Source organism: Phodopus roborovskii, unplaced genomic scaffold, assembly GCF_943737965.1.
Source record: "Phodopus roborovskii unplaced genomic scaffold, PHOROB, whole genome shotgun sequence".
Lineage (NCBI taxonomy): Eukaryota > Metazoa > Chordata > Mammalia > Rodentia > Cricetidae > Phodopus > Phodopus roborovskii.
Window position 1 is genome coordinate 11,542,689 of NW_026126407.1, and position 58,391 is coordinate 11,601,079.

The window sequence follows — 58,391 nt, forward strand, 5'->3', positions numbered from 1 at the left end:
GGTGGCTCACGTCTGTAATCCCGGTGGTTGAGACAGGAGGATTGCCTTGAATTCCAAGCTAGCCTAGGCAACAGAGTGATACTGTCTTAAAACTTAAGTCACTGATTCGGTAGTCTGCACCTGTCCCAAACACACAGATAAAACACAAGAAAGGGCAGAGGGGAGGAGGAAATGTCCCTGGAACTGCCCTGAAGCTCCATCTTCCACCGAGGAGCTGGAAGCAAATGAACCTGTATGATGGTTGGGAGCTGGAAGGGGGTCTGGGGATACCTTGGGTTTCTCCTGCAGTCCTGTCTCTTGCCTCCTTACCTAGATACAGGCGTTTAGAAAATGAAAGTCTGCAGGGATTAGCTTCCAGAGATAAGGAGCAGAAATCAGGAGACGACAATGGGCTCTGTAAAAGACCAACATACACACAGTACCAGTGCAAAGCTTCTCTGCTTCATGTGTCTCCCTTTCCTCCCATCCAATTTAGTCAGCTGTCTCCCAATTTCCACCTTTTTCCTCCTTCCCAACTCTCATTATTCCCCTCTGAATCTTCGATTTCTCCAACACTCTTTTATGTTTGCCTTCGTTTTGTTTTTCGAGACAGAGTTTTTCCGTGCAGTCCTGGCTGCCCTAGAACTCACTCTCTAGACCAGGCTGGCCTCAAACTCAGAGATTTTCCTGCCTCTGCCTCCTGAGTGCTGGGGTGCCAGTGTGTGCCACCGCTGCTCAGCTATCTGATTGCACTTTCTATGCATTTAAACACCAAGGCTGGAGAGGTAACAGCACTTAGGAGTGCTTGCTGCTCTTCAGGTAACCCAAGTTCACTTTCCAGTAATCACACATCAGGCACCTCACAACTGCCTGTAACTCCAGCTCTAGGTCCTCTTCTGGTGTCTGCTAGAATGGCCCACACACACAAAATAAAATAAAAACCACTTTAGGATACCTGAGAAACATCCAAATGAGAGCAGGAATGAACCCTGGCAGGATAGAACTGAGCAACCTAGGATATCCATCCCTGTACCCATTTACTACACTGCTTTTACCTCAACCCAGTCCTTGCCTCCCCTTATGGCATCCCAGATTCCCTGTGTCTGCTTCCCTTCCTGCTCAGTCCTCCTCACCTTCCTTCTCTTCCTTTCTGGTTACAAATTATTATTGCCCCCATATACATTATCTACCATAATCAGCAGACCAACCCTCAATCCATTCATCCAATAAATAGTTAGAATATAAGAAAAAAAAACACAAGAAAGAAAAAATGAAATAAAGAAAAAAATAGCTAGAATACCCTGCTCTAAGTTGGATGCATGAATAAGATGACCGTCAGCCTCTGAGACTGAATTGCAGACAGCAGAAATGGTAATGAATCAGCTACAAGAGAGAGCATTTGTCTGTTTGCAAGAAAGGCCAAGAAGTCTTCTCAGAGGAGGTAAGTTTTAAAAAAATTATTTTTTGCCGGGCATTGGTGGCACACACCTTTAGCACTTAGGGAGGCAGAGACAGGTAGATCTCTGTGAGTTCAAGGCCAGCCTGGTCTACAGAGCTGGTTCCAGGACAGGCTCCAAAGCAATACAGAGAAATTCTGTCTCAAAAAAAAAAAAAAAAAAAAAAATTAAATTTTTTTAGATTTATTTATTTGATGTGAGTGCTTTGCTCACATGTATGTCTGTATACCACATGTGTGCCTGGTGCCTGAGGGGGTCAGAAGACGGTGTCAGATCACCTGAAACTGGAGTTACAAATGGTTGTGAGTCACCATGTGGGTACTGGGAATTGAACCTGGGTCCTCTGCAAGAGCAACAAGTGTTCTTAACTGATGAGGCCATCTCTCCAGTCTTGAGAGCCTTGTTTTGAAAGATAAATAGGAGTTCTCTGGTATTACAGATTGCAGGAACAGGCAAAGGCACCAAGTGTAATCCCAGAACTCAAGAGGCTGAAGCCAGAGTATCTAAAATGTAAGGTCAGAGTCAAAAACATAGTAAGTTCTAGACCAGGAGGAAGAGGAAGATGGGAAGAGGGACAGGAAAGAGGAAGAAAAAGAGGACAGCAATGGAGAAGGAGAACAGAGAGGAAGAAGAGGAGGGTTAAAGGCAAGGAGGATCCAACAGCAGATGGTGAGTGCCTGTAAGCAGGCATTAGCCTCAGATCTGCAGTCCCAACCCTCGCTTGCTCACTCAGAAGAGCAGCATGTTTGAGGCCAGCCTGTGGCCAGCGTCAGGCTGTCTCAAAGAAGAAAACAAAAGAAAATGCGCTGCACGCTGTTAACCCCAGCGTTCGGGAGGCAAAGGCGGTGGATTTCTCTGAGTTCCAGGACAGCCAGGGATACACAGAGAAATCTTGTCTCACAAAACAAAGCAAGCAAACTATTGAAAGTTGCACTCTACCCTTCTCCCTCCCTCCCTCCCCCTCCCTTCCTTCCTCCTCCTTCTTCTGTTTTCTTCTTGAGACAGGGATTTTCTGTATAGCCTGGCTGTCCTGGAACTCACTCTGCAGACCAGACTGGCCTCTGCCTCCTGAGCGCTGAGATTAAAGGTGAGCTCTGCCACCACCCAGCATTCTACCCTCCTTTCATTTTGAATTTAATTTTATTATTTTTATGTGAAAGAGTGTTTTGTCTGTGTGTATGTCTGTGTACTACATGTGTACCTGGGGCCTATAGAATCCAGGAAAGGGTGTAGGATCCCCTGGAACTGGAGTTACAGGTGTTGTAGCATCCACGTGGGTGCTGGGACTCAAACCTCGGTCTGGGAGAGCAGTCAGTGCTCTTAACTGCTGCGCCATCTCGCCAACCCCTGTACCCTCATTTTAAGGGAAGAGGGGAAGCAGGGAAAAGCAGTCGGGTCATGATATTTTGGACTAAAGTGGTAGTGAGATAGATGGAGAAAACCAAGTGTACGAGAGAGGAAGTCAAAACACAAATTCCTGGAAGACCCCAACCTCATTGGAGTAAGGAAATTAGGAGGAAGTCCATGCTTTATATGTTCTCTTATGAACTGCAACATTCTGGCCCTCCAAAGAGGGTTGGGTTGAAATCTTAGGGCAACTATTAACAGAAGAGACCCCAGCCCAGAGGCTAGCTACCCGGCTCCAATCCACTGAGATTCCTCACTCTCCCTCTAGATGTCGCTACAGCCCTGTACTTCTCAGGAGCGTTTTCTGACTCGAGCTCTCTCTCTCTCTCTCTCTGTCTCTCTCTCTCTCTCTCTCTCTGTCTCTCTCTGTCTGTCTCTCTCTCTCTCTCTCCCCACAGTCTGGCTTCTCTCTCCCTGACGTGCCTAGGTCGTGCCCTCTCAGCTAGAGACCCAAAACGGGAGCTGACTGTGGAAAGCATGTCACCCACGCGGCCAGCACATGCCTGGAGGCTCAAGGACTTCAGGGAGGGTAGTGTGGCTGGCGTGAGCACCTGTCCCTTGGGCCCCCTCCAGAAACCAAGGTAGGGAATGTGTGGAGGGGATGGATCAGTAGGCAGAGCCCCGCCCAAGGATGCGTGAAAGAAAGGGCGACCAGGTTCGGTCCCCAGACACACCGGGAACGGAAGCTATTGGTTCCCTGGGCCATCCCCTTGTGGGAAGCGTGCCGCGGACCCTTTAAGTCTCCCTTGCCCTCCCCCGCTCGGGACACCCGGGACCTGACATTTGGCGGAGCCTAACGTGGGAGCTAAAAATAGCCACTCCGGGTTACTTCGGGGCATTGTTTCTGACACACGCACCCCAGCGCGCACTGTGTCACCCTGCTGGAGTTACCCGGGACCCTGGCAAGTGCACCTTAGCCCATGCCCTCCTCTTCGACCTCACAGGGGGATCAGCTGCACTCTCAACTCTTCAAGAAATTTCGCAGTCCAGAATTTTGGATGGCGGGAGGAGCCTTTTGTACCAAGAACCCTACTTTGAAACTCCAGGCTGGCGGGAACCATAGGGGCGTGTCTCCCCAGCCCGCACTAGGCTAGGGTGGGGGCGTGGCCTTTTGGGGTGTGCGGGCTCCTGGCCAATGGTGTTGTGAGGGGCGTGGCCCATGGCGGGGCGGGAGTGAGGAGGTGGCTACAGCTTCCCGCATCTTTCCCCCCCAAGTGGTTCCCACTAGATCCCGGAGAGCCCTGGTGCTCTCCGGCTCCTTGACTTGTCGCAGTGGGTCCCACCAGACCCGCCTGTGCACTTCGCTTCGGGACGCCAGGCTGGGGCTTTCTCCTTCTGTACACCAGGCAAGAGCCACATACTCCATTCGCTTTTTCTTCCTGCAGCGCCAGTCTTCAATTCTATTAAGACAAGATGCCGTCGGGTTTCCAGCAGATCGGCTCTGAAGTAAGGTTCAGCATTAGGGGGAGAATCGGGGACGCGGGTCCGGCTTTTCTTGGGTGGGGGTCGAGGCTGGGGGCAGCTAGGAGGTGGTTCTTGCGCAGGCGCAAGGGTTGGAGATGGGGGGCTGGCTATTTATACTCAGCCTAGACAACCCGTGACTGTCAGATTCCTATCCCGTCAAGAGACAGAGCGGGTCCGAAAGTCTTCACGCGCCCAGCTACGACTGGATTTCTGGCGAATCCGGGGTTTGTGTCCTGTCTTACTGTACGCAGCACTGGGGGACACCTTGCCCTCGACTTTATGTGGGAAGGCAGATCCGGAGTCTCACCGCTCACAGAGTTTCTGGGACCGAGGCACTTCGGGGGCCCCACCCCCACCCTTGGCCGGCCTCCAGGAGGCTGAACTTTCTCTCGGCCTTGTGGTGGGTGGAGGGGCGGAGGGGAGGGTCAGCCCCCACCCCACCCCCCAGATCAGGTTTCGGCTTGGAGACAGGTTGTGCCGCCAACAGCAGCCACCACTGCCACCGCCCCTCACACCACTACCATTCCCCACTCTTCCCTTGGGCATGGCTCTCTCTCCCTGCTGAAATCCCCCCTTGGTCCCAGTTTAGGAGCTGAGAAAAAGTTAGGCGGAGACTTTAAAGCCACCCCAAGGCAATGACCCAGATGTCCTTTCTGGAACGGCCCTACTTAGGCCTGTCGAGGGCCTGTTGGAGCCAGCCAAGAGAACTTCCAGAAGGAAGAGCTGAGGATTAAGGCTGATGCTAATACTAAACTTACCAGTTTATAGAAAGAGGCAATGTCTGGGATCCTATTAAGAGTTGATTTTGATTTTTGGAGGGTTTTCAGACTGACAGGTAGCCCAGGGAGGCAATATCACCTCACAGAAGAGGGAACCGAGGTTCTCTTTACAGTGAGGAAGTGACTTACCCAAGGTCACACAAATCTAAGGCTGCCTCAAGGTCACAGGGGAATCCGAGGTTCAGAATTTGTCTGTAATGTGGACACAGACATCCGTTTTTCCTACATGCCCAGGTTCCTGTTGAGTTCTGTTTACAGTGAGATCTTTGAACAATTCCTAATATGGCCCACTTTCTCTCACCCAGTATGTTGGATGGAGCCCAGCATGTTCTGCTGCAGCTGGCCTGGGCCCCTGAAGGAAGCCAAACGTGATTCTATGTGTCTGTCCTTCTGTCTGTCCAGGACGGGGAACCCCCTCGGCAGCGAGTGACTGGCACACTGGTCCTTGCTGTATTCTCAGCTGTGCTCGGCTCCCTTCAGTTTGGCTACAACATTGGTGTCATCAATGCCCCGCAGAAGGTAGGCCTATAGCTGTGGGGGGGGGGACTCGGAGGTGGTGGCTGGAGAAGGGTCTCTAGACTCACTCCCATGTTGTCCCCCAGGTGATCGAACAGAGCTACAATGCAACATGGCTGGGGAGGCAGGGACCTGAGGGAGCTGGTTCCATCCCTCAGGCCACTCTCACCACACTTTGGGCTCTCTCCGTGGCCATCTTTTCAGTGGGTGGCATGATTTCTTCCTTCCTCGTTGGCATCATTTCCCAGTGGCTGGGAAGGTATGGAGTTGCAGAGCAGGGGTAGGAAGGTAGGAAGGAGGGCCATGGCATGGGTGCCCTGACCAGCCCTCCTGTTCGTGTGCCTGCCAGGAAAAGGGCTATGCTGGCCAACAATGTCTTGGCAGTGCTGGGGGGCACCCTCATGGGCCTAGCCAATGCCGTTGCCTCCTATGAAATACTCATTCTCGGACGGTTCCTCATTGGCGCCTACTCAGGTACCCATGTGTGCCCCTATTGTCCCTAATCATGCATGGATTTCTGTAAGGGGATATGCAGCTACCCTCAGCCCTCTTTTCTTTCTTCTGCCCAGGGCTAACATCAGGGTTGGTACCTATGTATGTGGGAGAAATCGCCCCCACTCACCTTCGGGGTGCCTTGGGAACACTCAACCAATTGGCCATCGTCATTGGCATTCTAATTGCCCAGGTAAATAGGCCTGGCCTATAGGGGAGCTAGGAACAATAGTTTGATTGGACATCCGTAGTTGGGCAGGAAGGAGACCAAAGAAACCTTTACTGTCTTTCCTCCCTTCTCCCACAGGTATTGGGCTTGGAGTCTATGCTGGGCACAGCTACCCTGTGGCCACTGCTTCTGGCTATCACAGTACTTCCTGCCCTCCTGCAGCTGATTCTGCTGCCCTTCTGTCCTGAGAGCCCCAGATACCTCTATATCATCCGGAACCTGGAGGGGCCTGCCAGAAAGAGTGAGCTCTCACCTTGCATATAGCCCAGGTTCACACCTCCACCCCATCTTGCTAGTACCTGGCCTTCTCTCAGGCTCCATAAGGCCTGACATTCCCCACCCCCAGGTCTGAAGCGCCTGACAGGCTGGGCCGACGTGTCTGAGGCACTGGCTGAGCTGAAGGATGAGAAGCGGAAGTTGGAGCGAGAGCGTCCAATGTCCCTGCCCCAGCTCCTGGGCAGCCGCACCCATAGGCAGCCTCTGATCATTGCAGTCGTGCTACAGCTGAGCCAGCAGCTCTCAGGCATCAATGCTGTACGTATGGAGACCCGGGCAGACTATGGGTCAGGTACCAGCTTGGGGAAAGGGAGAGGGGAGCAATCACCTCCCCATTAGCATTCAGGCTCAGTCCACTTTGGTGTGGTTGCAATGAAGGACCAGACATCCCTGCCATCGCCTTTCCTGCTCTCTTACTTCTAGGTTTTCTATTACTCAACCAGCATCTTTGAGTCAGCTGGGGTGGGACAGCCAGCCTACGCCACCATAGGAGCTGGTGTGGTCAACACTGTCTTCACATTGGTCTCGGTAACTGCTTGCCTTTGGAATGGACCCATCACTGGTTTTTTTAGCCTTGGGTGCCCTGGAGATCCTACTCTGGTTTGCCCTCAACTGACCAGCCCTGTCCCCCTCCACAGGTGTTCTTAGTAGAACGAGCTGGGAGACGGACACTGCATCTTTTGGGCCTGGCAGGCATGTGTGGCTGTGCCATCTTGATGACTGTGGCTCTGCTTCTGCTGGTGAGGCCTAGGGGCTGTGAGGACACAGCAGTCTAAGCTATGGGAATAACCTCGGGAGACTGTGTGCCTGACTGTGCCAGGATCATGGGTGCTGGGTCCTAGAGTCTATGTAGTCTGTGTTTCTGAAGTTCCCTGGCCACACCGGGGCCTAGCTATAGCACATGTCTAGCAGTCCCTATGAAGCCTCAGGAGCAATAATTCCTAAAGAGACATCTTCAGAACCAAGGGGGAATCAACCATTATTGGAACAAGAGACCGAAATATATCTCCACCTTGAAACGACCTGAGGTAGAAAGCAAAATGGCAGCACTCAGACATGTTCCAGGGCAGCTCAACACCGGGGAGGCTGAGGTGGAAGGCTTACAAGTTCAAGGCCGGCCTGGGTGACATAGTGAGACCCTGTCTAAAAGGGGGTGGACAGGGGATGCCCTATGACCTGTTCTAGTCTAGAATGGCAGCCTCCACCTAAGCTATGGAAAGGCGATTTCAGTTCTCTAGGCCAAGGGCAAGGGGAGATCCAGAGAAGCCAGAACCAAACTTTCTACTGTTCTTTCCTGGTCTCTAGGAACGGGTTCCAGCCATGAGCTATGTCTCCATTGTGGCCATATTTGGCTTTGTGGCCTTCTTTGAGATTGGCCCTGGCCCCATCCCCTGGTTCATTGTGGCGGAGCTCTTCAGTCAGGGGCCCCGTCCAGCAGCCATGGCTGTAGCTGGTTTCTCCAACTGGACCTGTAACTTCATCGTTGGCATGGGTTTCCAGTATGTTGCGGTAGGTTCCCCTCCCTTTACCCAGAGGGGAGGCAACTCACCCCTAGTTCCTTCGCTCTCTGGTCAGGAGCTCCCAGTCCTACAGGTAGTTTCTGGATGACCACTCTGGTGGAAGTATACCAGAATCAAAGAAATGGGTGGGGATAGGTGGGCCAGCAGCAGGGCTATCTTTAAAAGTAAACACTGGTATAATTTAGACCAGAAATAAAATGATGTAATTTCTATTAATGCTATAAGTGGTTTAGAAATATTCTCCAAGTGTACACTCTTAGGATAGCAAAGGGCGAAAACATTTTCAATGTAAATTTTCATTTCTGGTCATTTCTGTTGCCTTTGGAAGGAGCCTCCTGGTCCCTTAAGTAGCCCCAGCTCCCTATTAGTCTTTAGTTCCTGGCTTCCCACCCCTCTGTCAACACCTCTTTCTCCAACTGTCCCAGGATGCTATGGGTCCCTACGTCTTCCTTCTATTTGCCGTCCTCCTGCTTGGCTTCTTCATCTTCACCTTCCTAAAAGTGCCTGAAACCAGAGGCCGGACGTTTGACCAGATCTCCGCTGCCTTCCGCCGGACACCTTCCCTCTTAGAGCAGGAGGTGAAACCCAGCACAGAACTTGAATACTTAGGGCCAGATGAGAACGACTGAGGGGCAAGGCAGGTGGAAGAACCACTCTCTCCACCCCCACAGCCCCCTCCTTTCCTCTGCAGCACTTTAGCCCTCTTTTCCCATTACCTCCAGGATGGAGAAAACTGCAGCTTGGAGCACTGGGAAGCTGAGGGAAGGGTGGTCCAAGTACCCCCTCATTCCCCTCCTGTGATCTTGGATTATTTATGTGTTGTGGCTAAGCTGTGGCCACTCCATGGGCTCTTCTCCTCTCCTGCCTTCCTCCTGCCCCTACTCAGACTTGGCCCCAGAATACCTTCGTTCCCTTTAGAGTAGTGGACATGCAGGAGGGAGGTGCTGAGCTGAATTCAGTGGGATGAGAAGGAGCAGACATGAGTGATTTCCTACCAACTCCGACTCCGACTCCGCCCACAATTTGGCACTTTCACTGAATTCTTGCCACATAAGATTCTGGGTGAAGGGGGTTCTGTCTTGACCCCTCCAGGGCAAAGGACACACCCTCCCAAAGTCTATTCTCTCCTCTGTCTGTCCATGGAGACGCCACCTTCCAAGGCAAAGGAGCACAACAGCCTATATACCTGGACATGGCAAGGAGTCGTAGCAAGCATCAGTCTCTAGACATGGGGTGCTAGTCTGTTGGTCTGTTGTTCCCCAGGGCTGCCAAGTGTGGGTACCAGCTCTTTCTTATTCCCCAAAAGCTTTTAACCAACTAAGGGCAACAGGGAATCTGAAAGGCTGCCTATAGACTGGTTGGGAGGGAGCCTTTGGATATTTTTGTATGTTTTGAAGAACAGCTAGGGAGCAGAAACCCAAGGGCTGCTGTATTAAATGTATATATAGAGATGTATCCATAAAATCACTGTATGAAGAGAGTGTCCTGTCGTGGAGGAATTGGAGGGTGGGCTAATACAGGCAAGATGCCCTCACCCACCCCTCTTCCTCTTTGCTTTGCCTTGGCTCAAGGGCTCAGACGCCTTTAGAGTCTAGATCCTGTCAGCTACTCATATCTACTTTTGTCAACCTGTTTAAAAACAAAACAAAGCAAACAAACAAAAAACAGGGTTTCACTATACAGCCCAGAATAGCCTTAAACTTGTAGCAAGCCTCATGTCTCAGCCTCCTACAGTGCTGGGTTTACAGGCCTGAATCCAAATTCCCCACTTTTTTGTTTGCTTTTTGGATTTGAGACAGGGTTTCTCTGTGTAGCTTTGAAGCCTGTCCTGGAACTGCTCTGTAGACCAGGCTGGCCTGGAGCATACAGAGATCTGCCTGCTTCTGTTTCCTGAGTGCTGGGATTAAAGGCATGTGCCACCAACACATGCTTAAAACACTTTTCTTGAGACAGAGTCTGTGTGGCCCAGGCTGACCTGGAATTAGGAATCCTCTGGACTCAGCTGGGTCTGTCTGGCTCCCTACTTTGACCGTTATCTATTGCTTTAATTAACAGTAGGTGGTTTGTATCTATGTTCACAAGTGCCCAGGGACTGCAGAGACCTCACCCTCAGTTACTGGACCCGTGATTCTTGGTGAGGAGGGCTTCTTGTTTAGAAGTGAGTTACCAATGCTTCTCCATTCTCAAACAGAAAAGAGGCAGAGACCAAGACAACAAGAAAGCCTGCTTTTGTTTTTACTGGAGGCTCAGGTGGCACATGACAGTTCATAAAATGGCTTCAGAGGTGTTGGGGGGGAGGTCGAAGGGAAACAAAAAATAAATGGGTGGGAAAGAAAAACAATCAGGAGGAGGTGAAGAGCTGGCTGGTTCCTTCTCAGCCTGACTTAGGGGAGGGAGGTGGTGCCTCTGAACAGTAAGGATGGATCCCTTCCTTCAACCCTTGGGAGGGGAGAGGGGAAAAAAGAGAAAAAGCCAAAGGCTGTTGCTTTGGCCCTCCTGAGTCTCAAGGGAAAAGCCGATGTTTTGATGTCATGAATTATGGGAGAGGGGGGAGGGGGATGCTGGGTAGAGTCAGTTGGAAACTGGCAGATACCTAAGAGGAAAAAAGGCAAATCATAAAGGATAATTTAGCAGAACCCAGTCCCTGGCCTTTTAATCATCTGCCCTGAGAGGAGCACTCACCAGATGGTAGCTCTGGGTGTCCTCTGAGGCAGAATCACTCCAGTATGGTGGTGGGGGGGTCCCCACTGTTGATAGGTGCTGAGGTCTAAAGAAAGCCATGGCTAACACTTGTTACATTCTACTCCAACTTTTCCTTAACTTTGCTCTTCCTATCCTTTGTAACAACTCCCAACACTGGGGATGGGAGTGGGGCATTCATTCAAGGAACCCTGGACTTGCTTGCCTGTGTTGGGGTTTCCTGTCAGGGGTGGGCCAAGCGGGCTGGCAAGAGGGACAGGGACAAGGAAAGCAGAGGTGCTTTCTAACTGAAGCTAGAAGCTAAGGAAAAGGGCAGAAGGGAGGCAATTGCTCTTGGCCCTTCCCACCCACGTTTTGGGCAACCAAGACCTCACCTCTGCGGCTATAGGCTGCCGGGGGCCAGGGGGCTGCTGCCGACGCCGCTGGAAGTAGGGGCGGTTTCGTGGACGCTGGGGCTCAGGCCGGGAGCCATCAGTGGGGCCTTGGTTGGGCTTGGTCTCGCCATCCCCACCTTCTGTGGTAGGCTGTTGGGGTGGCCTGGGGCGGAAAGGCCTAGAAAGAGAAACAGACTGACAGGACCAGGGCACCCAGAGTAGACTCCCTTCCCCCAGGGTTCCTGTTTCCCCATCTTAGAACCCTTGTCTTCTTACATGGGAAGACACAGGTGAAGTCTTACCTTCGGTACCTAGGCCGGAATCTGGGTGGGGGCACCCGTTCATCTCCTTGCTGTTGGTCCCCCTCCAATGGGGCTGTCTCCTTGGGCTCTACCCCATCGGAGCCCTGGGAATGTACAAGGCATATAGGTGAGCTATTGAGCTCCCCCTGCTGTCCCTGGGCCAGGTCATCCTCGGCTCTTCCTAGTCTCAGTTCTACTTCTGTCGAGGATTCTACGGTCTCTGCCCTCGCAACTGGCCCACTTCTTTCCAAAATTGATGAGCTGGCTCCCTGACTGCAATTCTGTCTCACCTCTATGGGCTGCTGCTGATTGGGGGGCCGAGGGCCTCGCACAAACCGCCTTCGGTAGAAGAAGGGAGGTGGGCGCCGTCGTCTAGGTCGCTGCCCTGAGTCCTCTGCCCGCTCCCCTTCGCTGCCAGGTTCAGTCCCACCCGAGGGAGCCTCTGCCACCATGGGTGGTGGGGCGGCTGGGCGGGGCCGCGGGATGAATCTGCGGAACCTGCGTCGATTTGGGGCATAGCGGCTGCCCTTCACTGGCACCCCCCCAGGCCCAGTTACATTAGCAGCTTCTGCACCCTGGGGAGGCAGAGAGGGAGCAGTCAGAACTCGCCCTGATAACAAACACGAAGCACTTACAAACCTGTCAGATCACTAGCGTCCCCCTTCTTCTGGCCCAAGTCCTCTATCCTGCTGCTCCTCAAAATCACTCCTCTCTCCCCTCCCCCCAGGGGCAGCAGAAGGAGTTTGTACCCATCTGAGAAGAAACAACTTGTCCTTAGAAATAACTGCCACATTCCCCCCATTGTGTAAAAGACAGGACAGGATGAGATAGAGAGAGCCACTGTCCCTCCTTCACTCCAGAGGACTGACTGAGAGTCCTGTTAGGGCTGGGGTCCCCTGTAGAAAACAGACATGGAAGTGCTTGGTGAACTACAGAGAAGAAACCCACATGTTACTGACTGGTGACAGGGATGGATTCTTTAGGACATGTCCTAGAACAGCCCTAGCATTTGATAACATCCAGGTGAGAGAGCACAGGCCCCATCCCCACATCAGGCAGAACTGGTCCCAGGAGGGTCACAGCCTAGGCTGACGACCAGGCCACCCTCCCACAGTCCTGGCCAACTCCACCCCACAGCAGCTCCCAAACCTTCTCTCCTTCCACGACATCAAACTCCACAGTCTCCCCATCTCCAACACTTCGCAGAAACTTCCTGGGGTTGTTTCTCTTAATAGCTGTCTGGTTGGGGGGAAAGTCATGACAAAGGTGAGGGCACAGACCACCATCTCTCACCAGCCTCAGCCTCCACCCAACTCCAATGTGACTTTTACTGGAGTCCCGTAGGGCTGAGAGGTAGAGCACGAACGTGTTCAGAGTAGTATGGGAGGGCCTGGAGCATAGCTCCACAGCACCACAAGAAATATATTAGTAGGGAGAGTCATGAAGGAGAGTCTGAGGGACCCACTGTCAAGTCACCACTGTCCAAGACATCCTCCCTTCTCCCTCTACCCTCAAAGACTTCAAAAAATGGAGGCAGCAGAAACTCAAGCAAAACAAAGGCTGAAATGGTCTTAAGTTGCTTCTTACCTGGGTCCCACTGAGCACTCTCTCTCCACCAGAGCAGTGGTTCTCAAACTAGCCAGTTATCAGAATCACCTGGGAGCATGTTAAAACACAGTGCCCAGCCCCAAGGCTCATTAATTCAGTGCTTGGGCAGGGCCTGGTAGCTCAGGTGATGCTGCTGCTAGTGCAGAGAACACACTGAGACTCACTGCACCCAAGTGTCTCTGGCCTTGCCCTCGGAATATTGCCGGATGCCTTCCTGTGGTGTTAACAGGTCCCAGGAGGTGGTGAGCATGCCGTGCCGAGGGCAACATGCACAGTTCTGACAGCTGTTCAGCAACTCAAGGAAAGTGGGGCTAATGGTGGTTCATATAGGCAGGCACCTGAGGTAGATGGGAGGCCAGCTATTCCTCATGGGCAGGCCGTTGTGAAGTTAAGAGCCAGAGAAATATAGTGTGAAGCTAGAAGTTGTGGCAAAGGCTTCCAAAGAGGCGGGTGCATCCCCTCAGAAAGCCAACCTAGCTCTTACCTGGTGAACAAAGACATCCTCCTTGGTGTCATTCCTGCAGAACAGGATGGGTGGTTAAGGGGGTGATGGGTAAGGCACTCAGTTCCACTGAGGCCTCCCTGGGTGCCCATTCCCAAGATGGGCCCATCTTCTTCACTGTTTCAGTTCCTGGGGGGTGGGGGGGAGGGATGATGGGCCCTGGGAGCAAGGAACAGCAAGCCAGCAGGGCCTCTAAAGCTGGTGCAAAGAGCATGCTGCAAATCCCCAGTGGAAAACTTGAACTTCATAAGGAAAAGGTAGAAGGAAGCTGCAAAGGCACCTTGAAGGAGCCAGGACAGCTTTGCCTTCCACCCCAGGGGCACCTCAGAACCTGCTGGTGCCGGGTGTAGGGTGTAACTGTCCCTGGCCAATATCCTCTCCTTCCCTCAACCCCTGTTAGGGCTGGAAAATTCCACAGGCTCCTTCCTTCTGTGCTCAAAGAGGGAGAAAGCAGGGCCAGGGGCATACAATTGTGAGAAGAGAACAAGGCCTAAGGTGCATTTTCCAAACAGCCAGCAGCCAAGAAGGCTTATTTTCACCGGCAGCTCTCTACACAAACTGAATAGGTTGGAAAGACACACTCCCATTCTCTGTCTTTATCTTGCCTATGACTTTGGTTTAATCCCAGGACAGAGAACAGGAGGGACTCCTTGCAGGAAGCAGCCTTCCCCAGAACTAATGTTCTAAAGTAATTGGGTCTGCACAAAGGTCAGCCTGCAAAGAGGGAACTGGGACTCCCAGGAGGGCTTGGCTGGGCAGGGTGCCTGGGCTGGGGAAGGCCATAGATTCTCCCACAGCTTAGAGGGGTGGGGCCACCGACTGAAGAGAAGCAAAAGCCTCTGGCTGGGTAGCCCCCCCCCACCAGCTTCAGTTCCATCAGGTGGGGGGGGCTGGTTCAAATGAGCCACAGCTCTTGAGAGAATTTGTGTAGGTGCCATGAGTGTTACCCTTAACCAGAAAACCAGTGAGGGTGCCAACTAGGAGCCCCAAACATTCCACCCCAAAGGCATACAGCAAGCTCAAAATAATGAAGCAACTCCAGAAGGTGAAGACAGAGAAGCTGGGAATGTCAGGGTCAGCTTTGCCAAGTTCCTGGATCATTAATCCCATGCTGCCCTTGAAGATGTGGATGTAGCTTCACCTTGCCATTAAGCACACATTTGTGCTGTGGTAAAAGACTCTCAACCAGCCTCAGCTGGACATCACAACCATGTGCCTTGGCAGGGGTAGAGATGAAATAAGGTGTCCAATCCCACAGACCAATTCGGAAAAGACACCCATTTCCTCCCCCTCCCTGGGTTCCTTGGATACCTGTTGATGAATCCGTAACCATTCCGGACGTTGAACCATTTGACAGTGCCCAGGACTTGGATTGCTGCCAGGCAGAGACGCAGTGGGGACAGTAAGATGGGGGAAGAGACGGAGTTGGGCTGAGTTTTGAGAGAAAACTAAGCTAGAATCTAACCTGCCTCCCTACTAAGTTTCAAGTCACCAGATCTCACCGGGGGCAAAGTATTCATACTCTGGTTCTACTAATTGGAATCACTCACACAGGGGATTCAGACGTTCAAACCTACGTCCCTCACATCCTACAAAGTTTAGGTCCTTCACCTAGAACCGGGTACTCACCTGCACCACCCTAAGGGTCAAAACTCAACAGCCTTCCCAGCCCTCCCAAATCTAAGGGTCCTCACTGCACCTGCTTCCCCAAGCTTAGAGGTTGACCTAGGAAGAACGGGAGTCAACTACACCAAGTCTCCCGCCAACCGGGGCGTGGTCAGGCCCTGAGGCTTTATTTTCCTACCCAAGGCCCAAGATGGACCTGCCCGCCCCGCCCTCCCGCCCAGGAAGGTGCGGCAAGCTTTCTCTCCAGGGGAATCCACTAATCGTTCTCTCGGCAGCTCCCGGACCGGTTAGTCCTTTGGGCCGGGCCTACCTTCGGCTTGCCAAACCCTGCCGCCCCTCCCCCAGCCCGCCGACCCTCAGAGTGGCCCTAGCGCGTGGTCCCCCCTCACCCAGCACCGGCTTGTCCGCCTGACTCCGGGCCGGGGGCGCGGGAGTCCCCGAAGCCGCCGTCGCCGGGTTACCAGGGGTGCGAGGGCCGGGCGCTGAGGGGGTCCCAGCAGCGGGACCAGAGGCGGCTCCGCCCCCGCCGCCCGCCCCGCCGCCTGCTTTCTGCGGCTCTCCCGCGGGTACGGGTACCACCACCGCTACCACCCCTGCCGCCGTCGCGGGCACCGTCGCCGCGGGGGCCGCTGTCGCCACCACTGCCGCCTCCGCCTCGCTCATCCCGCCGGGTCCAGTACCGGCCCCCGCCGCCACCGCCTCCTCCGCCGCTGCCACCACCACCGCCCCGGCCCCTCCCCCCGGCTCGCGGACCGGCCACCCGGCTCGGTCCTCGCGCCCCGAGCCTCTCCCGCAAGCCGGCCGCGGGCCCCGAGACGAGGCCAATCGCAGCCGGCTGCAGCGGCGCGCTCAGGTCCCGCCTCCCGGCCGCAGGCCAATCCTAGCCGCGCAGCCCCCCAGGCCCGCACGCCAGCCCCGCCTCCTGGACTCCGCTCTGAAGCTGCGGCCCCCGCCCGCGACTCCGTAAGTACACCTGGGCCCCGCCTCCCCTCCGTCACGTGGTGCGCTCGGCCCAGCCCATTGGCCAGTGACTCCTTTCCCCTCCCCCCTCCGCCCCTTTCCACCGGCCGCGGGAAATCAAACCGGCTGGTGGCGCCCCAACGGCCACCTGGCTTGTGCGCGCTAGGCGGGGCCGGGGCGAGCCTCCCAGGTTGCCCCTGACGACCCGGGTGGGGGTCGCGGCCAGCAGCCGCGGTTCTTCTGCGAAGGTCCCTCTGGCCTTTACCCTTCAGACGGTCGGTGCCTGGACTCCGCTGCCCCTACCGCCCTGGTTCCTTTTCGCACAGAACCTCTCCGCACACTCCTGAATAGGCACAGTGGATATCACAAGCAGAAGCCACCCATTCCTGTGGTTTTAGGGTTTTGGAAACAAGGTTTCTGTAGGGCAGCCTGGCTTTGAACTCCTGATCCTCTGGCTTTCGAGTCCCGAAAGCGCAGCATTGCCTCGAGTTAAAAGTCAACTTAGGTCGTTTAGTGAGTTCCAGGAGAGTTTGGGTTACAATGAGAAACAGTGTCTCAAGAAAAAAGAAACAAAGCAAAGTTTTAATAAATGCATGTAACTGACACCCTAAGATACTTTCTTTTTAGGTTGAGTATGGTAGATCTCACCGGTAACTCCAGCACTCTGAAGGCTGAGGCAGAAAGACTCACTAGTTTGAGACCAGCCAGGGGCTCTTGAGTTAAAAACAAGCAAACCAAATCAAGTTGTTTTTGCTACTGGAAGTTCCCTGACCCGCTGCCACAGTTCTGACGTCTCCCACCGAGTACTTTCAGATTTTCTTAGGTCCGGGATCGCAGGACCCCTGGTTCGCCTGGGCTTGCAGTTTGCTTAGAAATTACTCTATTGGGATGGATCTCTTCAAGTATCAACTATCCTATCTTACCGTGATTTTTTTTTAATGCAATGCTTTGACCGTTTATTTCTTTTAATCCTCGGAACACATACTAGGCAGTAAATCACCACAGCAATAAGATTTTTATAGTAATCCTTGACATCTGGGAACGTCGCACCACCGATCAATTTATTGAATAAAATGATTCCCAATCTGCAGACGGCTCCAAAGTCTTTCGAGGGCCGCCTCCTCCACATAGGAGGACAAGGACGACACTTTACAGAGTTCATTTTTATCTGGTAAAGCGTCCCCCACCCCACCCCACCCGCATCTCCCGCCTCCAGTAGTAGCACGAGTTTGTCACTGCGCTGGTCCTCACTCCGCAAGTGCGCTTTGGCGGTGCTTGCTTCTGCAACGCCGTCCGCCACTGTGTGGTCTCTCCCTGTCCCAGCGCGCCCTCTGCTGGCCGCTCCCGGAATCCACCTAGCCGCAATTCCAAACGAGAATTCCATCTGCAAACTTGCTCACCCAAACTCTCCGGTCCTCCCAGAGTTGAGGGTTTTGATTTCTACGCCATCAGAAATAGTGAACAGAAAAAGAGACGAGAGAGACAAGAAAACAAATCGCCACTGAGTCAGTAAGGTACACAAAAATGAAAGTATGATGCACTTGTGTGGAGCCCTGACCTCGTAAAGACATCCTGTGGAAAGAGTGAGAGATATCTCACTCTTGCAACAGAAAAATCATAAAGGTGTGAAAGGAGTTCACGTGTGGACTGAATAATGAATCCCAGGGTGAAGTGAGGGGAAGCCCACAAGAAGATAGGCCTTTTTGTAGTAGGCCAGTAGTGGTGCACGCCTTTAGTCCCAGCACCCAGGAGGCAGAGGCAGGCCAGATCTCTGAAAGTTCGAGGCCAGCCGTTCTACATAGTGACATAGTGAGTTTCAGGACAGCCAAGGCTATACAGAGAAACCCTGCCTCGAGAAAAAAAAAAACTGGGAAATGTCGAAGGTCAGGAATGTAGCTCAGTTGGCAGAAAGCTTGACTACCATTTATAATGACAGCTTGGGGGCTGGAGAGTTGGTTTGGGTTAAGAGCACCAGCTGCTCATGCAGTGGACCTGGGTTCAGTTCCCGGCAGACATGGTAGCTCACAAGCATCTATAACTCCTATTCCAAGGGATCTGATGCCCTTTTCTGACCTCATTGGACACTAGGCATCTATCTGCATGGTGCACATAAATACATGCAAGCAAAAACACAAAATAAATAAATCTAAAATATTTTTTATTTATTTCTTTTTGGTTTTTTGAGACAGGGTTTCACTCTGTGACCCTGGCTGACCTGGAACTCAATCTGCAGGAACTCACAGAGAGCCTCCTGCCTCTGTGCTGGCATTATAGGTGTGAGCCACCAGTCTACATGTGCTATGTTAAGCAGAGGTTTTTGGTTCCAACTGAGACATTTGTGGATGACTTTTGTGTGTGTGTGTGTGTGTGTGTGTGTGTGTGTGTGTGATGGTGATGGTCCTGGCTAACTCTCCCATTCAGCTAGATCTCCTGACTTTCTTACCATTTTTTACATTTTTTCCCCCTAGGGTCTCATTTTCTGGATCTAGGGTCTCATTAAGTTGCTCAGGCTGGCCTTTAATTCCTTCTGTAACTTAGGTAGAACTTGAATTTTAAACCTTCCTGCCTCAGTCTACTGAGTCCAAGGTTCTTCATTGCTATTCATCTCTTCCACAGCCTAGCCCTCTCTAACCCTTCAGTTAATCTCAGTATGCCTAGCATCTCCAGGGGTATGTTCTATCACTTGTAGGTCATTTTTTTTTTTAATTCTCTGGCTTTGGCAATTACTTTCTTTTTAATTTATTTTAATTTATTAAAGTTTATATTTATTAGCTAGGTGTAGTGTTACACACCTTCAGTCCCAGCGCTCAGAAGGCACAGGCAAATGGAGCTCTGTGAGTTTGAGGACAGCCTGGTCTACATAATGAGTTCCATGAGAGCCAGAGTTATAGAGACAGATCTGCTGCAAAAATATACATATAAAATAAAATAGAGGGCTGGAGAGATAGCTTAGTGGTTAAGAGCACTGACTGCTCTTCCATAGAATATGGGTTCAATTCCCAGCACCCACATGGCAGCTCACAACTGTCTGTAATTCCAGTTCCAGGGAACCTGACACCCACTGCAAAACACAAATGCACATAAAATTAAAAAATAAAGTAAGTAAACAAAATAATATATTTACTACAGGCTGAAGAGCTGGCTCAGTATCTTAAGAGTGCTTGCTGCTCTTACAGAGATCCTTGATTTGGGTCACAGCATCCACATGGTGGCTCATAACCACCTATACCTCTGATTCCAGGAGATCTGACACCCTCTATTGGCCTTATCGGGCCCTGCAAATGTGTGATACATTTGTAGACATGCGGGCAAAACATACTCCCTCTCACCCCCCAGTTGCAACCAGTTATTGGAGGAGCGTATGCCAGAGTGCATGTAGAGACCCCAGGTAACCTGCGGGGGTCGGAGCTCTCCTTCCACCACGTGGGCCTTGTGGATCAAACTCAGGTGGTAAAGCTTTGCAGCAGATGCCTTTAGGTGATGAGCCACCTCAATGGCCCTAAGTGTGCACTTCCTGATAGCTCTCAAACCTGTGTGTGCCTCCTGCCAGACCCTGAGCAGAGCACAATCCTTTCCAAGCAGTGGACTCAGCCTTCTGAATTCAGCTAAGCTTAAACTCCCTTCTCCCTCTCACTGAATTAAGTTCTCAGCATGTGACCACAGTCTGTCATGGCCATTCTTCAACCTCATTTTTAGAACATACTCCACTGGGTGCTAAGGCTTAGCAAAGTAAAAGTGAAAACTGGTGGCATTTATTTTAGATAATTCAACAATTAAAAGTGATGGTGGCTCAGCCTTCAATCCCAGCACTCTGTGGGAGCCAGGGGAGGCAGGGGCAGGTGGAGCTCTGTGAGTTTGAGGCTTGATAGCCTGGTCTAAAGAGTTCCAGGACAGCCAGAGCTCCACAGAGAAACCTTGTCAACAAACTAAAAAGTTAGTGTTGCTTCTGTTCTCTGCCAGCACAAACTTCCTGCACTTTCCTCTTCAACTTGGTTTTTTATTTGTTTTTGTGTGTGTGTGTGTTTGTTTTGTTTTTTTGCAAAGCAGGTTTTTTTCTCATCTCTTCCTTTTTGCTTGGGAGAGACTGATTAAGATGGTGTCTTACTATGCCTTCTTGTTCTGGGACTCGGTGTGTAGCTAGGTCTCTGCCCCTGCCTCCCAAGTACTGGGGTTAAAGGCATGTCCCACCACGCTCTCTCTCTTTCCCACTTTCCACCACCAGCCCTCTATTTTGTTTGTTTGGTTTGCTCATCCCTGTCATCCTGGAACTCTATCTGTAGACCAGGCTGTCCTTGAACTCTCAGAGACCCACCTGCCTCTGCCTCTGCCTCCCCAGTGCTGGGATTAACGGCTGACAAGAGTGTGTGGCTCCTCCTTTCCTCTCTTGCGTAGCTACTTTCTTGTTTCTTAGCGGCTAGGTTGTCCCAGTCCTATGGCCACTGTTGTTTCCTCTTCCACTCACTTCTAGCTGCCCTCACCTCTGCTGGCCTTACCCTGTCTCCACCCACCTCCACTTCATCCCGTCTGTTACATCTGATACCCTTATCTACAACTGCTTTCTTGGAACTTCTAGCTCATATTTTTCTTTTTAACTAGTATAATACATAATAGAAATTTATTCCTTGCTGTTCTATAAGTTCAGACCAGGCAGTTCCAGTGTCTTGCTAGAGACCTTGGGGTCTTATCCCAAGGAGATTTTTGTTTGTTTGTTTGTTTGGTTGGTTGGTTGGTTGGTTGGTTGGTTTTTTGTTGTTGTTGTTTTGCTTTTTTGAGACATGGTTTCTGCCATGGAACTTATTCTGTGTACCAGGCTGACCTCAACCTCAGAGATCCACCTGCCTGTGCCTCCCAAGTGCTGGGATTCAAGGTATGTGCCACCACCTGACTTGCATTTTTAAAAAATTCATTCATTCATTTTAATGCTTTCCTTATTTGTATGCCTATGTACTACATGTGTTCAGTGCCAAAAGAGGCTATCAGATCCCCTGGAACTAGAATTGCAGCCCATTGTAAGCTACCATGTAGGTGCTGGGAACTGAACCCAAATCCTCTGCAAGAACAGCAATAGCTCATAACTTCTGAGCCTTCTCTCCAGCCCCTGTGCTTGTTTTTGAGGCAGGGTCTCACTCTGCAGCTGTGGCTGGCCTGGAGTTCACTATGTAGACTGGCCTCAAAGCATGAAGAACCACTACCAGTTCCTCCCAATACTGATTTAGAAGCATGGGCCACCATACCTTGCTGTATTGTGTTTGTTTGATTTTTTTTCTTTTTCTTTTTTTTTACTCCAAGGAGGTATCTTGAGCACTGTCCTCACATTCACATGATAGGAAGAGATCAAGGGCCCACAAGGGCTTCAAGCCTGTTCTCCAGAGCTTTTAAAAAGTCAACCCATTCATGATGGCAGAGAAGAATTGCAATATATTGAGCACTCACTATGTCACACAGTAAGCCAAGCAGTTTAGATGCCTTAGGTTATCTGGTGCCTGAGTAATCACCGATAGGGGTTACTGTGAAAATTTTCTTTTCCTTTTTTGCTGTTTTGTTTTTTTGAGACAGGGTTTCTCTGTGTATAGCAGTCCTGAAACTCAATTTGTTGACCAGACTGGCCTCAAACTCAGAGATTTCAGAGACTGGCCTACCTGCTCCTGCTGGGACTAAAGGCTTTCACTATCACAGCCCAACAAGGAGATCAAATGCACAGGTTGTGATGTAGGAGCTGGGAATTGAACCTAGGTCCTCTGAAAGACTGACCACTTCTCTTCAGTCCCCCTTTGCTTTTGTTAGCATATATTTCATGTGTTTATTTGTGTGTGAGTGTGCACCTGTTTGCACACATGCCAGTGAGTGTGAGCATGTGCACACACACCAGCTCATGGAGGTAAGAGGACAGTTTGCAGGAGTTAAGGTTTCTCCTTCGACCATGTGGGCTCTAGGGATGGAATGCAGGCCTAGTGGCTAAGTTTTTAACCATTGAGCCATCTCTTCCACCCTATTTAGACTTTTTTTAAGACTTGTTTATTTATCTTTTTTTTTTTTTTTTTTTTTTTTTTTTTTGTGTATATGCCTGTATGTGTATGTGGCTCAGTTTTCGCAAATTTATTTTATGTGTGTTGACATTTTTGCCATGGGTGTTGGGTCCTCTGGAACTTGCAGATGCTGGGAATTGAATCCAGATTTCCAGAAGACCAGTCAGTACTCTCTAAACCCTGAACCATCTCTAGGCCCCCTCCTTTTCTATTTATTATGTATACAGTGTTCTTCCTGCATGTATCCGTGCAGGCCAGAAGAGGGCACCAGATCTTATTACAGATGGTTTTGAGCCACCATGTGGTTGCTGGGAATTGAACTCAGGACCTGTGGAAGAGCAGCCAGTGTTCTTAACCTCTGAGCCACCTTTCTAGCTCTTCTGCATTTTTTGACACAGGGTCTCTTTATAGCCTAGACTGATTAGCTTTGAGCAACTAAGTCTTCTATTTATTCCTCCCACATGCTCAGATTATAATTATACAACTAGGCCTAGCTGAGATTTATGTTTTAAGGTTTAATTTTGAACATGTGTTTGTGTGTAGACGTCTCCACTGCCCGGCCTTGGTAGAGGCCATCACCACGTCACATTTGAATGAGAGACCTAGGACTCTGTGTGGAGTTCACCCCTCCTTCTCAGAGGCTCCCTGTCTTTTGATCTGTCTAGCCTTCATTCTCACTTCCATTTATTTCTCCCCATTCTTTCTACCCCTGCCTGGTTCATGCCACTGGCATGGCCCCTGTGTATGACAGCAGCAGCCTCCCCCTTCTTGGCTGACTTCCGGCAGTAGACTCACCCCAGTCCGTGTTCAGGGAAGCACAGCACTGAGAAGATTGTGTTTGTTAGCACTTGGTATTTTCCCGTTCATGTTTTGTTGCCTTGTGGCCATAAGTGTTGAGTGTATGGCTTAATAAGCAAGCTCTCTATCACTGAGACCTCATATCAAGGCAGCCAATCCATGGGCTTGTGTGTCTCATATCGCCCAAGATAGGTGTGGAATGTATCCAAGCACAGAATTGTATATTTAACACATGTATGTGTACCATGTGTGTGCCTAGCTATGCCTGTGAAGGTTGAAGGAGGGCATCAGATCCCATGGAAATGGAGCTATGGTTGGTTGAGGACCACCATGTGGGTTCTGGGAACCAAACACTGTCCTTTGCAAGACCAGCAAGCGCTCTTGCCCACTGAGCTCCCTCTCCAGCTCACTTATTTGGTTATGAAGGGGATTTCCATAACTCTGCTACTTCCCAGCCATCATGCACTGCACCGTAGGCCTTCTGCTTTGTGACTCAATGGCAGCTAAGATGTAAAAGGTCCTAACACTTGCTTGCTATGTTTTTTTGTCAATTAATTTTCATAATACATGTAAATAAATATAGTTTCTAATCTGTTACTATTTTTAATCCCAGCATGGTTCCTATTATTTCAAAAAAGAAAATAAAATCCCCCACCTACAAAAAAATATAGGTTAAGGGAGATTGTTCAATGAAAAGCTAATAGTCTTATTTTTCTGGAACAGGGTTTCTCTGTGGCTTTGGAGACTGTCCTGGAAGTCACTCTGAGGCCAGGCTGGCCTGGAACTCATAGAGATCTACCTGCTTCTGCCTCCTGAGTGCTGGGATTAAAGGCATGCACTACCAATGCCCAGTTCTTTTTTTTTTTTTTTTTTTTTTTTTTGTCAAAACAAGTAGTAAAACACTCTGCTTAATATATAGGAAATTTGCAAATTTTCAGACTGTAATTCAAAAAGGCAAAAACTAAAAACCATGCTGCCTAATTTGGGGCATATTAACAATTGTATCATAAAGACAAAATAGCAGAACTGGCAGAAAAAGACTATTTTCTCAAACACACACACACGTACAGTTATAACTAGGAGATAGAAAGATGACTCAGCTATTAAGAGGACCTGAGTTTGGTTCCCAGTGCCAGGTTTGGCAGCACACAGTCTGTAACTCCAGGTCCAGGGGCACCCTGCCCCTTTGGACTCATAGACAGGGGCACAAGCATGTTATTAAAAATAATGAAACCGCCAGGTGGTAGTGGTGCATGCTTTAATCCCAGCACTTTGGGGGTAGAGGCAGGAGGATCTCAGTGAAGTCAGTCTGGTCTACAGAGTGAGTTCTGGGACAGTCAGGATGGTTACACAGAGAAACCCTGTCTTGGAAAAAAAGAAGGACACAGCAAGAGAGAGGGCTCAGGAGTTAAAAGCACAAACTGCTCTTACAGAGGAGTTTAAATACCGGCACCTACACTGAGTGGCTCACAACCAGTAACTCCAGTTCCAGGAGGATCCAATGCCCCAATGCCTCTGACCTCTGAAGGCACATGTACTCATATGCACAAGTACACACACCACATATACACCAGACACATATACACCATATGCACATGTATACCACACACACATGTACACCACACACATACCACATACACACATCACATTATATATGTATATATACCACACACACACCATGTACATACACACCACACATACACATTACACACAAATATACTATAAACACACAAGTACACCACTCACCCACACCATACACAAATATACCACAGACACATACACCCCGTATACAACACACACACACACACACACACACACACACACACACACACACATACCACCCACACACGTCACAAATCAGAAAATTTATACAAAGCAGTAAGAAGGTGTGTTCAAGTGCTTTTCTTTGTCCATTGCCATATCTGGTATAGTTACTGATCGGGCCCCAAGGATGTAGGTAAAAGAAGGGCTTGTAAAATTCATAAAAGATGAAGCAATTGCTACTCCAAACTCAGCTTAATGAAGGAAGTTTCATTGCATCAATAAAAATCATGTGCAAAATCATTAAAAATGGATAATATCTGTGAATTTCCTAAGGGCCAAAGTTTTTACAAGTATTGATGTTGACTATGGAGATATCACTGACATGTTGAAGTAAGATGGCTAAATCAATGCCAAATGCTGAAAAAATGTTATGATCGGCAATGTATTATCATTTATAATTAACAATATGATAGTTCAAATCCTAACTGTGAATCAAATGGAACTAAAAAATTGCAAGCTCAAATTAAGGGAATTAAGGAAAACGTTGATCTTGGTAACTGAAGCTGGTCTCAGACTCCCTTTATGCCCAAGAACAGTCATGAGCCCGTAAGCCTTTTGCCTCAGACCCCCAAGATGGGAGCAGAGCTGTGTAGGCCAGTGCCCAGCAGTGCCCAGCAAGTGAGTTCTGACACAGGGCAGGGAAAAGCTTGGAGTCTTGCCTTTTTTGTTTGTTTTTTGAGAAGGTCTCACTGTATAGCCCTGGCTGGGCACTAGCTGGTCGTTTTCTTTTTAATTATTTATTTTGTATACAGTGTAGTTGAAATGAACTCAGGACCTCTGGAGGAGCAGCCAATGCTCTTAACCTCTGAGCCATCACTCCAGCCCTTGCCCTTGCTGTTCTAAAACTCTCTATGTGAACAGTCTGGGCTTTGAATTCACAGCAATCCACCTGCCTCTTCCTCCCAAGGGCAGAGATCAAAGACATGCACCACCATGCCTAGCTCAATTTTAAAAATCTGAGCAAGTCTTTTTAGCAGACTTTTTTGTTGTTGTTGTTTTGTTTGTTTGTTTTTTCAAGACAGGGTTTTTCTGTGTAACAGCCTTAGCTGTCCTGGACCTTGCTTTGTAGACCAGTCTGACCTCGAACTCACAGTGATTAGCCTGCCTCTGCCTCCCCAGTGCTGGGACTTAAGGCATGCTCCACCAATGCCTGGCTGCTTTCTTTTATTGTGTGTGTGTGTGTGTGAATGTGGATTCATATGTGGATGGGTGTATGCCTTGTCATATATGTGGAGGTCAGAGGGTTCTTCTACTGTAGGTTCTGGGTATTGAACTCAGGTTGTTATGCCTATGTGGCAAGCATTTTATCCACTCACTGTCTCACAGGTCCTCTTCTACTAAGTTTTTCCTCGACAGAGTTTCACTATGTACCTAGCCAAGACTAGCCTGGGAGTAGCCATATAGACCAGGCTGACCTTGAATCCACAGAGATCTGCCTGACTGCCTCCTTGTCTCCTTAGGGCTGGGATTAAAGGTGTGCACTACCACACTCAGTTTTGTTTGTTTCAGATTTAGTCTTAAACCAGGTGGTGATAGTCATGTCTTTAATCCCAGCACTCCGGAGGCAGAGGCAGGTGGATCTCTGTAAGTTTGAGGCTAGCCTGGGTGGGCTATCAATGAGTTCCAGGACAGCCAGGGATACACAAAGGAACCATGTCCTGAAAAACAACAAAATTTATTTTTTTAATGCTGTGCATCTTTGTTTACACACACACACACACACACACACACACACACACACACACACACACCTACCTAGAAAGGCCTGAGGCATTGGATCCGTGGAGCCAGAGTTACGAGCAATTGGGAGACGCCTGAGGTGGGTGCTGGGAATTGAATTCAGTAATACAGGCTCTTAATCTGGAGAGATTGAGCCATCTCTCCAGACCCTCTTTCCTCTCTCTTAAAAAAAAAATTTATTTTGTATGCATAGGTGTTTTATGTGCCTGCATGTGAGGGTGTCAGGTCCCCTGGAAATGAAGTTACAGGCATCTGTGAGCTGCCATGTGGGTGCTGGGAATTGAACCCAGGTCCTTTGGAAGAGCAGCTAGTGTTGTTAACTGCGGAAGCATCTCTCCATTCCCTCCTCTTTTATGTTTAAAACAAAAGCATACTAAAAAAAAAAAAAAAAAAAAAAAAAAAAAAAAGCAGGCTCCCAGGTCACCACCAGGGCAAAGACCTGAGTTTGAATCCCCAGAGCTCACATAATGATAAACATCTGTAATCCCAATTGCTCCTACTTGAGGAATCAAAGTGAGACATAAGAATCCCAGAATTTGGGGGCCAGCCAGCAGGCCATGTGGATCAGTACACAGTAAAAACCCATCCTTAAATGGGTGGAGGACAAGGACCCACACCTGAAGTTATATTTTGACCTCCACATGTGGTGCACAAGTGTCCACACACACACACACACACACACACTTTTGAACACAGATCTGTCTGCCTCTGCCTCCCAAGTGCTGGAACCAAAGGCTTGTGCCACCACCACTGGCTAAAAAAAAAATATTTTAATCAGTGAAATTTTATTACATAAATATTCTCATTTTCTTTATTAGTGTTAGCAAACATGGGACCTGTTGGATGGCTTTTTTTGTTTGTTTGCTTTTTTGTTTTTGAAACAGGGTTTCTCTGTGTAACTTGCTCTGTATGTCGTGCTAACATGGAAGTCACAGAGTTCCTCCTGCCTTTGTCTCCTGAGTCCCAAGTGCTGGTATTAAGGGTGTGTGCCACCATGTCTGGCTTGTGAGTTTTCATTAATGTTTCTGCATTTAACAAATGTCAACTATTATTTGTTCATTGTAATCTAGAGAAGTCAAAAAGGTAAGACACTTCTTATTTATATACAATGACTTTAAAGTACAATACATTAAAGTCCAATTTAAAATATAAAAAGCAAACAGGCATCAAAGTGGTAAATGCCTTTCATAGCAGCACTTAGCCCCTTAGAAAGTTTAAGGCCAGCCTGTACTACCCAAGGCCCTTTCTGTGAACACTGGGGAACCCAGTGTGGTGATGCAGACCTTTGATCTCAATAGTTGGAGGCAGAGGCAGGAGAAGGTGAGTTCAGAGTCAGCCTGGTCTATATAATGAGTTCCAGGACAGCCAGAGCTACATACTGAGACCATATCTCAAGGGGTGGGATGGGGTATTCTTTTAGGGTCCCTCCCATCCTCAGAAGTTCTTTCCTTCCATTATTAAGTCTATTTTCATTATGTAAAAAAAAAAAAAACATAAAAAAATCTGGTAAGGAATATAGCACAGTGGTAATTCCTTGATGAGTAGTCACAGGCCCTAGATTCAATCCATCAAATAAATTAGTAAGTACAGTTCAAAGTTGTTTTTTTAGTATCTGAAGAAGTATGCAACTATTGCTTAATACTAGATTGTCATAATCCCCAAAAGATTCTTCATACCTCTCCCCCTCCTTTATAACCCTAATAGTCCACTCCAGTCTCCCCAAACCCCTTAGCATTGGGCAACCACTAATATGTTTTGTTTCTGTGGGCTGTGTTTGTGATCAAATTTAGTGCCTTATTAATTTTAGTCACTCTTCCTGAGGTAATACTGCTAGTCCCAAGCCTCATACCACCTGGCTTTCCCAGTTCATTCATGTTGTAACACATATCCAGTTTCCTTTTCAGTATTAGTATGGAAAATCAGAGTTTTACTATGTAGCCCAGGCTGGCAACCTTCTGTTGTACTAGCAGCTAGGGTTATAGACATATATTACCATACCCAGAGAATGACCTTACATTCCTGATTCTCCTCCCTCTGCCTCCACTTTTTGTGTTCTGGGATTATGGGTGGGTGGCACTGTGCCTGGCTAGGAATTGGAATTTTAAATAGTTTTAACAATGCATCCAAGAGGTGTTATTTTTTATTCTGTTTTTTTTTTTTTTTTTTTTTTTTTGTGTGTGTGTGTGTGTGTGTGTGTGTTTTGTTTTGAGACAGTGTAACCCTGGCTGTTCTGGAACTGGCTCTATAGACCAGGCTGGCTTCGAACTCAGAGTTCTGAGACTAGAAGCATGCACCACCATGCCCAGTTTATTTTTTCAAGGATATTCTTACTATGTAACCACTTACATCAGTTTCCTTGGTGCTGGGTTATACAGAAAAATACAGGAAGTTCAAGAAATAGACTGAAGGATCTAAGTCGAATGAATGGTATACTGTGCTATACAAATGAAATTATTCAAATTAGTGTTTGCATCCTGGAGACTTGGAAGTTAAGAAATTACTTATTTAGTGGGAAACAAATAAGAAAAAGGAAAGAGATGTGACTGGTCCTACTGTGGTGGAGGAGATTTATTATAGACAGGTGGGAGAGCACAGCCAGAGACAGAGACATCTGGAAGAGTCCAGAGTAGGCCTGACCTTGAGCCATGTGAGGGTAGTAGGGAAGGAGGAAAGAGAGGAGAGTCTGAACCAGGTGCAGCAGCCAGCAGGCCCAAAAGAAAGTAGATGTAAAGGACCAGGTAACCAAAATGGTTGGATTATATAGGCTGGAGAAACTGAGGGTAGGGGGTGGGGTGTTAGCCAGGAGGACCCTAGGTACAGGGGAGAACCTGGCCCTCCACATTAGTCTGATATGTTAACTGTGTAACTCAGCCATCTGTCCCAGGGTTGGAACCCAACTGAAAGGAAACTGAAATCTTGAAGTGCTTTCTCAAAACTACAAGAATCAGTCTAAGAGTCGGGATTCCAGTACTCGGGAGGTAGAGGCAGGCGGGTCTCTGTGAGTTCGAGGCCAGGCTGGTCTACAGAACTAGTTCCAGGACAGGCTCCAAATCTACACAGAGAAACCCTGTCTCGAAAAATCAAAACAAACGAACAAACAACCCCTCCCAACAAACAAAGCGATCAGACTTTTTTTTGTTATTGTTGTTGTCCTGTTTTTGTTTTTCCCAAGACAGGGTTTCTTTGTGAAACAGTCCTGGCTGTCCTGGAACTCACTTTGTGGACCCCAAACTCAGAGATCCCAAGTTCTGGGATTAAAGGCCTGTGCCACCACCACCACCGGGCCTGCTTTGTTGTTTTTGAGACATGGCCTTGATACGCATAGCCATGGTGGAGGGCTATGTAGACTAGATTAGCACTGAACTCTCAGCAGTCCTCCAGCCTGTCCTCCCAAGCGTCATGTCCTGTTATCCACCATGCTGTGATCTGTCAGCCATGCAGGTAGTGCTGGGAACCTGGAACTGGAGCAGAGAAAAACATAGCATTGCTTTTTCTCTGCTTGCTTTGAGACAAGGCCACGCGGGCAGCATTGGTTACCCTGGAACTCCACGTGTAGACCAGACTGGCCTTGAATTCACTGAGATCCACCTGCCGCTCGTGCACCACCAACCCGGGTCCAGCATTGTCGGCGTTGTTGTAAGAGGGCCGTGAAGGGTAAAATTCTGATAGCTCATCTTATCTCCTTGGTCTTTAGTGATTTAGAGAATGTCAAAGCAGGTTAACATTTTTGTTCTCAGTTCTGCTTCAGTCTCTCAAATTTAAAGAACACAGGCATCAAAATTTCCATGGCCAACTTCAAGTCTTCTGCCTCAACCTCCCAACTATCTGGCACTACAGGGCCAGTCTTCTCACATGGAGTTTGACTTCTTTTTAAAATTTATTTTTATTATTGCATTGATGTTTTGCCTGCATGTAGGCCTGTATGGGGGTGTTAGATATTGGGAGTTACAGTTGTTCGGTTGTTAGCGGGGAATTGAACCTGGGTCCTCTGCAAGAGCTGCCAGTGCTCTCAACTGCTGACGCACCTCTCCAGCCCCTGGAGTTTGATTTCTCGGGTTACATTAGACATGTCTTTTGGAAACCTCAATCCCATCGGGTTAACAAACAGGGAAGCTATGCAATTATCTTTATTTAGGATTTAGAATGGAAAGGCTTCTGTAAGGGCCGTAGGGACCAACACTAATCGGGGCTTAAACAAGATGGTGGATAGGTCTGGCTTTAGGAAACTACAGCATACACGAGAAGTTTAGCGAGGCCGAGGTGGTAGTAACCCGGCCACAAGAACGTGAGGGGGAGCCTCCCATGGAAAGCAGTCTCTTGGGCGCTTGAAGAGTTGAGACAGCGAATCGGAGACGAGCTGCCCACCTAACTGGGCAAGTTCTCTCAAACATGTTTGTGAACCGCTTCATCTCCAGTTAAAGCCGAGGTGGGGCGCCTGCTCAGACGCATGCGTCCTCGACGCGGCAAGCGGCACAGTGGCGTGGTCTTTTCAACACCCAGCGTATAGACGACGTCTGAGGTGGAAGGGGCGTTTAAGATTCCCAACGCGCATGCGTTGAGACCCAGGCGTTTCCTTCGGAGGGTGTGGAGTGCGGGCTTCTGTATTGCGCAGCTGCAAGGGCTGTCCGGTAGCGCGAGCTGTCGATCAACGGGAGGGAGAGGAGGTTGAAGGGATTAAAAAAAAAAAAAAAAAAAAGCCGGTGCGCCTGCGCATTGTCAACTGGTTAGAAGCGCTCCGGCTGGAAAGGGGCGGGGTCACGTACGCACGTCATTGGCTGGGTAGGTGGGAGAGAGGGTGGAGATCGGGGAGGGTCCATGCGCTTGCGCAGTGCGGGGGTGGAAGGTGGAGGAGCTACTTAGTACGCTTGCGCGGCTGTCATAGGGCTGCTTGGTTGGTCAGTGGGGAGTCGGCGCCTGCGTACTAAGACCCGTGTGCAGCAGCGGCGGCGGCGCTAGAGGCGGCGGCGGCGTCGGCAGCGGCAGCAGCAGCGGGTTCGGAGGCAGCGGTTGAGCTCGCGGCGAGCGGACGGGGTCGAGTCAGTGCGTTCGCGCGAGGTGAGAGCGGCCAGGGCGCGCCTGCGCGTAACCTCAGTTTGGGCCAGGGACGAGAGACGGAACTGCGCGGGGGTCGGGGAGGGGGGCCGAAGGGAGCGGCGGCTACCTCCGTACGGGTTCGGTCAGGGAGCGGCACGATGAGGGAGAGGCGGGCGCACGGCCCAGTTGGCGCGAGGGGTGACGGTTGGGGCCGGCCGGGTGACGTTGGAGCGACGCAGGGCGGGGGACGGCGAGCCGCGAGGCCGCCACGCGGGAGAGGCCGCCAGGCGGCCACGCCGGGGCGAGGGCCGGGGGCCAGGTCGGCCCGGCCAGGGCAAGGGTTCCTGGGCCGTTGAGGACCAGCGCTGAGCGGCCACGTGAGGTGGGGGAGGGGGCTGTTGGGTGAGGGCATGTGGAGAGGGTTGGCGGCCGGCGGGGGGAGGGGAGACGGCATGGCCCTGGCCTGGCGCAGCTTTGGGGCAGGGGCGGCCGCGGCACCGGAAGTGTTCCCCATTGGAGGCTGCCCTTAGGGTCCGAGACCATGAGGCCGAACGTGGACCGGGGCCGCATGGCAGCACGGGGACCCCTCCCCCCTGGCCCGGGCCACCGGAAGCCCCGGGCGACCACATGGTGGGCGCGAGCCGGCAACCCCCAGCGCAAGAGGTCCAATCTTTTTTGGGTTTCTACGGAGCCTGGGATTTTGGTGTGCGGGAGAGACCCTAGCCTCGGGTCTCAATCATCCCGCAGGGCCCGTTGCAGGCATATGTTAGTGCTCCCCAGCCTCATGGGCCTCTGGAGCTCATCCCTCAATCTTCATGTGAAGTGAGACGTCCAGCCAGATGTAAGTGGTACTTTTCTGGGGAAACCGGGAAAAGTGGGTAAAATGAGGGGCGCTGGAATGGAGCCCAACTCTTCTCGGCCAACAGCGCCTGAAAGTACTGAGCTTTTAGTTCCCCCGCGGTGATCTTCGATCTTCACCTTGCCACTGCCTTCCCTGTTGTGTTTGATTTGTGAGTTACTGTGTTTGAGTCCTTAATTCTACCAGTTTAGTATGATTTCTATTACTACTACCAACCTTTTGCTTTCATTTTATTGTCATTCACCACCCCTCACTCCCCCACTTTTTACTGACTGTACAGGCTGGGCCTGAAAAGCCGACAGGACTGGTGCATCCTGGGAAAAGTGGGAGGGCCATCGACAAAAGGCTGAGTTCCCTTCGGGAACTGAGATCGAGGTGTTCGGCAGTGGGATCATTTAGGAAACTACTTTCTCCCCTTGACTGCATCTGCAAGTGCATGTTGGAGAGGCGGGAATCCCCCCAAGTGGCCTTGTGGTTTCCTGTACCAATGACTGGCTTGTGTGTGGATGGGGGGGGTCTAACAGCTGGGTGGGGCCTTGTCCTCTGGTCTCCACCCCTTCATTAGCCCCGCCCTTCAGCTGGCTCATAGCTGCTCACCTAATTATAGTCCTGGCAGAGAGTGGGGAAGAGGGGGTGGTTGGTTTCAGTGGCAAGTAACACCTGAGTTCTACCCCCTCCCGGGAAGTAGCCCTTTCCTCATCGCTGGTATTTGGCATCCCAACTCCCAGGAGCCTTCCTTTCCCAAACCACAACTTTAGATTTCATTTGGGGGGGCGGAGATCCAGCTGTTTTTCCCCTTTCCCATACACCAGCTCTTCAGTATGTTTTTACTCCATTTTCAAAGCAGGAAGTTCAACTTTATTTAGGTGGGTAATGGAATAAAGGGGGAAATGGAGCAATGACTTTGAGAGAGGAGTGGGACAGGTTAGCGATCCTGTTAACCTCCATCCTTACTGACTGTAGTTCTCTTCTTGGCTTTAGTTGGAATCGAAGCCTCTTAAAATGGCAGATGATTTGGACTTCGAGACAGGAGATGCAGGGGCCTCAGCCACTTTTCCAATGCAGTGCTCAGCATTACGTAAGAATGGTTTTGTGGTGCTCAAAGGCCGGCCATGTAAGATCGTCGAGATGTCTACTTCGAAGACTGGCAAGCATGGCCATGCCAAGGTTAGAATCACCTCTCCATCTTGCCTTCTGACTCCCGCATCCATAGGGCTCTGGGCAGCGAACTGTTTCAGTCTTGCTCCCTTCTTGCTGGTCTAATCCTTTTTGTTCATCCAGAATTTACTCCCGTTGAAAACTGAGCAGTTTCTTACGCGGTGCACCTGTCATTTTCCCCTCTTTGTGCTAGTCTCTAGAACTGTATGTACAACCCCTTAGCTTTGGATAGTCAGTTTCTTAATCTTGACCTTCACTTCTAGATTTTATTCTGTGGGTCTGTTCAATATTTCTCCAGTCAAGGCCCATGGAAAAGGCAGCATTCTGGGGGGGGGACTCCGGTGTGTTCTCAAGTTGCTTTTAGCTGCTGCTGCTCCTCCCAGTTCTGGCTTTCAAATCCTTTGGCATTTACCTGCTTCTGATTACCCACTGAATTCTGTTCTTTGGCATAACATTCTCTTCATCAATACTTGCCCTATCTTTTTTCTCAGAATTCTAACCTGACTTATGGTTAAATCTGGTTTTTATTCCCTAATGATTATCCCTGTTTTGTTGACTTGGCATTTATAATTAGGCTATCCTCACAATGCTTGATTCCTTTTTGTTTTCCTTCCATGCTAACTGCATAGTTCATTTTCTGGTCTTCCCCTGCCTGGGCTATTTAATTCCGCTCTCTTATACTCCTTTGCTTTGATTTCTCAGCCTGTTCTACTTGTCTTTAGTTCCTTCTATAAATGTCCAAGGAGATTTTACCCCATACTTGAATTTCTGCCTCTACTTAACTAGTGCTGGGGTTATGATTGGTTTATTTGATACTAGGCATCAGACCCAAGGCCCTGTACTTGTTGGGTGAGCGCTGGATCAGCTCAGTGATATCCCCAGTCCTTGTCCATGATTTTTTTGGTAACTTTTGTGTAACTGACTTAGTAGTTTTTCCTTTGTCATCCCCAATCTCAGTAGTGGTCTTCTAGCTTCATGTCTTTCAGTTGGCTCATTTCTAATTTCTTAATCTTTGCTATAACATAGTAAGCCGACTTTTCGATAGCCAATTATATAAGCCTTTATCTCAATCTTAGAGATTGGTTTATTGGGTTTCTCTTCATCATGTATGTACACAGGTCCACCTGGTTGGTATCGACATTTTTACTGGGAAGAAATATGAAGATATCTGCCCATCAACTCATAATATGGATGTTCCCAACATTAAAAGGAATGATTTCCAGGTATATGCTTGAAATGAAGATGGTTAGTGACTCATGAAGGGGGTGGGATGTGTGTTGACCTGCAGCTATGGGGAAAGGGAGCTGGTAGGAGAGGATATTTAGTGAAGTTGCTGTCGTTCTAGTTTGACCGTCATTCTCTTTATACTTAACCTACCTGTACCTGCTTTTAACTTCCTTCTTCTCCCAGCTGATTGGCATCCAGGATGGGTACCTATCCCTGCTCCAGGACAGTGGGGAGGTACGAGAGGACCTTCGTCTGCCTGAGGGAGACCTTGGCAAGGAGATTGAGCAGAAGTATGACTGTGGAGAAGAGATCCTGGTATGATGCCCACCCCCCTCATCTGATATACTCAGCTTTGTTCCTCAAGATTCAAAACTCTTGAGTTAAGGCATCTCTGGATTGTCCTTTCTGCTTTTCCAGATCACGGTGCTGTCTGCCATGACAGAGGAGGCAGCTGTTGCAATCAAGGCCATGGCAAAATAACTGGCTCCCAGGTGGGTGTGACAGCCTTCACTATCCTTCATTCTGTTGTCCTCATCAGTTTATTGATTCTGAGCTCTTCCCCTAGACTGGCCCTTTCCCTCTCACCCTTGTTGTTGAAGTTATTGTCCTATCTTAAACATGATTTCTTTTTCTTGCTCAGGGTGGCGGTGGTGGCAGCAGTGATCCTTGAGCCTACAGAGGCCCCTCCCCCAGCTGGGTTCCACTTTGGCTGGGCCCTTGGCTGGACTCCTATACAATTTATTTGACGTTTTATTTTGGTTTTCCTCACCCCTTCAAACTGTCGGGGAGACCCTGCCCTTCATCTAGCTCCCTTGGCCAGGAGTGAGGGAGCCATGGCCTTGGTGAGGCTACCTGCCTCTTCCCTCACGGCCCTGGTGGGGGAAGGGAGTTGGGTATTGCTTGTGGTTTAGGTCCTCCACCTCCCCTTTTCTTTTTAATTCAATTTGGAATCAGAAAGCTGTGGATTCTGGCAAATGGTCTTGTGCCCTTTATCCCACTTATTCCTGGTCTGGTCCCCTGTTCTCCATAGTCCTTCACCTCCAAGCACCACTTGTACAGACTGGGGACCAGCCCCCTTCCCTGCCTGTGTCTCTTCCCCAAGCCCCTTTAGGGGTGGTGAAGAGGGGGAGGGGAGCAGCCACGATTCCTCCTCAGGCATCTGGGAGGGCCTTGCCCCCATGGGCTTCACCCTTTCCTGCGGCTCTCTCCCTGACACATTTGTTAAAAATCAAACCTGAATAAAACTACAAGTTTAATATGAAGCCCCCAACTCAGTTGTTTATTTGATTGAAAGATGATTTTAGAATCTGGAAATAAACAAGAAGACTGCTACTGTTGTTAGCCAATCCTTCATCCACTTGTAGCAAACAAACACTAGTCGGGTGTGGTAGTGATTGGGTACATTTTATTGGTTTGGGGCACATAGGAAGAACCCCTACCACGAGGGAGGCGTTAGTTGGAGTTATCTGATGGTTACTTGTGGTAGAATCGTGGGTTCTGGCTGTGTTGGATGAAAGGGAGTCGAGGGCCAGGTTGGCTGGTAGTGGCAAAGCCTGACTGGTGGTGATAAAAGAGTTTTATCAGTGGGTGGATAATTTCATTTTGCACAAGGAGGAAGGCCAACTGCAATAGGTTAATAGACTCCCTGGTAGTGTATGGGTTTTTGGTTACCAGCCTTACCTTGCCTGCTGCTTGCATCTGCACAGGGAGCTGTGGAGAAGCCAAGAGTCCAGGGGCTGGATGCAGAGCTTGGGGATGCATAGGCCGCAAAGAAGACTGTAAGGACAAAGCTGACCTTAGATATACTGGGGCTCCCCTTCTCCAAGCACATAGACTCCACCCAGAGCTCTACATACTATCTACTCACTGAGTCAGAGAAGCTAGTCTGCTGATTGGCATGTTCCATCTGCTTTTGCAAAGACAGGGCACCACCAGGCTGGAGGAACCCTAAGGGGAATAGTGTTTGAAGTGAGCAGGTAATGACAGGACTTTATGAAGCTAGGGCTCCTGCCCAGGCAGGGGATTATCACCTGTCTGAGTGGGCTGAAAGTGGCCATGCACTGCATAGGGTTGTGGCTGCGGCTGAGATAGGTACTGCACAGCAGGAAATGCTGACGGAGCTGAGAAAAATACGGGACATCCATTAGCCCTTGATGCTCTTGCTGTTCACCTGCTCTGAGGGGAACCAACACTCACCTCTGAGCTGCTGGCTTGGACTATACGCTGGCTGGGTAGGTCCATAGTGAGGTGGGGGCTGAGCAGTCCCATAAGCACCCCCTGGACTGCCTTGGAATTGTCCATGTTCTGGGGTCCCTGCAAAAGCAGCTGCTGATCCCACGTAGTGCCGGGTCTTGGAGGGAAAATGAAAACTCACTGCTTACACAGCACCTAGAAAAAACTCAACTCTCCATGTCCTTATGCTCAGTTGAGCTACACATTACATGCCTAGTGTGTTTGTACTTTAATGATGGGATGCCAGGAAGATAGGAGAAAGTAAAACAAAAACCCTCAAAGAAGACTCATCCTCACCGTAAGCACTTGGGGTCCAAACATCTGCTTGGCTCTGTCAGCTGCCATGAGGGTACCTGGGCGGTTGTGTCCTCCAGGACTCCCTAGAAAGGGAGAGGGCCTTCATGATGCTGAAATAGGAGGCTACAACCTCCAGGAGAGCCCCTTCTGTCAGGTGGTTTCTCTAGTCCTCACCCTGCATGCTGAGGAGGTGAGTTCCCGTGTGAACAGTCAGGCTCTGCTGGTATGCAGCTGATGTCAGAGTGGTTAGGTCACTGGAGGAAAGGAAGACAGGGCAGTCAGTAAGTAGCCCTCCTTTTGTTATTAAACAGATGCTACCACAGTTCTACTTTTAGCTAACTGATCACACCTCTGTTCCTTCCGTCTCCGTTTTTCTTCTTCATGCAAAACTTTTTTGAGCTGCAAGAAAAGCTGGTGCTTCTCCTCCTGTAGAGCTGAAAGCTTCTCCTGTAGCTTCAGAATCTGGAAGAGAGATGAGCGCATAACGGTGGGGAAAGGGAAGAGAAGAAACCAGAACTGCGAGTGATGAGGGTTACTCACTTGTTCCTTGGTCTCTTCTAGTGACATTCTCTCTTCCATCTCCTTTTTCTTTCTTCTCTCCTGCTCTTCTTTCATCTTTTGTTCCATCATCTTGTCCACCTCTTCCTCCTCTGAAGAATCAGAGAGAACGGGGAAGTGGCAGGACAGTGAAAATAAGCTGAGTGTTATACTGAAGACCAGCAAAAACCAGTTATTCCATCACAGCCATAGAGAGAACGAGGCTTCATTAGGTGCTCTCCAAGGTCCTTCCCAGCCCAGGGTTCTGGAACTTAGACGGGCCTCTTCGCTCACACCCTGAAGGCGCCGCTGCCTCCCTTTTAGCAGGCGCACAGCTTGGCCCGTGGATGGGGGCAAGTTCGTGGGTGGCAGAGGCACCCTGAGCCGTGTGTTTGTCCTCCCGCTCTGGCCCTGGCTCACCCTGCCGTTTGCGCTCCCGCTCCATCATGATGTGCCGGTGCAGAGCCCTGGCCATAGCGTTGGAAAGCTTGGGGCGTTCCAGGAGTGCGGGCATGGTGCTGTTGGTGACGCTAGGGCAGTGGGCGCCCGGCTCTGTCACTGACTGCCAGACCTCAGGCGGGGCCTGCAGGGAAGTGGGAGCTTAGAGGGACTGCGACCCGCCGAGGCGGAAGCCAGTCCGTCGCCCGCTCGCCGCTTCGGTCACGTGTCCCAGGCACCAGCGTCCCTCCGGGTCTCAGCCTCAGCGCCAGCGCGCGTGGAGGGGGTCCTAGGCTCCGCGCCCCCGCCCCTCCCTCGCAGCCCTGGCGCCAACCCCCCTACCCGCCTTCTCGGCGCTTTCTCCGTGGCCTCCGGCGCGCCTTGATTCCCACGTCACATCCGGCGGACAGAATAAATCCTTCCGGAGTCATGACGGCAACCGGCTCAGCGGGTTGGATGAAAGAAAAGGCGGAAGTGCTTGGAGACGGGTGCCGGGTTGTCCAAGTTCCATGTGGATTTACAGAGGTTTGGGAAGATCTAGTCTCATCCAAGAGCCCTCGAACTCTTCGCCTCGTGAGGCCGCGGGAGACAGAGGCAGAGGCAGATGCTCTGAAGACAGTATTTATTGGCTCCTTAGAAATCAGAGTCAGTAACAACTGTACAGAGGGCCCGCAGCTTCCTTGGGCTGCCCTTCCTTTCCCACTCCCACCCCATGGCACCCCGTGGCCACCACGGACAAAGCAGCTTCGTGTGGGCACAGAGAGACTCCTTTGGGATTCACAGTAACCAGAACAAAAACGGAAATAAATTAAGTGATATGGGGGAGGGTAATGGGAGTCATGTTCCCCAAATCAGTGCATGAAGGTGTGTGGGGGGGACCCAGAGCCTGGAGCTGGGCTCCCTACAAGCTCCCTCTCAGAAGAGGGAGTGTGCTGGGCCCAAAATGTAGAGATGTGCTTCACACCTGGTCTACTCAAAGCCTGCCTATGTGCCCCTCCTGCCAGGGGAGCACCACCTGTGCGTGCCGAAAGTCACTGGAATGAGGCGGAGGCTTGAGGCCCAGCTGTGCTTGCAGTAGTGGCATCTCACCCCTTATTCCACCCGTACCAGCAGGGCATAGAGGAGTGTGGCTCCTTTTTCCTTAGTGACCCACTCAAGTTCCGATGGGCTGAAGTGCTGGTCAGGAAGTTCTCTGAGGGCAGCAGCAGAAGGAGGGCCTGGAGTGTAGGAGCCAGGGCGCACACACACCTGAAAGGCCACCTGAGCCTGGTGTGTCCGCTGGGATTTGGGGTCCCGGAATCTATTAGACAAGCAGAAACAGGAGGAGGGTAAGGCTTCGAAGCTCCATGACTGCCAATGCGGCTCCCTCCACCCAGGCCTTGATATTTTCTGGTAAATGCTCTCACCATGAATAGCTTAGCATCAACCATTCTCTATGTGTAGTACTCTCCTCCCAAGTCCTGCTCACCTAACTTCTTCATGTGTTTTTTTACCCTGGGACTCTATTTCATGTTTGTTCTAAACATTCCAAGTGCATTTCTCATCTACTTCACCCACTTTTTTGAGATAGTATAGTTTCTATCCCAGGCTGGCCTCAAACTCCTATACAAGTGGAGGATAACCTTATATTTCTAATCCTCTGCCTCTTAGTGTTAGGATTCCAGGCATGTGTTATATATAATACCCAGGAACAGTTTATGTAGTGCTAGGGACCAAACCCAGTACCTCGTGCAGGAGGAGGACACTCAAAAAAAAAAAAAAAAAAAAATTGGTATGCATGTACATTCTATGAAAGCCAGGCAAAGTGATACTTTTCCAATGCAACACTCAGGTGGAGACAGAAGGAGCAGGTGTTCAAGACCAGCTTCAGATGCTTGCCAAGCTCAAGACTGAGGCCAGTTTGTGCTATCTGAAATCCTGTTTTGTTTGTTAAAAACAAACAAGGCCAGGCAGTCAGGCAATGGTGGTTAGTGGTGCACACCTTTAATCCCAGAACTAGGGAGGCAAAGGCAGGCAGATCTCTGAGTTCGAGGCCAGCCTGGTTGACAGAGTGAGTTCCAGGACAGCCAGGGCTACACAGAAAAACCCTGTCTCAAAACAAAGCAAAAATTAAAGGCAGAAGGGCTGGTTCACTGGTTAAGAGCTGCTCTTCCACAGACCCTAGTTCAATTCCCAGCACCCACATGAGAGCTCACAACTATGTAACTCCAGTTCCAGGGATTTGATGCCCCCTCCTGGCCTCCGCATACACAGGCTGCACAGACATATGTGCAGGCAAAACAACAAACAAAAATTCGAGAGATGGTGCACGCATTTAATACCAGCACTCAGCAGGTAAAGCCAGAGTTCCAGGACAGCCAGAGCTAAACAGTGAAACCCCATCTCGAAAAAAGCCAAAAATAAAAGGATCTGGAAGGAGCAACCATCAAGCCAGGGTGGGGAAAAAGGGTATGGTGGGAGCTGTAAGTCTCCAAAAGTCCCTGGGGCCCTTTATAAATCTGAGACTCTACAGCTAGCTCTCCCTCTATGGATACTCACTGCACTTTGGAGGCCAGGGTCTCTGCCCCAGCATACTGAAGGGAAGGGGAGAGTAGCACTGAAGGAGGCTGCTCCTCCCGGGGAGGCGCACAGTTCTCACCAGGCTCCTCAAATCCCACCCCAGGCTCTCCCTTCAAGGGCCGGCAGCTCAGGATGGAGGCAGTACCTGTGAAGAGAGCTGGGTGAGGGCAGCCCTGTGATCCCTTGCAGGATCTCTAGGCCCAGCCCACTCCACGATACCTGCTCCCAGCTCCCCTCGGTCCAGCACCCTCCGCACAACTGCTACACTGCTTCCATGATATGCCATGTGCCATTTCTTTGTTGGTGTCCCAGCTTCGAGATGGGGATTCACCCTGAAAGAATTGGTTAAAACAGACAAGTCAAAGGTCACTCGCTCCTCAAGACTATCCCCACACAGGAAGTCCTATCACTTTCTCCGTCCCAGGAAAAGAGCATAGGCGGAAATCCATGCCTGTAGCCCATATGTACCTAAGATTGAACCTGCACCATCCAAAAGGCAAGGCGTACTCCCGGGGAGGCTCTCCTCGGCGCCTGTGAGCCTCATCTCCACGCAACTTCCGGCAAGATTCACAGTAGCATAAGCTTCGCTTTGGTGGGGGCATGAAATAATCTTCTGTGGAACAATGAAGAACAGGCTTGGTGCTCCTGCCCTGGGTCTCAACCACTGCTGCCTTCCAGCTGGTGTCCAGAGCCATGGGAATGAGGTTCTGAGGATTAGGACTCACCTGGAAGCAACAGCAGTTCTTGGAAGCGGGAGCAAAGGGCATGGTACTCGCAGCTCTTTAAAGGGCTAGCAGCAGGCGGTGGACCCCAGCACACACTTTCTTTTATACCTGGAACAGCAGGGAGACCTCAGGAGCTGGGCTGGGAAGTATGGATGGGGCAGGGATGGATAGACAAGCAGGGGCAGGGTAATCATCCCTTTGGGCCAACGCACCATCTACCATATCAGCTTTTTCCATGTCTCCTTGGGTTCCGGGAATCTTCCCACTGTCAGCCCCCGGGTCAGGGCTCACAATTGTCACCTGTGGAGAAGAGCAGACAGCCACAGCTGGACAGGTCTCCAGATCGCCTTAGTGGATTAAAAGCTTCCCAGTCTCCAGGACTCCTTTTCCTCATCTCTGTTGCCACTAACCTGCTCACACTGTCCATAGAGGTCCACAAGTGCATGGCACGGCTGGGGCACATCTGGTACAGCCACCCCGTGGTCCACCCCATTGACGTGAAGGTGAAGCCCTCCAGAGGAGTCTAGCCGAAGCCCCAGGATGGTGCCTTCAGGGCAGGTGTCAAGGTTCGGCCCAAATTTTTCACAGATCTAAGAGGAAAGACCTACTGTCTTCAGACATCAGGTCCACCACCACCGCCACCACACCAGCAACCATCCTGCCCCTTCACTGTTTCTAACTGCCAGTCCCTTAGCTTTGCCTCTATCTCTGCCCACTGTCTTAGCTCTACTCCCATTTCATTTACCTAGATTCCCCTTTATTACTTCCAACTTTAATGGCTGGAGCACAGGAGGAAGCAACAGACCAAAGGCTGTCCAGGTAATGACATGCACTTCTCCCTTTTGAACAGCTCCTCTCCATTCAGAGGCCTGGGTCACCTCATGTCTCCTGGCTCCCTCCTCACCTTCAGACCATTGTGGAAGACACCATGGCCCCGCAGGAGCCAGGCTGCCCGTTTAAGTGCACAAGCAGAGGCAGGAAAGTTAAGCCTCTCAGGTGGGCAGGTGATGACTCCCAGGACAAGAGAAGATGTCCACTGTCGGTTCAGGAAGTCTATCCGCACCTGCATGAGAAGGGACTATTTTATACTCATAGCTTCCAGGACAGAAGCCACCACCTACCCAAATCAATCTTTGTACCCAAACCAGTCTGGCACACTGTCCTTTTTGATGTTTGTAGAGAACAGAAACTACCAATTCAGAGGTCTCCTTCCCTGTTTATCCTGTCGCTGGGAATGGAATCCATGTCCTTGTACATGTTAAATAAATGTTCTGCAATGACCTACACACCAACATCCTTTCTCTTTGAATCCTGGTCTGTTCCTAGACAATTCTTTCAACTGGCTAGCTTTCTACCAATCTTGTAGTTTGCAGCAGAAAGGCCCCTCAGCCTGGAGTAATAGGAGCGAGGCAGGAAGGAAGGCATACCTGAACAAGCAGATGGGGTACCAGGGGCTGGCTGATGACAACGATGCCCTGATTGTAGCTGGCCACTCGAGTGGCTGTACGGTTCCCGTTGGATAAGAGGATATTCTTCCCATGGTTCTCCAGGAATTCAAGGGCTGTGGGCATAATGCCCACTTGATTCTGGCCCTGGTATGGAGCAAGAGACTGAGCTGCACAAGATACCGATTGCAGTCCTCACCCATTACACTGGAGTGCACACAGAGCTCAAGTATGACCCTGCTGGACCAGTGGAGAACCACTACTCTGGTAACAAGTGGTAACATCAACCCAGCAGGCCCTACTGCAGCTTCTTACTCTCAGCCCATGCTCCTCGCCCTCATCGTCTTCCTCGCCTTCACTGCCAGTGTCTGAGCTGGGAGAAGGTGGCTGGGTGCCTTCTGGTTCCTCCAGCCTCGTGGAGCTGACAATGGACACACTGCGTACTGGCCCATATAGATCCAGCACAGCCCACACATTCTGGGAACACAAAACCAAGGAAATCAGAAGTCAGCACAAGGCCTCCAACTCACAGCCCCCTCCCTGAAACCAAACAAGCTCTAGACCTACCTTGGCAATGCCGGTAGCTGCAGGTCCCATATCTTCTCCATCTACCAGGATATGCATTGTGTCATCTGCACCCCGACGGATGCCCACACGGCTCCCCACCTAGATCCAAGGTGACACAAAGATAGCTGCTCAGACAACTATCTTCTACTCTCACTCCCAACCCCCACTGCCTGCCTCAGTGCCAGGTGCTTCACCCCTAGCCTCTCGAGGTTCCGGCCATAGTTCATCCTTTGGAGATGCCCATCTCGCCTCACTTCACAGCTGGACACCATCCAGGTGGTCTTTGTCCGGAGTTCTGGCAAGGAAGGAGGCAGCCCCGGACCACTACCTGCTCCAGGCCCCATCTCCTCGGGTGCTAGTGTGGTCAGCCCCACCCGGAGGGACCCTGCCCACTTCTCATCTAGCTCCTCCACCTTCACCTGTGAGAAAAAGAGAACATTAGCTGGTCCGTCTGATGGTCCGGAAAAACCCTTCACTTCTCTCTCCAGAGCCCACCCACCTCAAAGACTTCTTCAGCTTTGAGCTCCTTGGTGCTGAAAACGAGGCCATGAGCATAGCCAGCCACACGTACTGCCCGTGTGCCATCCTCCTCCAGAGTAACATTCTTGCCACATGTGCCATGGAATCGGTGAGCTACACCTGCCACTGTGGGTACATGTTTTGAAAAAGGTTAGGGTTAGGAAAACTACCTTCAGACAGGATGTGGGGCAAAGCTTTTAGATGAAAAGCTAGGGCCCCAACTGCCATTACTCATCAAGAGCTCTTGACACCCTTTCATCATAGTAAGATCCAAAATGTCCAGTGCATGGGATCCTAGTCTCTGGGAGTCAGGGAAATCATATAACTCTGTGTCTCAGGTTAAAATACACACACACTCTCACTCTCTCTCTCTCTCTCTCTCTCTCTCTCTCTCTCTCTCTCTCTCTCTCTCTCTCTGACTGGACACAGAGCCTTTTCCCTTTCTTAAACAGGATCCCTAGGCTGCATAACAGGTACCTGGGGAATGCAGAGGGAATGACTTCTCAGTGGCAGTGTTGCTGGTTGCCAGGCTGTTGTCCATGGGGCCAGTAGCATTGGTGATTGACACTTGGACACACTGGCCATAGAGATCCACTACTGCATACACCTCTGTGTAGGACAGAAAGGCATCAGAAGTCTGAGGTCCTGAGTGATCTGAGCAAAGGGTGGCAGGCTGGAAGCCACAGAGTAGTCACCTTTACCCGGAGGCAAGCCTGAGCAGGCGGCGCCTTGGTCCTGTCCATTAATGAAGTAGTGCAGATCACCCTTGGCAGTTCGCATCATACCAATGCGCGCACCTGTGCCCAGTGCATCCAGATCACAGCCATAGTTGTTTCTCATTGTATTACCATCTTGCATGATAGCTGTACCACTGAGAAGACAGGAGGAGTGAGTTAGCCACCCCTGCTTCATCACTAAATTGGCCCACACTCAGTCTCTGCCTGTCAAGACTACCCACTGCTTTTGATATCATATAGAAAGACCTGATCATGGTCTAAAGCCTAGTCCTGTCTTCTTTGACCCTGGAGTCCCCTCAGAAGAAAGCAGGAACTGCTCTGTAGGCTGTCTGGTGGGAATTCCCAGAACTGAGAAGGGCTATTATGTTCCCAAGTGTGCCTATGCCTATGGCAACCACAGACCCAAACCATGCTTAGTTTTCTGGTATCATCCATCTCTACCCATCCATGCCAAGCTGGATTCAAGGGCAGAGAGCCCAACCTCAACATCCATGTATCATAGTCAATGTCTGTCATGGTGTTGGGAAATTCCAGGTCTTCAGGCCGAATAGCAGTCACTCCTGGGAGAAAGTAGAAGGTAAGAAATGTTCCCTAGAACACAGGCATCCAGTACCCTGCAACAGCCTCCCCACACCTACAGATGAACCCTCACCAGCTTCAATGGAGCCTGACCAGCGGTCTACCATCTTCTGAATGACAATTTCAAACAGTTCTCCATCCCGCAGGGCTCTGTCAGGGAGAGTGGGGGGTCACTAAGGCCTTACTGAAGTGAAGTAGGCCGTGGGACAGTGGAAGCATGAAGGTCTAGAGACTGACCGGTTAGAAATGACAATGGCATCATTGAACTCGCTTCGGCAGTTATGGCGGAGAGCAGTTCGACCCCCATTAGTGATAACTGCATTACTGCCATGCAGCTGGTGGAAGCGCAGGTCGGAGCCCCCAGCTGCTGAGGATGGGGAACTTGGAGACATCTGGTTGTTCCCTTCAGGTAGTGGCTCAGAGACTGGAGGCACCTCTGCAACAGGTGTCATCCATTAAGTCTCTAGGTGTTTGTAATGGCTCCCAAGGCCACCCTAATCCTCTACCCCAGCCCTGCCAGGCCCTCACCCACGTCATCCACAATAGTGGCCTGGGCAGCCTGGCCATAGAGATCAACCACGGCATAGACACCAGGGGGTACATTCCAGGCAGCAGGGCCCTGAGTCATTCCGTTGACAAAGAAGTGGAGAGTTCCATCCTCGCGCCGTACCACACCCACTGTGTCCCCTGCCTTGGAAGAAGTGGGGGCTAGAGTGAGGAGTCAGGCAGAGTTCCTGCTTGAGATGGTCCTGCATCTACCCCACCTCACTGACTCCCCCAACATTATTCCCACCAGTATGCCTACTCTCTCACCTTGAGGCGGTCCAGGTTGTGTCCATATTCATCTAGGATGGTTGTCCCATTGTGCATTACCCCATTCCCAGTCATCATCCAGGTCCCTGCAGGGACAGAAGTGGCAGAAGATGAAGAACAAGGAAGAATCCAGAACCTCGAAGCAGCTTCTTCTCTGGGCCCTAGACCAGTACTGCCCTCCTTGTGATCTCACCAGAGCGTAAATTGGTCATAGTAGAGGGCAACTGGAGGTAGGCAGGGTTGTGGGTAGTAACACCAATCTCAATGGAGCCAGCCCACTTGTCCACCATCTTGTCAATGCGCACCTGGAACACCTCTCCATCCCGGAGGGCTCTGCTGCTCAGTACCACGCCATGATTGAAGTCATCAGTGGCACTGAGGACATAGCAAGTTAAGACTCAGGTCTCAACACACTCGCTGAGTGTGCTGAGGGTTAAACCAACATTTGTCCAATACCCACTGTTAGCAGACAACCAACCAGACCTCTTGCTCCTGGACATCTGCACCTTTCTGTTCAGGAATTCCCACATCAGACACACACTGCCTCCTATGTTCCCACCTCACTGCTCCCATATCCTAGTTGGGCCCCCTTTGTGGGTCTCTCCCCACCCCACAGGTCATACTGGGGCCTCAGGGCAGTGCGTCCTTCATGGGTGATGGCTGCTTTCTGTCCACAGTTTGGATGGAAGAGCAGGCGTTCTGGTTCTGCCTGGGCAGCAGGAGCAGCACGGCGGAGAGCACCCTCCGGGGACAGAGCCCTCAGGATGGCATTGTTCCGGCGCAGACGGTCACTGTGGTTATTATTATGGACGATGGTCACTTTCACAGCCATCCCGTACAAGTCTACTACACCATACACCACCGGGGGTGTCAATGGGGTAGCTACACCTGTAGCAGAAGAGAACGGAAGAATCAAATATAAGAAGAGCAAGCATCACACAGGATGATAAGGTACAGACCACTGATGGCCCCGACTGGGCCAGTAGTTTTTCTTGTCTGTCACCTTACCCTGATCAATGCCATTAATGAAGAAGTGCAGGGCGGAGTTGGACTTCCTCGTGAGGCCAATATGGTCACCCTCCTAGCCAAAGAAGAAAGACCCTAGTCTGGAATCCAGCTACACTCGGGTTCAGGTTCCAGCAGTCCTGGGGACTTTCTACTACCCCATCCCACAGGAAACCACCCACTGAAGAAGTTCACATAAGACCACTCTAGGGAAGGGCTTGCATCCCTGTTTTCCAGACATATTTCCCATATGCCCAATGTAAAGCAGGTACTGAGTTAAACCGCATTAAAAGCAGCCTCCCCCCAAAAAAAAATCTCAATCAATTTAAGTGCATCAGGGGCTAGAGATGTAACTCAGTGGTAGACACTTGCCAAACATGTCCAAGGTCCCAAGTTCCATTCCCAGCACCAACAGAAAAAAAGTGCTACTAATAATATTTTAGAGCCTGTTAGATAACCCTGTCTTTTCAGAAGCCTCATGTGGAGAGAAAGGGACTTGTTCTTTTTTTTGTTGGGGGGGGTATTTCGAGACATGGTTTTCTCTGTAACTTTGGAGGCTGTCCTGGAACTCCCTCTGTAGACCAGGCTGGCTGTGAACTCAGAGATCCTCCTGCCTCTGCTTCACGACTGCTGAGATTAGAGGTGTGTGCCACCAACACCCGGCTGGGACTTGTTCTTTGTCTTAGACAACACTGCCTGGTGCTCTGGTTTCCCTGGACTGGCTCAAACTCCTTTGTCCCACAGTCACCTGCAGTTCATCCAGACTGAATTCACAGTACTCCCGGCGAGTACCCTTGCCGTTGGTCAGAATCCCACAGCCACTCATCATGATGGTACCTGGTAAAAATGAACACCCAATTGGGGAACAGGCTGTCTTACCCTCATCAACCTACAACCTGGGTCCCTCCCCACAGTTGGTACCTGATTGGAGGTTGGTCATAGTGGCTGGATACTCCAGGCTGTTGGGATTGTGGGTAGTGACACCAATCTCAATGGAGCCTGACCACTTGTCTACAAGCTTGTCAATTCGGATCTGGGGTTGTGAGAGCAAACAGGAAAGGAAAACAAAGGAACAGAAGGCAGACCCTTGATTCTTCACCAGTCATCAAGGAGCAGTCCCTACATTTAGCGCCCAATCTTTGGCATGAAGCTTAGCCAGACTTCAGGGTTTTACATACCTCAAACATCTCATTATCCCGAAGTGGGCGGTTGGTCATGACAACCCCATTGTTGAATTCATCCAGGGGCCTGCGGCGCTCAGCCGTCTTATTATTGTTGCTGAGTTTGATGAGGGTCCCACACTTCTCGTGAAAGAGCAGGGCATCATTGGAAGTGAGGATAGGAGAAGTGTCAGGTCCCCCGGACACTACTAGTCCATCCCCTGCTGGTGGGGAGCTCAGGTTCACATTAAGGAGGCCTCCATTATAGGCAGATAGAATGGCGTTGCTCACCACCTCAGAGAGCTCCATGCTGGCAAAGTCTATAGCAGCAAGATGGAGAAGGGAAGCAAAGGTGAGGCTCTATCCTCTGTCCATAGCTTGGGACCCTCTTCTCCCTACCCATCTCTTAAAGGCCCACCCTTAACCACTTTACTACCCACTCCCCTTCCCAGGGCTTCCCCGAAGCCCTCACCATTATGCGAATCAAGGCTGTTAGGAAACGTCTCCGGCCGAGCCTGCGCTGGGGACACCATGAAGGCTAGGGACCAGGTGGGATGGGAGGGGAATAAGGGTTCAGCCTTTGCTTCAGGGCCCACAGTCAGGAGACCATCTCTTTTAACCCCTATGTTCCCCTGCAACAGGCTCTGGCTCAGTGGCCCTGCCCCTCCCCCAGCTGGCTTGTGACTGACTGCTTCTGCCACATTTCTTCAGCCACACCTCATGCTTCCCCGAAGCTGTGTTCTCACCTTCATCCACAGAGGTCCCCTGTTCCGACAAAGCAGAATCTTCTGGTGGGGCTAAGGGCTCAAGGGGAGGTGTAGGGATAGGAGTAGGAGGGTTGAAGCCGGGTTCCGGGGGCAACACAGTGATCTGGGTGCACTTGCCATAAAGGTCCACAACAGCCCAGACTCGAGCAGGTAGGCCTGTGGCAGCCACACCACAATCCCGGCCATTCACCCAGAGCCGGAGCTCTCCAGTGGCTGTGCGTTCCACACCCACACGGTCCCCTTCGACAAGCTGGTCCAGGTCCTGGCCATATTCTTCCAACACAGAGCGCCCATCCCTCAGCACGGAGCAGCCAGATACTACCCAGGAGCCCCCCTTCAGCCCAGTGGCACTGCTTGGGAAGTCCAGCACACTGGGGTCCAGAGCTGTCACTCCAATTTCGATGGAGCCACTCCAAGAGTTGACCTATGAAAGTGGTGGACAAAATTTCAGCATGGGATCCCACCACCAGAAACCATGTTCCACAGAACACTGTGCCCCTCATCCGGACCTCTGAGACAACAGACACAGACTTACAAGTAGTTTTTTGGACCCTGCTCCATAACTACCTGGACCTGCTCTCCTTTAGCAACCGTGTTTACCACATCACTCCTTTACCCACTGAGCAAGCTGGTTAAATACCCTGATTTCAACCGACTTCCCTGGTCTCTGTGGCTCAACCACCCCAGTCATATGCTTCCTAGAGCCATATATCTTGCTCTCCTAAATCACTCATTCCCAAACCCAATCCTTTGGTAAGACTCCACCCAGATTCATTCTTTTCCCAAATTCTTTCTCTGAGCTATGCAAGTCACACACACTTCCTTTGACCCCTGTCTCTTCATCTTTCTGGCTTTGGGCGTTTGTCCTTCAATGGTTTGTGCTTTTTACTATTTCTGTACTCTCTCCATCACACCTCGGGCACCTGTCTATCTTCATCCCCAAGTATTGTGCTAGATCTGCTACTATTCTAGGAACCGGACTCTGTATCCCTGTCCTGCCTCTGGGTCATGAGGAAACTCATTCTCCTTCAGAATGAATGTGTCTGCTTCATGCTCTTTTTCTTTCTGTTTTCTGATGCACTACGGTCTGTCGGTTCGCTGTCGGTACCTGGAGACTTGGTTGGACACAGACACTTTCTGACAGTTCTACCGCTTCTCCCTCTGGTCCGCTCCCACCACCCTCCACCTTGATTCCGCGGCCCCAGCTTTGCACCTTGCGGTCGATGCGGACAGTGAAGACGCGTCCGTCGCGCAAGGGTTCTCGGCTCAGCACCAACCCGTGGTTAAACTCTTGGCCCGGCTGCTGCCGCCGCGCTGTGCGCCCACAGGCCGACAGGCTTACCAAGCGCCCAGTGCGCGGGTGCAGCTCCCCGCCACTGCCGAGACCCCCGCTGGACCCCAGTCCTGGTCCGCTGCCGCCAGGGCCCCCACCCCCGCCTGGCCCCGGCCCTGGCCCGGGGCCTGCCCCAGAGCCCCCACTCCCACCCGACCCCGCCGCCATCGCCGCAGATACCGCGGCCGCGCGACAGCCGCGCTTGGCGGCACCGTGGCAACCGCGGCGGACAGACGCCCTGGGGGAATACGGCCGGGGGCTGGGGCCAGGGATGCTTTACGGCACTGCCCGCACTGAAGCATCCGGAGCTAAGGAACCAAGGTCTATCGCGAGGGGAACGGAAGGACGACGGGGTCGGAGGGACTTGCTTTACGGCACAGCGGGATGAGAGCGCCTCTGAGACTGGAGGGGTTGGGCAGCTTTTGCGACAGTGAATGGAAGAAACGCCCGCCGCAGGCGTTTTTGCGACGAAGGCGTGCTAGCGCCCAAATACACTTTGCGACGTCGCGCGGCGCCGAGGACCCAACCCTTGTAGGGAAAAGAGATGTATTCGCTTTAACACAAGGAGTGATGGCTTCCCTACACACTGCACGCCTTAAAGCGATATGAACGTTATCTTCGGGACAAAGAAAAGGCAGTTTTATAAATCCAAGTCTTAAGTCCTCCGTAATACCGAGACCGGAAATGTCGCAATCCATCCACGCATCACCCCTCTCGTCCCTGTCCGCCACCTCTCGTCGCCCCCACCCCACACACTTTGCATCACACCTCTCCCGAGGCTCAGCGAGCTGACAGAGGGGAGGGGGAGGAGCCCGCAGATAGTTCAAGGCCAATTTGAGCTCCGAGTCAATTTAACTCTTAGGTTTTACACTTACTAATAAAGAGCCTAGAAATACCACGACAGGTAATCTCAAGCAACAGAGCTGGTAATCCCAAGAGATTACCTGAGAGCTATTAACAACCCCAACCCTACTCAGAGGAAGTCGCTGAGGATGGAGGGCTGGAAGGCTATGATGTCACAAGGCTTCTCGCCCCTGGCCAGACCCCTTGACTGTGATTGGTTGATTCGCAGAAGGGCGCTGATGGAGAAGGGCGGGAACAAATTACAGAGACAAAGAAAGTCTTTGGGTGTGACAATTAGAGAAGGGCGTGCGAAGCGGCTCCCAGGCTGAAGTCTCTATATAGTCTTGTTTTCACCTGCTCCAGCGCCAGGGAGCGCAGGCGGTCCAGTCTGACCCTGAGCCCCCAGCGCCCCCCGCCCACCGCGGTGGGGGCAGGGCCGAGGGGCGGGGCTATGTGGAGCTGGGAGGCTGGGCAGAGTAATTGAAGTGGCTACCGAGCTGAGCCATGGAGAAGCCAGAGTCTCTCGCATCTGTTAGCGGTCTTAGTGCGGAATCCCCTCGTGGGGTTCCTAGGGCAGTACCTGGAGGTGTCAGAGGTATACAAACAGACACAGGACTGCCCTCCGGAGTAGCCTTGTTTCGCGGTTCTGGCCCCCCTTTGCATTCCGGGGGCACTGTAATTCACAGTCCTGGTCCAATCCAATCCTCTGAAGGGGTAGTGACCCTCAATTCCGGACTCAGTCCGCATCTCGGGGAAGTTGCAGGCTGTAGCCTTGGGTCCAGCAAATCCCCTTGCACTGGAACTGGTGCAATTAGGGCGTCCACCCCTGGGCCGGGGGAGCCTAGAGTGTACAGCTCGGAGAGTAGTCCATACTCCGGGTCAACTTTGTTGCACTGTCAAAACTATGAGGAGCGGCCCCGGAGCATCCTAAAAAACAGCAGTTCCATCTTGAAGAAAACCTCCAGTGGGGAGAAGTAAGCAGCTCATCTGTTAGCCCGCAGCCAGCAAACCTGAGATAGGAGGGAGGAGTTCAGGACACCCCGGGCGGAAGCCAAGAAAAAGAAGGGGCGGAGTCCTGAGACCGTGGTAGGGACCAGTAGGTGAGAGTAATTGGATGGGAAATCTGAGGTTTTCAAGACTTGGGGAGGGCGGCAGGTGTCACAGAAATCCTGGCCACACGGCACTGTAATTATCACTGGGCATCTGACTCCAATCCTAGCCTCCACAAGGGAATATAAGAAGAGTTTTTTGAGTGCCTGGAAGAATGAAGGAGGCCCCTGTGTTAGGAGAGGGTCACCAAAAGAGCTTCCTCCTTTGCTGTGTCCTTCCCTCACCTTAGGAAGTCTCAGCGCTGGGATGAGATGAACATCTTGGCTACCTACCATCCTGCTGACAAAGACTATGGCTTTATGAAGGCAGATGAGCCCAGCACCCCCTACCACAGGTGCTAAGCCCTCAGCCCTGGCTTCTCAGCCTAGACTCCGGTATCCCGACAAGAGAATATGAGGAAGAGGCAGAGAGGCCTCGGGTCCTATCGCTGCTTTCTCCTCCTCTGCAGGCTGCAGGACGAGGAGGACCTGTCTGCTGGGTCTTCTCTCAAGGTGACCCCTGAAACACTGGCAGAGAGGTGAGTGTCCTCCTACAGAGCTGTGCCCTCCACCCCATACAGGTAGCGCTGTGCTTTGGCCCCTAAAGTGGTAGATACTACAGTCTCCCTCAGACATAACCAAAACTGACCTGGGGAACCACTAGCTTGGCCCCCACCCACCATCTGTCCCTATTGTTTTCTCCCTTCTGTACCCCCAACTAGTCTCCCTCCCCTTCAGGTTTGCCACAATGGACAATTTCCTTCCCAAGGTCCTCCAGTATGGAGACAACAAAAGCTCAAGGACTGCGGACAACTTTGCCAAGACATGTATGTGAGATGTGGGGTGGGCCTTGATGGGAAGGGGAGGTGGAGTAGGAATGACCCTTCCGCGAAAGCCTGGAGGGAAAGCCACGCTTTCACACTGGCCCACAGACTCCAGTGATTTTGACAAGCACCGGAAGATACACTACAGTGAAGGGAAGTTCCTGAAGACCCCGAAAAACCAGCCCTTGGCTAATGAGGACGATAGCAGTGGGGCGAGTGCCAGCATCAGCAGTAGTAACCAAAGTGTGATGATGGACCTGAAGTCCAGGCCTGTGGACAAAGGCTGGGCAGGAAGACTGGCCACAGGAGTCAAAAATGAGACTGTCCTGGTGACAGACAGCAATGGTTAGTGACAGGGGCTTAGGGGACGGAAGACAGTTGTAGACTAGAGGCTGTTCCAGAGTCCAGGACTCCTTGTACTTTGCTTTTTTTCATATCTGTTCTCTCTGGTTCTGCTCTTTGCCTCTCCGCTGTGTTCTGCTGTCTTCAGAGCACTGGCTTACAGTCCTGTTGTCTGAAAGAAGGGACAACTGGAGCTGAGTCTCCACTCAGGGTGGCCTCCAAAAATGACTGGCTGGTGAACAGACAGTTTGAGAGAATGCTGGGGAATGCAGAATCACTGGAGGCTTTCTAATGGGGGAGGGGTGGTAGATGAGGACTCAGAACTCAAACTTTTCCCATCTGGTAGTGGCCACCATGCACACCTAGCATTCATAGGCTCAGCAGATCTCCACAGACTCAGACTGTCTGGGATGACAGTCTGCTACTTTTCAGATTCTGCTACTTACAGAAACCAGTTCCCCTCGGCTTCAGACTCTACCATGAGGGAGCAGAATGATCTACAGCGCAAGGAGTATTACAGTAAAGGAAGATACCTGAGGTCCTGTTCCCACCCTGAGATCGGAGAAGATAGAGAAGATGAAGAACAGGACAGTGAGAGCTGGGAAGGACAGCCTGGGGGCGGAAGGACAAACAGAACAAGCAGCTTGCTAGGTCCCCCAGCCCTCATCTCAATTACTTCCAGGTTCTTCTGGTCTGACCTGGGTTACTGAGAATCCCAAAGACACTGCAGGTCCTATTGGAATCCCTTTTGGGTATGACAAAACCATTTAGGGCTCTCTGGACATAACCATGATACTATTGCAACACGGGCACACCATCTCCCTAGGCCTGGCTCTTAGCGAGCTCCCAGCCTGCCAATCCTTTTGGGCCAGTGCATCAGCCACAGGCAGTAAGAGGCCCTAACCATCCTGGAATCTAATGCCTACATTACAGAGAACAGACACCAGGGATGTTCAGAGGGATTGAGAACCCCTCCTGCCTAGCATAAGCCACTAAGGCCACGCCTCCTCCTTGATCCCTCTCTGCCACCCCACTTCTCTAGTTAGTAGCATGTCCTCCATGAGTCTCAGGTGGTGTCCAGCTGTTGGGCTAAGGGGCTGAGATGCCAAAGCCCAGGGAGCTCAGGAAAGGAACATGGAAGTAACCAGAACCCTCCGAGCTGGAACAGGCAGACAGTGCCTGGGCAGAGGCAAGAGGGTGCTTGCACTGACCAGGGAGGCATTGGGTTGAGTGGGTAGGTTCTAGAGATTGGAGGGTCACATGGACAAAGCTTACCCCTGCTGCAAGAAAGCCCAACCTCCTCTTTCTCTAGATGAAACCTCGAGGCTCCAGCTCCAGTGGACTCAGGACAAAGAACCTAGGCCATGGAAAATGTAGCCAGCTGAGAAGGGGTGAGGGCAGAGTTCCCTGTCCTTACTACTCTAATAGTGGACAATAAAGAGAACATCAGGAATCTGCATGCTGGGAATTGCATTTCCAGAATGGGTCTGCTCTATCAAGGACTGGGAGAGTTGTGGGCGTGTGGGTGTGGGTCCATGCACAATGAATCAGGAAAGCAGACCAAGAGAAGGAAGCTGAATGCAAGCCAAGGGACTGGACTCAGGATCAAGCACTATGGGCTAAGGCAGCAAAATCACAAATTTGAGGACAACGTGTTCTGCATAGTGAGATTCTGTTTCAACACAGAAAACAAAACTTAAGGTTTTCAAATGTTCACTGTTAGTTTATTCACTTAATGTGATGCACCAGTGGAGGTCAGAGGGACTTTCTAGAATTAATTCTACTGTGGTTTCTGGAGATTAAACTCAGGTTGTCAGGCTTGCTGTGTGACAAGCACTTTTACTTAATGAGCCACCTTGCTGGCCCCAAAACCTAAGAGAAAGCTAGGATTTTGTTTTGTTTTTATCTTTTTTTTTTTCTTTTTTTTTTTTTTTTTTTTTTCCTTTGAGACAGGAAGACAGGGTTTTTCTCTGGAGCCCTGGCTGTTGTCCTAGAACTCACTCTGTAGATCAGACTTGCTTCATACATATTCGCAGAGATCCACCTGCCTCTGCCTCCAGAGTGCTGGGATGAAAGGCGTGTGCCACTACTGCCAGGGAAAACCTAGGTTCTTGAAAAGGCCCAAGGTTGCAACAGGATGGGAATGTCTGAGTCAAGTAATTCACCGTCTTTAATTCCAGCACTCAGTAAGTTCGAGGTCAGCCAAAGCCTACACAAAGAATACCCCCACACATAAACACACACAATTTACCATAATTTACCAAGTATTGGGATTAAGGAGTACACCACCACACCTGCCCTTGTAACAGGATTATGTCTCAAATGAGGTAACTGAAGGATCAGAGAACTTGTCCTGGGTCACACAACTTTTTTCTTTTTTGTCTAGACAGGGTTTCACTATGTAGCCCTGGTTAACTGTAACTTGCTATGTAGACCACACTGGCCTTGACCTCACGGAGATCTCCCTGCCTCTGCTGTAATTAAAGCCATGTGCCACCATGTTGTACTAATTATACAAATTCTTAAGTGTCAGAGACATCATTTGACTCTAGATTACTGTGCCTCCCCTCAAAGGATTTATTCATCAAAGGAGAAAGCAGCAAAGACTAGGGTCCCAGAAGGAAGGTGACAGCAGACAGTCTCTGGGGGGGGGGGGCGGGGCTGTGGTTTCTCTGATCTCAGCGCCCCCTCCGCATAGGCCCCGCCCCTACCCCTCCCAGAGCTGCCTGGAAGTGGTGGGGTGAGAGCTCCTCCTGGGTTACCCCTTTCCCTTTGGGGAAAGAATTGCAGACCCAGGCCCTACCCACCAGAGGATCTCCTCTTCCTCCCCAACACCCCTCCTGGGGGTTGGAGAGTTCATCTACCTACATACATCCCCAGCTGCCTGGCTTCCAGGGTCCCCGGGCCAAAGCGAGTCATCTGAGATGACGGTCAAGCTAGATTTTGAAGAATGTCTCAAGGACTCTCCCCGATTCCGGTAAGTGTGTGCAGGTCCAGCAGGCTAAGGAGGGGAAGGAAGGTTCCACACGCCCTGACAAATACATAATATTCGCCAGGCTGGACCGCCCTTAAAACCTAGGCCACAACTAGGGAACTGGTATGAGATGGCATCTGCCATTCCACCCAGGCCCGGCCCTCATGCTTGTCATCCCTGCACTTGGGAGGCTGAGGAGGGAAAACTGAGTTCCAGACTAACCTGGGCTACAGAGGGAAACCCTTTGAAAACAAATTACAAAAACCAAAACCTCCATGCTCTTCAAAGTTCGTCTGCTCCGCCTGTCTGTATCATTGGCCTTTATAATTGGCATTCCTTCTTCCTTCTCACTGGAACCCCTCCCCCCAGCACCTGCCCTAGAGCGGTTAGCAACTTCCTGCCCTGGCCACATCCACCATCCTGACACTTCCTGCTCTGGTCTTGAGTTATTGAAGCTTACAATGCGCATAGCAGTACATGAGCAATAACTGGCTTGGAGGGTGGGTGGCTATTCTCACCATTTGTCTGTCTGTATCCACCACCCCATGACTCCATCCCCCCACCTTGATGATAAGCAGAGGCACCAGTGGGTGCTCTGTTCTCATGGCCCTGTTCCCTCCTTTCCCAGAGCCTCAATTGAGCTGGTGGAAGCTGAGGTGTCAGAATTGGAGACCCGCCTAGAAAAGGTGACTAAGTCATGGAGAAAAGATCCAGGATTGGATCAAAATAAAAGGGGGTGGGCCCAGGAGAAAACAAGACACTGGGAATGAGTTACAGAGTCAAAGAAAGTTAACTGTGCCTGGACATGATAGCTCATAATTGTAACCCTGGGCCTTTAGAGTTGGAGGCTGAGGGAGGAGGTCACCATGAGTATGTGACAGCGTGGGCAAACCTATAGGGTGAGGTGTCTCTCTTCTTAAAAAGGTGGGGAGGGGGTCTACAGAGATCAAAGACAAAATCCTGTACCTTCATTAAGTTTAGTATCTTAAAATAAGACATTAGTTGTGCATTTTATTTATTTATTTATTTATTTATTTATTTATTTATTTTGAGACAGGGTTCCTCTGTAGCTTTGGAGCCTGTCCTGGAACTAGCTCTATAGACCAGGCTGGCCTCGAACTCACAAAGATCCACCTGCCTCTGCCTCCTGAGTGCTGGGACTAAAGGTGTGCACCACTAACACCCGGCCATTGTTCTGCATTTATATAAGCTCTAGTCCCTGACTCTGCTTTCTCTAGTGTGTTTATCTAACATGTATTTACTTGCTCTGTGAATTTTCTATTGATGTTTGACAAATTCCATAGCTCAACTCAGCTATGACTTGGCTCTGGGTCACCTAAACAGCAGTCAGGGTCTCAACCAAAATTATGGTCTTATCTGAAGACTGGGACTTTCTTGCAAGATCACATGGTTGTTGACAATTTTTAATAGTATTTCATGGCTGTTATAGGACTGGGGGCCTGATCCCTAGATGCTACTCACAGTTCCCTGCCTCGAGGCTTGCCTTCTCCACAGATACACCCTAGCATGGTTGCTTGTTTCCATGAGGAAAGTCATTTGTGTGTGTGCTAGCAAGGCGTTACATGGTGTGGCATGGAGTGTCGTCCCATTGCCTTTACCATAATCTGACAGTTTGAAGCAAGTCACAAGCCTTCCTCATACCCTGGAGCGGGCTGGGACAAGAGACATGGCTCACTGGTCCTTGCTGTTCTTCCAAAGCACCCATTCATTTCTTAGCTCTCAGGTCGGG

The 58,391-nt window shown here is 50.8% G+C and overlaps 8 protein-coding genes across 15 annotated transcripts in view; 4 read left to right on the forward strand and 4 right to left on the reverse strand.

Moving 5' to 3' along the window:
* The first annotated feature begins 4,033 nt into the window (after window positions 1-4,033).
* Window positions 4,034-9,595, forward strand: Slc2a4 (solute carrier family 2 member 4). Its single transcript, XM_051180208.1, has 11 exons — window positions 4,034-4,289; window positions 5,489-5,605; window positions 5,689-5,861; window positions 5,952-6,076; window positions 6,172-6,287; window positions 6,402-6,564; window positions 6,670-6,857; window positions 7,023-7,127; window positions 7,238-7,339; window positions 7,905-8,108; window positions 8,545-9,595. Exons 1-11 carry the CDS (start codon window positions 4,257-4,259, stop codon window positions 8,746-8,748), a joined length of 1,530 nt encoding a protein of 509 aa, XP_051036165.1. The 5' UTR covers window positions 4,034-4,256; the 3' UTR covers window positions 8,749-9,595.
* Window positions 9,596-10,338: 743 nt separating this feature from the next.
* On the reverse strand, window positions 10,339-15,973 carry Ybx2 (Y-box binding protein 2). The gene is made up of 9 exons (XM_051180209.1): window positions 15,621-15,973; window positions 14,917-14,980; window positions 13,588-13,621; window positions 12,645-12,734; window positions 11,786-12,070; window positions 11,496-11,599; window positions 11,194-11,371; window positions 10,802-10,886; window positions 10,339-10,712 (listed from the first exon to the last, which is right to left on the reverse strand). The coding sequence occupies exons 1-8, from the start codon at window positions 15,892-15,894 to the stop codon at window positions 10,836-10,838; spliced, it is 1,080 nt and encodes a 359-aa protein (XP_051036166.1). The 5' UTR covers window positions 15,895-15,973; the 3' UTR covers window positions 10,339-10,712; window positions 10,802-10,835.
* Window positions 15,974-30,911: 14,938 nt separating this feature from the next.
* LOC127219833 (uncharacterized) lies at window positions 30,912-32,127 on the reverse strand. Its single transcript, XM_051181592.1, has 2 exons — window positions 31,741-32,127; window positions 30,912-31,217 (listed from the first exon to the last, which is right to left on the reverse strand). The coding sequence occupies exons 1-2, from the start codon at window positions 32,125-32,127 to the stop codon at window positions 30,963-30,965; spliced, it is 642 nt and encodes a 213-aa protein (XP_051037549.1). The 3' UTR covers window positions 30,912-30,962.
* Window positions 31,440-36,119, forward strand: Eif5a (eukaryotic translation initiation factor 5A). Of its 3 annotated transcripts, XM_051180219.1 has the most exons (7): window positions 31,440-31,634; window positions 32,361-32,454; window positions 33,454-33,639; window positions 34,749-34,853; window positions 35,041-35,172; window positions 35,275-35,348; window positions 35,498-36,119. In XM_051180219.1, exons 3-6 carry the CDS (start codon window positions 33,475-33,477, stop codon window positions 35,335-35,337), a joined length of 465 nt encoding a protein of 154 aa, XP_051036176.1. In that variant the 5' UTR covers window positions 31,440-31,634; window positions 32,361-32,454; window positions 33,454-33,474; the 3' UTR covers window positions 35,338-35,348; window positions 35,498-36,119. The 3 variants fall into 3 exon arrangements, with proteins under 3 accessions (XP_051036176.1, XP_051036175.1, XP_051036177.1); XM_051180218.1 differs by lacking the exon at window positions 32,361-32,454 and having other exon boundaries at window positions 31,445-31,634; XM_051180220.1 differs by lacking the exons at window positions 31,440-31,634; window positions 32,361-32,454 and adding an exon at window positions 31,854-31,995.
* Window positions 36,120-36,242: 123 nt separating this feature from the next.
* On the reverse strand, window positions 36,243-38,849 carry Gps2 (G protein pathway suppressor 2). 2 transcript variants are annotated; one of them, XM_051180216.1, is made up of 11 exons: window positions 38,704-38,849; window positions 38,344-38,506; window positions 37,927-38,036; window positions 37,736-37,848; window positions 37,561-37,640; window positions 37,387-37,469; window positions 37,054-37,207; window positions 36,888-36,977; window positions 36,725-36,804; window positions 36,538-36,633; window positions 36,243-36,414 (listed from the first exon to the last, which is right to left on the reverse strand). In XM_051180216.1, exons 2-11 carry the CDS (start codon window positions 38,435-38,437, stop codon window positions 36,331-36,333), a joined length of 984 nt encoding a protein of 327 aa, XP_051036173.1. In that variant the 5' UTR covers window positions 38,438-38,506; window positions 38,704-38,849; the 3' UTR covers window positions 36,243-36,330. The 2 variants fall into 2 exon arrangements, with proteins under 2 accessions (XP_051036173.1, XP_051036174.1); XM_051180217.1 differs by having other exon boundaries at window positions 38,708-38,821.
* Window positions 38,850-38,969: 120 nt separating this feature from the next.
* Neurl4 (neuralized E3 ubiquitin protein ligase 4) lies at window positions 38,970-50,753 on the reverse strand. 3 transcript variants are annotated; one of them, XM_051180212.1, is made up of 29 exons: window positions 50,451-50,753; window positions 49,217-49,661; window positions 48,943-49,008; window positions 48,489-48,790; window positions 48,232-48,343; window positions 48,059-48,147; window positions 47,314-47,386; window positions 46,929-47,193; window positions 46,499-46,680; window positions 46,306-46,391; window positions 46,021-46,183; window positions 45,730-45,928; window positions 45,566-45,642; window positions 45,395-45,473; window positions 44,878-45,047; window positions 44,654-44,785; window positions 44,157-44,302; window positions 43,852-44,076; window positions 43,658-43,756; window positions 43,406-43,567; window positions 43,073-43,237; window positions 42,550-42,708; window positions 42,056-42,235; window positions 41,858-41,945; window positions 41,646-41,753; window positions 41,389-41,533; window positions 41,140-41,252; window positions 40,900-41,065; window positions 38,970-39,661 (listed from the first exon to the last, which is right to left on the reverse strand). In XM_051180212.1, exons 1-29 carry the CDS (start codon window positions 50,736-50,738, stop codon window positions 39,454-39,456), a joined length of 4,692 nt encoding a protein of 1,563 aa, XP_051036169.1. In that variant the 5' UTR covers window positions 50,739-50,753; the 3' UTR covers window positions 38,970-39,453. The 3 variants fall into 3 exon arrangements, with proteins under 3 accessions (XP_051036169.1, XP_051036167.1, XP_051036170.1); XM_051180210.1 differs by having other exon boundaries at window positions 44,872-45,047; XM_051180213.1 differs by lacking the exon at window positions 48,943-49,008.
* Window positions 50,754-51,620: 867 nt separating this feature from the next.
* LOC127219036 (uncharacterized) lies at window positions 51,621-55,089 on the forward strand. 2 transcript variants are annotated; one of them, XM_051180215.1, is made up of 7 exons: window positions 51,625-52,387; window positions 52,753-52,857; window positions 52,972-53,040; window positions 53,240-53,328; window positions 53,434-53,670; window positions 54,100-54,258; window positions 54,980-55,089. In XM_051180215.1, the coding sequence occupies exons 1-7, from the start codon at window positions 51,918-51,920 to the stop codon at window positions 55,042-55,044; spliced, it is 1,194 nt and encodes a 397-aa protein (XP_051036172.1). In that variant the 5' UTR covers window positions 51,625-51,917; the 3' UTR covers window positions 55,045-55,089. The 2 variants fall into 2 exon arrangements, with proteins under 2 accessions (XP_051036171.1, XP_051036172.1); XM_051180214.1 differs by lacking the exon at window positions 54,980-55,089 and having other exon boundaries at window positions 51,621-52,387; window positions 54,100-54,476.
* Window positions 55,090-56,368: 1,279 nt separating this feature from the next.
* Acap1 (ArfGAP with coiled-coil, ankyrin repeat and PH domains 1) overlaps window positions 56,369-58,391 on the forward strand; it is a 13,803-nt gene continuing 11,780 nt past the window's right edge. The window contains exons 1-2 of one of the 2 annotated variants that reach the window (XR_007834260.1): window positions 56,369-56,644; window positions 57,270-57,327. Coding sequence is in view for 1 of the 2 variants with exons in the window: in XM_051180221.1 (XP_051036178.1) it covers window positions 56,592-56,644; window positions 57,270-57,327 (111 nt within the window). In the remaining variant the exon portion in view is untranslated. The remainder of the gene's footprint in view (window positions 56,645-57,269; window positions 57,328-58,391) is intronic. The other variant, XM_051180221.1, reaches the window with a different exon arrangement.

Excerpts from the sequence above, each read along its gene's own strand:
- Slc2a4 (XM_051180208.1), top strand. The coding sequence starts at position 4,257 with ATGCCGTCGGGTTTCCAGCAGATCGGCTCTGAA. Across the intron at positions 5,862-5,951 it reads ATTTCCCAGTGGCTGGGAAG|GAAAAGGGCTATGCTGGCCA; the intron begins GTATGGAGTTGC and ends TGTGCCTGCCAG. Across the intron at positions 6,288-6,401 it reads TTGGCATTCTAATTGCCCAG|GTATTGGGCTTGGAGTCTAT; the intron begins GTAAATAGGCCT and ends CTTCTCCCACAG.
- Ybx2 (XM_051180209.1), bottom strand. The coding sequence starts at position 15,894 with ATGAGCGAGGCGGAGGCGGCAGTGGTGGCGACAGCGGCCCCCGCGGCG. Across the intron at positions 12,735-13,587 it reads AGGATGTCTTTGTTCACCAG|ACAGCTATTAAGAGAAACAA; the intron begins GTAAGAGCTAGG and ends CCCCCCAACCAG. Across the intron at positions 12,071-12,644 it reads ATGTCGTGGAAGGAGAGAAG|GGTGCAGAAGCTGCTAATGT; the intron begins GTTTGGGAGCTG and ends CTGCCTCCCCAG.
- LOC127219833 (XM_051181592.1), bottom strand. The coding sequence starts at position 32,127 with ATGGGGAACACTTCCGGTGCCGCGGCCGCCCCTGCCCCAAAGCTGCGC. Across the intron at positions 31,218-31,740 it reads CTGACCGAACCCGTACGGAG|CTCGCGCTACCGGACAGCCC; the intron begins GTAGCCGCCGCT and ends GTTGATCGACAG.
- Eif5a (XM_051180219.1), top strand. The coding sequence starts at position 33,475 with ATGGCAGATGATTTGGACTTCGAGACAGGAGATGCAGGGGCCTCAGCC. Across the intron at positions 33,640-34,748 it reads GCAAGCATGGCCATGCCAAG|GTCCACCTGGTTGGTATCGA; the intron begins GTTAGAATCACC and ends GTATGTACACAG. Across the intron at positions 35,173-35,274 it reads ACTGTGGAGAAGAGATCCTG|ATCACGGTGCTGTCTGCCAT; the intron begins GTATGATGCCCA and ends CTGCTTTTCCAG.
- Gps2 (XM_051180216.1), bottom strand. The coding sequence starts at position 38,437 with ATGCCCGCACTCCTGGAACGCCCCAAGCTTTCCAACGCTATGGCCAGG. Across the intron at positions 37,208-37,386 it reads TTGGACCCCAAGTGCTTACG|ACCCGGCACTACGTGGGATC; the intron begins GTGAGGATGAGT and ends TTTCCCTCCAAG. Across the intron at positions 36,978-37,053 it reads TCCAAGCCAGCAGCTCAGAG|CTCCGTCAGCATTTCCTGCT; the intron begins GTGAGTGTTGGT and ends TATTTTTCTCAG.
- Neurl4 (XM_051180210.1), bottom strand. The coding sequence starts at position 50,738 with ATGGCGGCGGGGTCGGGTGGGAGTGGGGGCTCTGGGGCAGGCCCCGGG. Across the intron at positions 43,757-43,851 it reads GGAACCTCGAGAGGCTAGGG|GTGGGGAGCCGTGTGGGCAT; the intron begins GTGAAGCACCTG and ends CCTTGGATCTAG. Across the intron at positions 43,238-43,405 it reads GCGAGGAGCATGGGCTGAGA|GGCCAGAATCAAGTGGGCAT; the intron begins GTAAGAAGCTGC and ends GCTCCATACCAG.
- LOC127219036 (XM_051180214.1), top strand. The coding sequence starts at position 51,918 with ATGGAGAAGCCAGAGTCTCTCGCATCTGTTAGCGGTCTTAGTGCGGAA. Across the intron at positions 52,858-52,971 it reads CCCAGCACCCCCTACCACAG|GCTGCAGGACGAGGAGGACC; the intron begins GTGCTAAGCCCT and ends CCTCCTCTGCAG. Across the intron at positions 53,041-53,239 it reads CCTGAAACACTGGCAGAGAG|GTTTGCCACAATGGACAATT; the intron begins GTGAGTGTCCTC and ends CCTCCCCTTCAG.